The 72,089-nt window shown below is 45.4% G+C and overlaps 1 protein-coding gene and 1 long non-coding RNA gene across 2 annotated transcripts; one reads left to right on the top strand and one right to left on the bottom strand.

The window, feature by feature from the left end:
- Positions 1–33,531: 33,531 nt before the first annotated feature.
- On the bottom strand, positions 33,532–40,482 carry LOC133227447 (uncharacterized). Its single transcript, XR_009729825.1, has 2 exons — positions 40,393–40,482; positions 33,532–33,794 (listed from the first exon to the last, which is right to left on the bottom strand). It is a non-coding gene; the product is annotated as an uncharacterized LOC133227447 (long non-coding RNA).
- A 204-nt stretch (positions 40,483–40,686) lies between these two features.
- Positions 40,687–47,930, top strand: FMOD (fibromodulin). The gene is made up of 2 exons (XM_061381879.1): positions 40,687–41,665; positions 46,311–47,930. The coding sequence occupies exons 1-2, from the start codon at positions 40,687–40,689 to the stop codon at positions 46,460–46,462; spliced, it is 1,131 nt and encodes a 376-aa protein (XP_061237863.1). The 3' UTR covers positions 46,463–47,930.
- The last annotated feature ends 24,159 nt before the right edge of the window (positions 47,931–72,089 follow it).

Here is a 72,089-nt window from a genome sequence, read left to right as displayed (position 1 = left end):
GTTTTGGAATCTCAAGTTGGCCAGACTTTGCAAAGCAGAGATGGAGAGGAAAGAGCTACACATGGAGAGTTTCAGAGATCTGCAGAGGGTTCGCTTAAGTTTTAACCTGAGTACTGACCAGTACACGCATATGAGGAAACTGCCCAAGGCTAGGGAAATAACTACTTGAAGGAGAAAAATCCCCTTTGTTAACACAACTCAGGAAAGTAGGTTCTTGCTCCCATTGACCAGAAGGGAAGGATTTCCTAACTCACGGGACATAGAGTTGAGTCCTCAGACTGGTATTGCTTCAATTCAGTTCAGTTCAGTTGCTCCATTGTGTCTGACTCTTTGCAACCCCATGAACTGCAGCACGCCAGGCTTCCCTGCCCATCACCAACTCCCGGAGTCAGTGATGCCATCCAGCCATCTTATCCTCTGTCGTCCCCTTCTCCTCCCGCCTTCAATCTTTCCCAGCATCAGGGTCTGCCCCTGTGGTGATACATTGGAATATGAAGCATTGGTAAACACACATGTATATCCTAGCTCTGGGCCTGGGAAGAGTGATATCCCAGGAGCAATGAGCACATCTGGCACCCAGAGCTCAGCTTCTGAGTTTCATTCTCAGCTGAAAGACACTAGGGCTCTGTGAATCTATGGCTGCTTTCAAGGCTGATGTAAAAGGGGATCTTGTGCCAAAGGCAAGGAAGTGCTCAAAGAATGACAGGGATATGGCAAAAGAACACAGAGGCCAGCTCAAAGGGGCTTGTACCAGTCAACTAAGAGAAAATTTCAACTTCAAAATACATGTTAGCAACAGATTATAACCCATTGAGTAAAAGACAGATCCATGAATCTGAAGACCATGGTCTGAGGCCAAAATCCAGCCCACTGACTGATTTTGTACAGCCCCAGGCTTAGGATGATTTTTCAGAGGAACATTTGCAATCAGTTTGATAATTGGGAACACTGACCTTGAACCCCAAGTAAGTCTAACTTCCCCCCACCCTCCAAAGAATTCTATTCTCATTAGGAGATCTGCACTACAAAAAAATTGTATTCAATAATTTTATTTTTAATTTCATCAGTGAAAATGCTGTTGAAATTTTTTTCCTCTCGTTATGAAAGTACCTACATAATATCCTCAACTTGGCTTCCTGGCCCACTAGAAATATTTACTAAATAGTAATATCTCTAGCCTTTTACACAAAGGGTTTGTTGACTTCTGGTCTAAATTAATTAAATGTCTGAGGAACAATGGGATATCTGAGTGTTTCAAAGCACAGCCCATAAATTATCAATCATAAAATAATTTTTTAGTTACAAAGGAAAAAAGAAAAATGCCATAGTTGGAGAAGCCCAGCAGACACCAGTATAAGTAATGAAAGCCCCTTCAGTAATGGGACAAACTAAAATCAAGCCTCACCTGTTAGGGTGCAAAGAAAGAAACACAGATCATTCCTGGGACATTCCTGCTGAAGACACACAACTTGAAAATAATCAGGAGGAAACAAGATAACTAACCTATAATCTTCAAAGGAGACCAAGCTATGAAAGTCAAAGAAAAACCAAGGAATTGGTCCAGAAGGAAGAGACTGAAGAGAAGCAGCAACTAAATGCAGCATGTGATGCCAAACTGGACAGTTTTGCTGTAAAGTTTTTGGGGACAAATAGCAAAACATTAACGGTCCCTAGGGATTAAAAGATGGTCCTATACCAACGTTAATTTTCTGATTTCTATGATTGTATTGTAGTTACACAATATGGAGGAGAATATCCGCACACACACCCCTTTTTTGTAGGAAACACACATTAAATTTTTCAGGGGTTCTGGGGCATTAGTCAGCAACTTACTCTCAACAGTTCAGGGAAGAGGTTTTTGTACCATGCTTGCAACTTATCCCTAAGTTTGACATTATTTCAAGACAAAAAAAAAAAAAAGTAAACACTTGGATAGAATTAGAGGCTTCTATATTATTCTCACTACCCAAGATTCCCTTAGAGCTAGGGATGCAAGTTCTAGGCAGTGAGACACAAGCAGAAGAGTGTGGGGGATTCTTGGGGAAGCCTGTGCTCCTTTCACAGACTCGAGCCCTCCTCCCTTCCTCCTGCTTGGAACACGGATGTGGTACCCCAGCTCAGAGCATCCTGGGTTTTACAGCACTGTGGTGACAAGTGTGAAGCAGAAACTGATACCCTAAAGATACCAGGAGAGGCTCAAAAGATGCTGGGATGCCCCAAAGCAAGAAAAACGTCAGTTACAGAACAATGGGGAGTGATTTCAGCAAGTCCTGAGGATGACTGCAGAGTAGCCCAGAAGGACTGGAGAATGGTTGCCTATCATCCCCTCGCATGTGTGGCCTCTTCCTACAGCTACCATTCCTGCAACCCTGCCCCCGCTGCCTCTTGCTGGCTATGACATAATCAAATCATCAAACCAAATATAAATTTTAAAAACAGGAAGAGAAGAAAATTAAAATAAAAATTTAAAGCTAAGAACAGAAGTTGGAAAAATATAAAACAGAAAAAAAAAAATCCTTAAGAATAAAACCTTAAATATTTTACAATGAAACAAAGTACTATTATATACAAAAAGTAAACGACATGAAAAATAAAGGCAAATAGAAGCTAAGACCATCAAACGAACAAAAATGCAGTAGCAAGAAGATAATAAAATGATAAATGTCCATAGTAAACAAACAAGAACAAAAAAGTTAGATATAGACAAGCAGAGAAAGTACCTTCCCATCAAGAAAGAGACTAGAAAAGACAAAAACTGCTAAAGATCATGGAGTAGAGTTAGGGGTTAATGCAACCAAAAAGAGAAGGAAAAAGAAGGAAATAAAACAGTAGAAAAGGGTCTGAGGAACAAGCAGCATCCTCCTGGCCTGAAAGGAGAAACTAACACTTGTCCCAAGAAAGAGCTTAGTATCTGCTCTAACCCAGGCAATGAAGTGCCTTTTAGGAATGACTCTGGGAAGATGGTCTGGGGGAAGCCATGCTCCTCTTGTTTCACCAGCCTCCAGAAGGTTCTGACCCCTGCCCTTCAGGGTCATTTAGACATAATGACTTCCTATCAAGTAATGGTGTCTCAGTGGTAAATTTCCCGCCTGCCAATGCAGGAGATACAAGAGATGCCTGTTCGATCCCCGGCTGGGGAAGATCTCCTGGAGGAGGAGATGGCAACCCACTCCAGTATTCTTGCCTGGAAAATCCCATGGACAGAGGAGCCTGGCAAGCTACAGTCCAAGGGATCACAAAGAGTTGGTCATGACTGAGTGACTGAGCATGCACGATCAGGAAACACTAGGCAAAGCGGTTCCAGCTGGTCTGTTGGAGTCCTGAGGTTTCCTGTATTGCTGCTGGTTTCAGGTTTAGTTCCTGTGTTTGATGCTTCCCTTGGTTGTTCCCTGGCCCAGCTTTGCAGGGCAGGACTGAATGAGATGAAATCAGGTGTTGCTGGAGGGAGCAGTGCTACAGAAAAGCATTCAATGAGAGGAAAATCGAGTTTGGGAAAGTTCCCTAGGTGAACTTTTGGAGGCAAGGAAAAGAGGCTTATTCAAGTTGCCTCAAGAAACATACACAGGAACCCAGGAAGATTGGCCAGATATTAGGAGAAACAGACATTGGAGGGTGTCCATGCCCCTTTGGTGGCAGAGGATGAGATGGTTAGATAGCACCACTGACCCAATGGACATGAGTTTGAGCAAACTCTAGGAGATAGTGAAGGACAGGGGAGCCTGGTGTGCTGCAGTCCATGGGGTTGCAAAGAGTTGGACATGACTTTGTGACTGAACTACAACAGCATGCCCCTTACTCTGATGGTTCACGGTAGGACCAAAACAGTGGAACAGGGGCAGGGAAGGCAGCCTGTAACTTTATATAGACAGCCTGCCTGGGATGACTGCCTGAGGGAACCTTGAAACCCCAACGAGAGTATGTGTGGTGTGGACCCAAGGATAGTCATGAGCTAAGGGAGGCGTGGTAAATGGGCAGCTGGAGGAAAGGCACCATCTGTATCAGGGAAGCTGCCGTCACAGGGTCCCAACAGAGCACCACCAAAAAATGCATGTTAGACCCAAGAGAAGACAGCCAGCTAAAGACAGCAAATATCAGCACTATACTATACTAAAGAACTGGGCCTACCCCTGGTGGCTCAGATGGTAGAGTCTGCTTGCAATGTGGGCAACCCAGGTTCGATTGCTGGGTGGGGAAGACCCCCTGGAGAAGGAAATAGCAACCCATTCCCATATTCTTGCCTGGAAAATCCCATGGACGGAGAAGCCTCTGCCTACAGTCCATGGGGTCGCAAAGAGTTGACATGACTGAGCGACTAAAGTGAGAATTTTCTTGCTTCTTACATCTCCTCCTCCTTGAGCAACAGCCTTGGAGATCGAGGCAACCTAGTAAGAGAAGGGGAGTTGAGATGCAGAAGGTGCGAGCGCAGAGGATAAGCTGATCACCAGGCCTTTGCCCCTGGGAGCTTCTGGCCTGAAGCAAGGAGAAGAAGGGCAGAGAGGGAACAGAGAGAGGGAGGGAGAGAAGTCTTGTAAGGAATTTAGTTTTGATCGAGTGGAGAGGAAATAATTGATGCTGCAGGAGAGAGAGGGGATAACGGCAGGACAGAGGCTGGGGTAGGTGTGTAGCTTCCCTTGACCCCAGCTGCCAAGTAACATGCAGTCTCTCTTATGCATGAAGGTTTCCCACAGGAGAGCTCTGGGAGAAAAGTTGTATCCCAGCTCCTGTAGGCAGGGTCCAGGGAGTTACCAGGAAAAGCACATAGCCGCAGAAACTCCAGGATCCTCCAGCTAAAACAGCAAAGGTCTGAGACCTAAATAGTACTGGGGAACCAACCCCAGCCAGAGAACGATACTTACAGCCCATGGATCTGAAGGGAACAAAACTAGAAGTTGTCAATCTCAACTATGCAAACTGAAGCACATACAATTAGGCGCTGCCTGGGTAAGGTGGAACCCCCTGACTCATGTGCCAAGCACTCACAGTGGGTAGAACAACAAGAAAAAAACCCACATGGTGTTTTTCAACCTCTGTTCTCCCGCAAGCAGTCGTCTGTTCTGTCTTCTGAAGACTGAGTCTCCTTAAGGAAACAGAACCCACCCTAAACCTTTCCTCTGGTGATGTGGCCTTTGCTTCCAGTGGGAGTGGTTTTTAACACCAGTGCATTTATTCCCTGCCTCTAAGTTACAGAGGGATCCCATCAGTGGTGCCTTACACGCAGCCCGCACTGGCCTGCGAGGACTGACTGTTCAGTTGTCCAGAACTTTGTGAGCAGGTTTTTAAAGGCATGCTACATCATTTGAAGTTAAATTATAAAAACTGACAATTACGTCACATTAGAAAACAAAGGTGGGGATTTCCTGGCAGTGCAGCGGTTAGGACTTGGCTCTTTTACTGCCGGGCCCCAGGTTTAATCCCTGGTTGGGGAACTTGGATCCCATAAGCCATGCAGCACAGCCAAAAAAAAAAAAAAAAAAGACAGAAACAAAGGCAATAAATACTGAAGACTCATCGCTTACTAATTATCTTATTGCATTTTATGATTACTTACATTCTGGAGGTTGCGTACATCTATCGTATCTGATGGTAGAAATACTATGAAACGGAGTGTCAGTAAATCCCTTCCCAACTCCATGTTCAGGGCCTTCATTCTGGTAGTTCCAAATGAGCCACGGGAATCAACAGACACTACGAATCAGCCCCAACCCCCAGCCCAAGAAGTAGCTGGTGAGCATTCACCAGCTCACCACGGACCTGAGGGAGTCAGTTAGAACAGGCCCAGCGTGAGCCGCCTCGGGAGCCTGCCATTTTCTCCGCCTTTTCCATGCACCCTCCTCTGCTCAAGGAGCAGGGGTTCAGTATTTACTTACTTGGAGGGCATCTAGGTCAGATGTTCTCCTCAGACAACAGCGCTGAGGAGCTGGCTGAGGAAATATTTTCCCAGCTCTGCCTGGTTTCCTTTTGAACAAAACTTGTTCTAAGGTATGCGGCCGGTAGGTAAGTAAATAGAGCAGCTGTGATGTGAGTTCTAGCTGAAATAAAGAAAACTTATGAGTCTGGTTTATATAAAAAGAAAGGTTATGGATTCAGATTTTCCTCCCTTCCTGCCTCCGGTCTCTCTTACAGCAGGACAGTCTGTGTTTGCATCACCCACCCCTTACCTCTGGGCTGCACTCGGCACCGGCTTTCCTTGGCTCTGGTACAGGACAAACTTGCTGTTTTCTGGACACTTGTTTCCAGTGGTGGAATTATTTTCATAGTGGATGTTGCTTAGACTTCATAGGACTCTCTCAAGGGCCCATGTTCAAGGATCTGCTATTCTGAGTTGGAATAATCCTCCAGTCCCAATTGTGTTCAAAGCTCAGTCATTTCCCTTGAGAGTCAGGAACAAAAGGAGGAGATGGGGGAATCCAGCACATTTAGAAATTCAACCAGATTTCTGATCCTCCTTAAAAAGATGCAATTTTCTTTCCTATCCCCACACCTGATGGTGAATTAGTCACACCACAGATGCATTAGTCACACCACAGATGCATATGCGCTCCATGTCAGTACAGGCAGATCTTGGAGATATTGTGGGCTGGGTTCCAGACCACTACAATAAAAAGACTATTACAATAAAGTGAGTCCAAGTTTTTTGGTTTTCCAGTACATATAAAAGTTATGCTTACACTATACTACAGGCTATTAAGTGTGCAATAGCATTAGGTCTAAAAAAAAGTACATAAGTAAGTGTTAGTAGGTGTTAGTCGTTCAGTCATGCCCGACTCTTTGTGACCCCATGGACTGCCGCCCATCAGGCTGCTGTGTCCATGAGATTTTCCAAGCAAGAATACTGGAGTGGGTTGCCATTTCTTCCTCCAGGGGATCTTCCCGACCCAGGGATCGAACCCAGGTCTCCTGCACTGCAGGCAGATTCTTAACCAACTGAGCTACAAGGGAAGCTCAATTTTAAAATATTTTATTACTAAAAAAACGCTAAGTATCATTGGAGCTTTTAGTGAGTCTTAGTAGTCACATCAAAGATCACTGATCAGAGATCACCATAACAATGAAAAAGTTTGAAATACTGAATTATCAGAATGTGACACAGAGACATGAAGTGAGAAAATGCTGTTGGAAAAATGGCTCCAATAAAGTGCAGTAAAGTTAAGCACAGTAAAATGAAGTATGCTTATATGCCAATAACACTGCAGAAATGGCTCTATTTACTATTGCTATTTGTTCATGTGTGTGTCTTAGGTTGGAGTATAGCCATCTATTGTGAACCAGAATGCTTGCAGATATATGTGTGTAGGAATTCAAGAGATACCTGGAGTAAAAGGCAAGTTTGGTCTTGGAGTACAAAATGAAGCAGGGCAAAGGCTAACAGAGTTTTGCTAAGAGAACGCACTGGTCATAGCAAAGACCCTCTTCCAACGACACAAGGGATGAGTCTACACACGGACATCATCACGTGGTCAATACCAAAATCAGATTGATTATATTCTTTGCAGCCGAAGATGGAGAAGCCCTATACAGTCAGCAAAAACAAGACCAAGAGCTACTGTGGCTCAGATCATGAACTCCTTATTAGAAAATTCAGACTTAAATTGAAGAAAGTAGGGAAAAACTTCTAGACCACTCAGATATGACCTAAATTAAATCCCTTACGATTATATAGTGGAAGTGACAAATAGATTCAAGGGATTACATCTGATAGAGTACCAAAGAACTATGGACAGAGGTTCATGACATTGTACAGGAGGCAGTGATCAAGACGATCCCCAAGAAAAGGAAATGCAAAAAGGCAAAATGGTTGTCTGAGGAGGCCTTACAAATAGCAAAGAGAAGAGAAGCTGAAGGCAAAGGAGAAAAGGAAAGATATACCCATCTGAATGCAGAGTTCCAAAGAATAGCAAGGAGAGATAAGAAAGCCCTCCTCAGTGATCAATGTAAAGAAATAGAGGAAAACAATAGAACGGGAAAGACTAGAGACCTCTTCAATAAAATTAGAGATACCAAGGGAACATTTCATGCAAAGATGGGCACAATAAAGGACAGAAATGATATGGACCTAACAGAAGCAGAAGATATTAAGAAGAGGTGGCAAGAATACACAGAAGAATTATACAAAAAAGATCTTCATGACCCAGATAACTGTGATGCCATGATCACTCACCTAGAGCCACACATTCTGGAATGAGAAGTCAAGTGGGCTTTAGGAAGCATCACTACGAACAAAGCTAGTGGAGGTGATTGAATTCCAGTTGAGCTATTTCAAATCCTGAAAGATGATGCTGTTAAAGTGCTGCACTCAATATGCCAGCAAATTTGAAATTCTCAGCAGTGGCCACAGGACTGGAAAAGGTTAGTTTTCATTCCAATCTCAAAGAAAGGCAATGCCAAATAATGTTCAAACTACCATACAATTGTACTCATCTCACACACTAGCAAAGTAATGATCATAATTCTCCAAATGAGACTTCAACAGGACATGAACCAAAAACTTCCAGGTGTTCAAGCTGGATTTAGAAAAGGCAAAGGAACCAGAGATCAAATTGCCAACATCCGTTAGATCATTGAAAAAGCAAGAGAGTTCCAGAAAAACATCTACTTCTGCATCATTGACTACGCCAAAGCGTTTGACTGTGTGGATCACAACAAACTGTGGAAAATTCTTAAAGAGATGGGAATGCCAGACCACCTGACCTGCCTCTTGACAAACCTGTATGCAGGTCAGAAAGCAACAATTAGAACCGGACATGGAACAACGGACTGGTTCCAAATTGGGAAAGGAGTACATCAAGGCTGTATATTGTCAACCTGCTTATTTAACTCATATGCAGAGTACATCATGAGAAATGCCAGGCTAGAGGAAGCACAGCTGGAATCAAGATTGCCGGGAGAAATATCAATAACCTCAGATATGCAGATGACACCATCCTTATGGCAGAAAGTGAAGAAGTACTAAAGAGCCTCTTAACGAAAGTGAGAGGAGAGTGAAAAAGCTGGTTTAAAACTCAACATCCAAAAAACTAAGATTATGGCATCCAGTCCCATTATGGATGCAGTCCCATCACATCTATGGCAAATAGACGAGGAAAGAAAGGAAACAGTGACAGACTTTTATTTTCTTGGGCTCCAAAATCCCTGCAGATGGTGACTGAAGCCATGAAATTAAAAGATGCTTGCTCCTTGGAAGAAAAGCTATGATCAAACTAGACAGCATATTAAAAAGCTGAGACATTCCTTTGCCACAAAGATTGGTCTAATCAAAGCTACAGTTTTTCCAGTAGTCATGTATGGATGTGAGAGTTGGACTATAAAGAAAGCTGAGTGCTGAATAATCGATGCTTCTAAACTGCCATGTTGGAGAAGACTCTTGAGAGTTCCTGGGACTGCAAGGAGATCAAACCAGTCAATCTGAAAGGAAATTAGCTCTGAATATTAATTGGAAGGATTTATGCTGAAACTCTAAACTTTGGGCACCTGATGTGAAGAGTTGACTTATTGGAAAAGATCCTGATGCTGAGAAAGATTGAAGGCAGGAGAAGAAGGGGACAACAGAGGATGAGTTGGTTGGACGGCATCACTGACTCGATGGCCATGAGTATGAGCAAGATCTGGGAGGTGGTGATGGACAGGAAATCCTGGTGTGCTGCAGTCCATGGAGTCACAAAGAGTTGGACACAACTGAGCGACTGAACTGAACTGAACTGATGTATGTGTGTGTGTAGACAGGCATACATGAGTGCCATTTAGTAGATGCCTGTGTATTTGAACATGTACAGAATCACATGTGTGTGTGTTTCTCTGTGTTTCTCCGTGTTTTTGCAGATGCAGATGTAATTTGTGTGAGCAGGAGTGAGACTTTCTCAAACCTGGCTGAAATGCTTGGAGAATGTCATTATCTTCTAAAAACAGAGAAATGAAACATTTTGAAGAAAGGATTTTAAAAAAAAAACCCAAATATATTTCAAGACTCCCTAAGTTCTCTCTATGTGCAATGGAAAAAATACCAGATATTTACATTTTTCTGTCATTATAAGGGTTGTCAATTTCATCCAGGGACAGGACTTCAATATTCAGTTAAGCTAAAAGTTCAAAAGTACAAAGAAGGAACTTTGTAAGAGGAAAGATGAGACGCCACGGCCCCTGAAGGGGCAAGTTTGGACATAGCAACTTTCCCTTCCCTTGTCTCCAACTACTACCGTCTGCTTCTAAAACATCATGACCTTCTTCCCGCAAGAGCTGGTCTCTAGCTGTGGATCCCTTGAACACATGGGCCAGGGGCCAGCGGCCAGGGGCCATTGCCCTTCTCTTTTTATTTACTTCTTTGTGTCTCATTTTGAGGACAAGGAGACACAAGAAGACATGAGGTTGTGTTGTAGCAGAATGAGGTCAAAACCAGGGGAAAATGTCTCTACTTCTTAATGGACTGTGGGATGTAATAAGAACTTTCTGAAGTGTTTGTAAATTCTCTTCCAGATGATTCTAGGAAGAGGCAACCCATAGCTCTCTGATGTGAATTAATAGGGTCATATGATCAGCAGGATAATCTCTGGAAGTTTTAAGAGTATAATAACTTATGCTTATTGAGCATTTGTTATGGTGCCATGAAGACTTTGTGTGGGTCAACTCATTTAATCTCTGCCACAACTGTTTAAAGATAATTATTACCTTTACTCAACGCAGGAGGAAAATGAGACACAAACAAGTAGACACTTGGCCAAGGTCACATAGTAAACGATGGATTCAGGATTCACACCAGGTCTGGATCCAGAGTCCACACTGGTAGCCCTTAGACTGTCTTAGTCCTGCCAACTCTGTCCTAGGCCTCTGTGTCACTTCAGAGGAGCTGATGCCTCTTCCATTGCTGACACATAGAGGACTGGCACGAAAAGGGGTGAACATCAAAGGCCCAACTACCAGGAATACTTTCATATGCATGCACTCATTCCATGAAAATCCAAAACTGGAAGAGCACCTGCCCTCCATGTTTGGGGATTGAAAGTTTCTGGCAGGAAGGAAACTCACATATTGAGCCTGGGGGTGTAACAGCTGCTGGGCTCCTTGCCTGTTACAATCACCTTGTCCTGAAACACCGCTGTAACAGACTCTTTGTCTTGTTGGTTTCCCTAGAGTTGTAAAGTGTTTCTTCAGTGAAAGCTTACTGTAGGGAAGGAGCACATAGGCAAGATGGCATGTTCAGGCTCTTTCGCCCCAGATTTGTAAATAATGACTCTGTAACAGCTGAGATCATTTGTCACACTGTGTATGCCCATCACGAGATACTTGCTTGGTTGCGGGCTGCTTTGTGTGGTGTGCATGTATGAGCTTCACCGTGTAAGCCCTGATTTCTGCTGCTTCATGGCTGTGTCTGCTGGGTCAGCCACGAGAGGAACGAATATAGCGTATCTGCTGCCAAGGTTGCTGCGTCAGCCAGGAGAGAGGCTGTGTTATGGCTGCCGTGACAGCCAGGACGGAATAAATGTGTCTGCAGTTCCTGCGGCTCCTGGGGTCTCCACCCAGCCTCTTAGCTCGGGTCTTGCCTACCCTGGTTCAGCGACCCGTGTGAACAGTGTAAACATCAAGATAACTGGCATCACAGACAGGAATAGCAAGACGATTGGAGTCATGAACAGGAGGAAGAGCAATCCACTTATCATGCTCACAGACTTCTAAGGCAAATTGCCTGCCTACAGCCCCTGTAACTTTGTGATTCCATCTTAGATACAGCTGGCCGGGCAAAGGTGACCCAATGGCAGCCATTCGTAGACTGACCAGCCCTGGCTAGGTTAACCAGGACACTCAGATGGTTGCTTTCAGAAACCAAGGTTGAAACTCTTGGAAGGAGAAGGTAGGTAGCAGTGGTAGTTGAGGTGGAAGGAGGGAAAGAAGGGACAGGCCATGAAGACTGTGTGCAAGATGAGGTTGTAAGGAGGGAAAAACTTGGAGTGAATGGAGTCATAAGGAAAAAAGACATGTACGGGGAGAGAGAGAGAAGTGACTGAATCCCAATAGCCTTCTGGTTTCAGAATAACCACCAGCTTGTCTTTGCCCTAAAGTGACTTGAGTGAATTCTTTGCTATTGAAAGACCTCTTAGAATACCAAAGTTTTCAAATTATTTACATTTTTAATATTATGGTAGAATTAAAACACAGAATCAAAATTTTCCTATAATAAGTCTTTTATTGATGTCTATTCCAAAATGCCATTTTGGGTGGGGGAAACATTAGTAAAAGTAGGCAAATTTCATGTAACATGAGTTTTATCTTATCTGTGCTTATAGTAACTATATCTCATACACATTAATAGTTGTGACAAATACAGTTTATTGTAAGGCTTTACTTCTCTGAAAACTTGTTTTAGGTATTATAAAAATTTGGATTGTCATTCATGAGAATGTCATCCATTACAATTTGTAGAGTGCAGCAGTGGGAAATGGATGGGAACCACCGAGGGGTATTCTTACGTGCCTTTTCACAGAGAGTCAAATTGGGACTCAAAAGGTTAAGTCTCCTATCCAAGATCATGCAGCTAGAACATGCCAGAGGCAGGACACAAATTTAAATCTTGACTTCATAAAGCAGCAGTTTGATGGACTAAAAATTCTGAAGGTTTCTGCTACAAAACAATTAGATCCTATACAAACACAGTTGTTATTTTATTGCAGATTCATTATGAATAACTCTACAAGGACCAAAGCAGGCCTTAAAAATCATGAATGAAATCCAATACTGTGAATGGTAAGCACAAGTAAAAGGTTGTCCAGAGGACAAATGCTGGTATGATGGCTGCCTTTAGGAGACTAAGTCTTTAGCCTTCAGTAGAGTGTGGGATCTGAACCCAAGACTCTGCGGTTAAGCCAAGGATCCACTAGGGTATAAAGCTTTCCATGGTCAGGAGAACTAGTAAAAGCCCAAATGCAAATTCTAATTGAGGAAAGAATCATTTTAGTTCTGCAGGTTTTTCAGAAATAAAAATCAAAAAAAAAAAATAAAAATAAATAAAAATAAAATAAAATAAAAATAAACAAAAATAAAAATAAAATATGACCTTACTACCAAAGATCTAGAGATCTCTTCAAGAATATTGGAGATATCAAGGGAACATTTCATGCAAGGATGGACATGATAAAGGACAGAAGGAAGACAAGGACATAACAGAAGCAGAAGAGATTAAGAAGATGTGGCAAGAATACAAAAGAACTATACAAAAAAGGTCTTAATGACCCGGATAACCACAATGGTGTGGTCACTCACCTAAACATCCTGGAGTGTGAAGTTAAGTGGGTCTTAGGAAGCACTAGTTATGAACAAAGCTAGTAGAGGTGATGGAATTCTACCTGAGCTATTGAAAATCCTAAAGATGATGCTGTTAAAGTGCTGTACCCAATATGTCAGCAAATTTGGAAAACTCAGCAGTGGCCACAAGACTGGAAAAAAGTCAGTTTTCATTCCAATCCCAAAGAAGGGCAATGTCAAAGAATGTTCAAATTATCACACAGTTGTGCTCATTTCACATGCTAGCAAGGTTATACTCAAAATCTTTCAAGCTAGGCTTCAGCTGTACAAGAACTGAGAATTTCCAGATGTACAAACTGGGTTTTGAAGAGGCTGAGGAACCAGAGATCAAACTGCCAACATTCATTGGATCATGGAGAAAGCAAGGAAATTTCAGAAAAACATCTGCTTCACTGCTGATGCTAAAGCCTTCAACTGTGTGGATCACACCAAACTGTGGAAAATTCTTAAAGAGATGGGAGTACCAGACCATCCTACCCGTCCCCTAAGAAACCTGTATGTGGGTCAAGAATTAACAAAACCAGACATAGAACAATGGACTGGTTCGAAATTGGGAAAGTAGTTCATCAAGGCTATATATTGTCACCCTACTTATCTAACGTATATGCAGAGTACATCATGAGAAATGCTGGGCTAGATAAATTACAGGCTGGAATCAAGATTGCTGGGAGAAATATCAACAAACTCAGATATGCAGATGATATCACTCTAATGGCAGAAAGCGAAGAGGAGCTTTCACCTTGATGAAGGTGAAAGAGGAGAGTGAAAAAGCTGGCTTGAAACTCAACATGCAAAAAACTAAGGTTATGGTATCTGGACCCATCACTTCATGGCAAATAGAAGAGAAAAATTGGAAACAGTGACAGATTTTTTTCTTGGGCTCCAAAATCACTGCATACACTGACTGTAACCATGAAATTAAAAGACGCTTGTTTCTTGGAAGGAAAGCTGACAAACCTAGACAGCATATTTAAAGGCCGAGACATCATTTTGTCAAAAAGGGTCTACATAGTCAAATCTATGTTTTTTCCAGTAATCATGTACGGGTGTGACAGCTGGACGTAAAGAATGCTGAGCACCAAAGAACTGATGTTTTCAAACGTGGTGCTGGAGAAGACTCTTGAGAGTTCCTTGGACTGCAAGGATATCAAACCAGTCAACTAAAGGAACTTGATCCTAAATATTCATTAGAAGGACTGACACTGAAGCTGAAGCTCCAAAATTTGGGGCACCTATGTGAAGAGACGACTCATTGGAAAAGAGCCTGATGCTGGGAAAGACTGAAGGCGAAAGGAGAAGACGGAGGCAGAGGATGAGGTGTTGGATAGTATCACTGACTCGATGGACATGAATTTAAGCAAAATCCAGGGGATAGTGGAGGGCAAGGGAGCCTGGTGTGCTGCAGTCCATAGGGTTGCAAAGAGTGAGACACAACTTAGTGACTGAACAAGAATGAACAACAGCAAATCAAAGATCAGCAAACACACAAGAAATAAACAGCTACAGCATATGCAGTCCTCTGCTTCCCAACAAAGGCTTCAGGTATTGAAATTATCAGATACGGAATATGAAGTCATGATATATGAAATGATTAAAAGTTTTTGAAATAGAATGAAAATATGAACTAGACATTACCAGAAATGACAGGCATACATATTTGAGGGCATTCCAGGGCCTAAACCCTTAGCAGTTGTCCTTCATGGAAGTAAAGAAGTAAGTGTACCTATCTCCTGCTACTGCTAAGTCACTTCAGTCATGTCCGACTCTGTGCGACCCCGCAGACGGCAGCCCACCAGGCTTCCTGTCCCTGGGACTCTCCAGGCAGCAACACTGGAGTGGGTTGCCATTTCCCTCTCCAGTGCATGAAAGTGAAAAGTGAAAGTGAAGTCACTCAGTCGTGTCCGACTCTAGTGACCCCATGAACTGCAGCCCACCAGGCTCCTCTGTCCATGGGATTTTCCAGGCAAAAGTACTGGAGTGGGGTGCCATTGCCAGACAGCCTATTCAGGCATAGGCTGGGAGCTGAAACTAAGCAGAAGGGAAGCAGTCACGGAACTCATGGTGAAGGCCCTCTGATCCCTTCTAGACCTTTCATGCTCCCTCTGAAGCCACAGCTTGGTAAAGACTATACCCTTAAAATATCGGAGTGAACAGAACCTGCAGGCAGAGCAACAATCAACTCAGTGTTCCCGCTAGGCTTGGGGGCAGAGGGGAGCCATATTTTGCCTTCCATTTTCCCAAGGTCAGAAATTACTTTGTAGTTCACTTGGCTCAATTTCCCTTTGGATCAGCACTAAGACAGATTTTAACCAAAAGTTTTCTCCCCATTGAAATGTACCAAATTCAGCTAAGACTCTTGGTCTTAGATCCCAAATCCCTTCCTTTTCCTTCCCTGAGAACCAGCCTTGAAGGGTGATTTATTTGCGTAACTTTTGTTGGTGCAAATGTGAAAGGCAGCTGTGTCTCCTTAGCTAACATTTGCATCAGTGTATGCTGTTTTTTTTTTTTTTTTTTCTAGGGGCTGGCAATTCTTGAAGGCCTTCTCTGGCCCTCCTCCTCTAAGAGGCAAGATCTTCCTCTCAACAGAACAATGGAAGGAATCACAGGAGCAAAAATGGGTCAAAATATTGAAGTTGCAAAGAGGAAAATGCAGGTACCTCACCAGGAGACCCAAGAAGTCAGTGGGAGGACAGCTCATTCCTCCCAGGATCTGCATCCCAGCCTCCCTGGCTTAGGGCAGGGACGGGATAGCCTTTTGGTCTGCCGTCTACGGGGTCTCACAGAGTCGGACGTGACTGAAGTGACTTGCAGCAGCAGCCGAGGCTCTGCCCCACCCTCACATTCCTGGTCCTCTTCTTCCTGTTCTCCTGGACCCCTGGACAAGAAGGCTGTCCTTCTGTAACCTAGACCTGCCCACTGTCCCTCCTCCACGTTTAATCAGAGTCTCTCAGGCTTGGGTCCCTGAAGTCCTACTCTGACTCCTAAGTGCTGTAACAAATAAATCCTTTGTTCAGATGGTCCACATCCCTTCCTGATTGCTAACAAGATGCAAATACATTCAAATCCCCTCCCCAGGTATGTTGCTCTAAGATAACAAGTAGTAGTGAACTCGCTCAGTCATGTCCGACTCTTTGAGACCCCATGGACTGTAGCCTACCAGGCTCCTCCATCCATGGGATTCTCCAGGCAAGAGTACTGGAGTGGGGTGCCATTTCCTTCTCCAGGGGATCTTCCTGACCCAGGGATCAAACGCAGGTCTCCCGCATTCCAGGCAGACGCCACCAGGGAAGACTAAGATAACAAAGTATCCAGTTAATCCAGGCTTGAGGGGCAGGAGCTATAGGACAGGAATGCCCAGTGCCTACACCTGAAAGAGGAAACAATCAGCCTCGCAAAGTTCAGAGTCCTTGCTATTTACCGGAAGCAGCCAGAGGGACTGATAAAATTACAATTCCTGGGCCAGTTAGAATATCCTGAAACAGAATCTCTGTGGTGGCAACAATAGCTCTTTGGGTAATCCAGATACACACAAAAGTTTGGGGGTTACTGGTTTAGGGGTATTAGTTCTATGGAATCCAGAATGAGAGATACTCCAAAGAGCCTCTGAGATACATAACTTAGAATCCTGTAGTAATAGTATTAGAAGTGGGAGTAGTAATGATTGCTAGCATTTACAACTGCTCTTCACATGCCAGCTGCTATTTCTAAGTGCTTTATATGTTATTTCCTTCCCACAGAAACCCTCTGAAAGTTAGCACTCCTATTATCTCCATTTTATAGATTAGGAAACTGATGCGTTGAGAGGGTTTTCCTAAGGTTACATAGCCAGTAAGTAGCGAAGCCTAAATTTGGTCTCAGGAAGCCACACTCCAAGATTCTCCTCTGAGCATTTATGCCATACAGTCGCCCATCCTAACTGACCCTCTCTCCTTTTTTTAGTAGGTGTGGGGTTGAAAGGGGAGAAGGAGTCTAGAGACTAACTGAGAGGAAAGTGGAGAGCCCACTGAGCCCCCTCCCCACCTGTCGGCAACCCCGCTACGTTAACAAGAGGAGGACAATGAGGGGTTCGAGCAGGGTGAGGAGAAAGAAAGGCCTCCCCGTCCAGCCTGAGCTAGTGGCTTCCTGCTGCCGTCCGTGTGTCTGAGGAGGGGCCAAGTCTTTGTCTGCATGTCTTTCTCTGTATCAGCATTTGACAAGATCCTCCTGATCCTTCAAGGCTCTCTGGAAAAGCCTTCAGGAACCCTCCACCCTGACCAGGCTATGATGACAGCCGTTTTTGTGATGATAAACAATTACCTCTTTCTCTAGCTACGTATTCCTTAAAAGCAGGGACTCCACAGTCCTCTTTATCACTGTAGTCCCCATCCTTGGCACTTACGGACACAATAATGTTAAGCAGAAATGAATGAGGGACCTACGATGTGCAACCACCACTAAATCCCGTGTATGTAGGAGGACTTTGCATCATCCCTGGTTGCAGGGAACGTGTGACCCCGGTGAGAGGAGCCGCTGGCCAGCTGCGTCACTGGGAGTCAGCCACTGCTCGCGAGAAATTCTTTCCTGGTAGAAAAAAGATTTATAAAACCTCTGGAGGTGTTTTCTGCAGTTCTGTTACCTCTTGTTTCCACGAAGAAGAGACATCTCGAATAGAAAGACCTGTGTGCTTGTGGTTTGCAAGTGGGAGGGAGCCCAAGAAGGGGAGCAGGGACAGCCCCCTCCCAGAGGTGCCGGGAGGGCGGCAGGTGGCCCCCTGTGGAGGAGAGGGGAGCTGACGCCCCGGGAAGAGAGGGGGGTGCCTCAGGGGCAGCCTGGGCAGAGGCCATGCCCCTGGTACGGCCGGTCTGGGTGCCAGTTTCAGAAGCGGCTCTGCACAGTCTGGCTCATGCAGCTGGGTGGAAGGAGCTAGCTTCTTACTGCCCCCTCTCCTCAGCCAGCCCGGACTCAGAGTCCGGGAACCCTCAGGCCACACTGGCTCCTGTAGGCCCCACACAACATTAGTTTGGGCCTTGCATACTAACTGACTCCACGCTGGGTTCCAGGACTTAATTGTGAGCCCATCACGACCCCTTCTGTCCTCAGATAGGAATGTGCACAGACTCTCAGCAGAAACTGGGGCTGCACAAGTACGGGAGGCTGGAGCAGCGCCCGGGGGGGATCTTGAGTGTTAAGCTTTGCCCTAATGGATGCGTGGCCATCCTCTAAAGGGTGAGAGGAAACAAGACCAGGAGGCCCAGCCAGCACCACAGAGGTCAGGAAGGAGGCAGCGGCCTCCTGTGAATTTCGCTAGTGGAAAACCCAGGGTCAGAACCTAGGGTGGAGAGTTAATGCATCTCCCAGATATGGACTACTTTCTCTTTCTTCTGATCGTAGACGTTTCCCAGATGAATTGTCCAGGCCTGGCCAGCAAAGCCTGGCCTCAGCAGAACCTGGATGGATGAAGTTAGGGCAGAGAGGTCAGCACTGCCAACAGTATTTAGGAGCCCCAAATCTGTCTTCTTTCCAGAGTGAGTCAGTCCAGGCTGCCCTAGCAGACAGCCTCACCTGGTCCCCACTGCAGGGGCCCAGCACCATCTGGGGTTCCAGGCCTGGACCTGGGCAAGAAGGCCTAAAGGTGTCGAAGCCCTGGGATTTCCGCATCAAGCCCCTGCTGGTTCATCCACGTCTAACTTCAGACCTTAGTTCTGACAACAAGCTTTCTCCCTCATTTTTGAGGCCCAGTTGCTCACACCCTGAAGATGTTGGCCTCTCCGCCAGTCTTTTAGTAAAAGCTCAGTCAGGTAAACCCCTTCCTCTGGGGGCTGCCAGCTACCCAATCCTCCTGTTCTTGTCCAGGCACAGCAAATCTTCTCTAAGCACCCGTTGTAGCCACTGTTAATCAATCACATCACTCTTTCCTACTTTTTCTGCTGAGGTCAGACTTAAATCCCCCCTTGACTCAGACCGCAAGATGGGCACTACCAATTCATCAGATGTGGCACGGGAATCCCCATTCCCTCCTAATCTCAGAGACATACTGACACTATTCTACCGAGTCTAGGAAGAGGAGAATTGGGGAAAGCAAGAAGATACAAGAAGCTTCTCTGGTTCCTAATCCAAAGTGGGAAATATGCTCTAATGAGACTGAGCGAAGTTCCAGAATGTCACAGGGACCACTAGCTTTACCCAATGTTTTCCTCATTAAAAAAGCAAAGTGCATGATCTCCACTTACCTCAGGGGAAGTCCTACCTTTCATTCAGCAATAAACTCTCATCTCACACCTCTTTTATGCTGTTTGCTGTCAAGTACATACCGAGATGTCTATGTATATTACATACATATAATGCCCAACGGGACTCAAAATCCACTTCCTCAGTATTCCCTGAGTGTGTCTTTGGGAATCTTAAGCTCTGACTTACAATGTAGATGTAAGGCATTGGTTTCCTAAACCTTGTGCTTCAGAATCACTTGCAAGTTTGTTAAAAATACAGATGCCTGAGCTCTACCTTATTCACATTAAGAATCTCCTGGATTAGGGCCTGAGATTCTGGTCCTATACCAGTATTTTAAAGGGTAGCCCACAGACCACTGGCATTATGAATACATGAGAACTTCTGATAACTACAAATTCTCCCTCTCTACCACAGACGCTGGAGATGGGGCCCAGCAATCTGTGTTTAACAGCCCTTCAGGTGATTCTGGTGAATACAAAAGTGTAAGAACCACTGCATTAAGTGGTTCTGATATAGATTCAAGTTTGAGCACCATTGATCCAAGGGGACGTCCAGAATTCTGATTCTAGCTGTTATTCCTTTGGGCACATCCAGTGCAGCCCAGTAGATAGGGAGAAAAAACCTGGAGCATCTTTCGTCTTTTCTAGGGGACCAGCATGTTGCAGGGGAGAGGCTGGAGGAGACAACTTCTCCAGGCTATTGCTGTACCTGGCATTAGTTTCTACGGGCTGTTAGACCACTAGCCAGCCAAAGGCCCTTCTGAAAGGCTCTATTCAGAGTTGTTAAATGAGCAAACACCATCACTTTTTTCCTTTTCCCTGCACCTGGAGCTGTGACCAGAAGTGTTGGCAACTGCACTTGTGGCCCCAGAAAAGGGTCAGAGCAAAAGAAGATGAATCCTTTCCTGTGGGGGAGCTGGGTCCCTGGGAAGGAGCTAGCCAGTGGGTTAGGAAGAGAGCGTGTCTACTGGAAAATTGGGGCAATTCCTTGGAGCGGGAAAACCAAACCTTAACTATATAGAATTTATAGGAATATTCCCAGCACAGTGCTTACATTTGAAAGGTGCCTGAATTCTGGCTGTGCTGCGTGCTTAACAGATGGTCTCTGGGGGTCTTTCAACCTGAGGGGGACACGTGGACAGGCCAACCGCCCACAGACAATCCAACAGCAGCATTAGAACCAAGGTTGGAACCTGTGCTGTAGTGCAGTCAGGGGTCAGGGCACTGGGGTAGAAGCTGTGGACCCTTCAGACTGCGGACAGAGTAGAGGTTTAAATCCGTCTTGTCCTCCACGGCCTGCATCACAGGACCGACACGGTCTGCGAGGAGCTGGCCGCTGAGTGGAGGGAATTACACAGCCATGCATCCTCTCTCAGGGGTCCACACTCCATCATTTCCACAGTGCAGTGTAAGTCCTTGGTTTTGAGGTCAACTACAGTTTATTTTTTAACTTCCCATCCATTGATTCACTCAGGGACTAGGAACAAATCCTCTGGTATTCTGTAAAATCATACAGCTTTGACTTGCTGAATCTGAGCCCCAGAAGGGGTCAAATGCCCTTCCTCTCCACTCCAGAAATCTCTTCTTACTATCAGTGGCATCAGGTAACTTCCATGCCCTTTCCCAGCCTCAATCTTTTTATCAGCAAAATAGGGACGACATTGTCAATCTCACAGTGCCCTTATATCATGTTACAGGCAATTAACAAATTCTAATTTCTTACTCACTTTCTTCTTTGGGCTGAAGAAGCCAATACCCAAGCCACAAAGTGGTAGAAGTGGGGCCTGAGTCCGGTTTCTCCATCTCTCCATCCAGAATCCCACTGCAATGAGTTGAACATACCCTCAAAAGGATATGTTGTAGTCCTAATCCCTGGTACGTGAGTGCATGCATGCTCAGTCACTCAGTTGTGTCTGACTGACTCTTCACGATCCCATTACTGTAGCTCGCCAGGCTCCTCTGTCCAAGGAATACTGGACAAGAATCCTGGAGGGGGTTGCCATTTCCTCCTCCAGGGATCTTCCCCACCAATGGATGGAAACCACGTCTCCCACAGCTCCTGCATTGGCAGGTGGGTTCTTTACCACTAAGCCTCAGGGAAGCTGAGAATACAACTTTATTTGGAAATAGGGTCTTTGCAGATGTAATCAAGTTAAGATGAAGTCATATTGGACTAGAGTTGGCCCTAAATCCAATGATTTATATCTTTATAAGAGAAAGGAGACTGAAACTTGGATTCAGTGGCACATGAAGAAAAAGATAGTGTAAAAATGAAGGCAGAGATGGAAATGATGTAGCTGTGAGCTAAGAAATGCCAAGAACGACTGGGAGCCAGGGGAAGGTAGGATGAGGCGCGGAGACTCTTCCCTGGGGCCTTCACAGGGGCTGCGGCCCTGCCAGTACCTTGGTCTCAGACTTCCAGACCAGAAAACTGTGGAAGAATAATTTTCTACTGTTTTAAGCCACCTAGATTGTGGCAATTTGTTCTGGCAACTTTAGGAAACTAATACCTGCATCCTTCCCTCAAGCCCGAAGCATGGCTGCTGATCTTCCCTTGGCTGGCCCAGTTCCCGTCAGCAGTCTCTGCTCTCCTGCTGATCTCCACCCTTATCTGACTTTCCATAAAACAAAGCAATATTTTACATGGAAATCTTGATTTATAGTTTACTGGGCATCAACAATATACAACTTTTCACTCAACTCTCACAGTCACCCTGAGAGATTTAAGGTTGTTGACTTAAGATATAGTCGAACCTAACAGTTGAGAGTTATATTTTATTCGGTGGGAAATTTTAGAACCTCAAGCCCAGGAGACAGCCTTTCAAGTAACCCTGAGAGACCCGCTCTGAGGCAGTGGGGGAGCGGGGAAGAGTCAGGGTTATGTAGAAGTTTGCAACACAGCCCAGGTAGTCTGATCGTCAGAAGATTATTGTTAACTATGAAAAACCAGATAGCTCAAGTTAAGTAATTTTGCTCTTTCTATCCTGGGATGATGCAAGAGTCTAGCTCACTGAAATCATTCCTTTCATATACATCTCAGCTGTCTGGGGCCAGCATCCTGCCATTATTTTTCACATCCTTAGTTCCTTGCTCACTGTAGGGAGTGGTGGCAGCCTCGTGGCTGCTGGATAACAGGCATTGATCTTCCTGGGTGTCCTTGGGGGTCAGAAATGCACATTTGTATGGCTAGAACTGCTGATGACTATGATATCCTTGTTTATGGCAGGAAATACTACATTTCTCAAGGTTTGGTGAATCCATTTTATAGATGTGGAAACTGAAGACTAGAGAAATTAAAATGATTATATTATGACCTCATGACAAATAAGTGGAAAAGCCAAGCATGAACCTCTATATTCTGATCCTTAAGCCAGGATTCTTTATTTGTTGTGAAATTTAACAACACACATAAAGATGCACAAAGCACAAATGTATAGCTCAAGGTCAGCAATACCCACATAACCACTAAGTGGTCAAGGAATTGCCAGGTCCCAGACATCCTCTGCCAGTCACTCCTCCTTCCTTCCACCCAAGGTAGTCACTGCCCCTCTCCAGGCCGGTGCTCTGTTCCATTCTGACTTTTCCATCATTAAGAATCAACAGAAAGCACAGGAAAAGACAGAAGCCTTTGTAAGCCCTCTCAACTTCTCCCCCAAGGCCCAGGAGTTTCTTGGCATTAGGATACTCTAAGGCTCCTCCCCATCCTAGTCTTTAGGAGAAAAGCAAAAACAAAACTCCCAACTGGCCTTGACATTTCAGAACCACAAAATCTGGGAGTGGTTGCCACTTTTTTGAAGCAGTCAAACCGCAGACTTAACAGAGAGAGGAAGGAGGGAAGGCAGAGGACAGGCTTAAGAGCTGTGATCATAGACAAGTTAAAGAAACAAAACATAATTAGCCTCCAATTAAATAAATTTTTTAAAAAAGAAACAAAACAAAAATTACAAAGTCCCCCAGAACCCTCTGGCTGGCACTGCTCTCTCCCCATCCCATCAGAGATGCCTCTGCTATACTTGCAGAGGTTAGCTATATCCACTGGATTTCAACCTAATCTTACTCAGAGTCAGGGGTGAACCACATGAATTCTTGAATCTTCCCTGCCTGAGTTCATGACACCTCCCCAGAAGTCTGTGCTCTGGTTCATGGTATCATTGGGCAGGGCAGGATATGGGGTGAGTAAGAGAATGGGGCAGAAAGCCCCAGCCAAGAATTTGTGCTGTCCTTCCCTTGCCTGACGTCTGGAAATTCACTTAACGTTTCTGGGCTGCAGATTCAGTCTTATGAAGTGAGAGACCGGTCAAGTCCCGCTGGGAAGTTAACGCTAATGCAGACATGAAATGCTCAAGCAGGTTCCCAAATGAGAAGGGACAAGCAGAGGGATTCTCTGCGTGGGGTGAGCCTCTGGGTCACCCCCTCCCCACCCCACCCCACCCCCTGAGCTGTGGAGGTTCATTGTAACTACTTCTGCAGAGGGACTGAAGGCAGGAAAACCGGGGGCTCTGGAGGGACCCAGGGGCTCAGGGGAAGCAACAGCGCAGCCGGCTGTCAGCGACACTCGGTGCCACCCTCTTCCTGCTGTCAGGCGGCTGCTGCGGAGCTGAGGTGGCGAAGGCAGGACAGCATGAAGGGCTGGGAGCGCAGGGTGGGTGGCCTCTCTGCTCAAGGCTCCTGTGTCTTTCCTTGGTCCAGGGCAGGACAGGTCCCTGAGCCCAAGAGGAAATTCACACTATTAGAATTTTTTTTTTTCCCCTCTAGGGAAAAGCCATGGCCTGCGTTCATGAAATCTGTTTGAAAAAGACTGGCTCTGTGGTCTAAAATTGGAAGCCCTGGGTTTAGTTAAGATCCTGTGATTTATAGGGAGCTTGAGCAAGTCATTTGAACTCTCTGAGCCTCAGTTTCTGCACCTGATAATAATAGTATTTTAAATTTATTGAACACTTAGTATGTGCTAGGTAATGACCTAAATGCTTAATATGCATTCTCTCTAATATCTATCTGCTCTGTCTACCTCACAGGGGAGGATCAAATAAAAAATATACTTCCTCAAAAACTTAGACATAGAATTATGTCTACCATATTGTTGCAGGAAGGCGGACCCCTTCCAGGGCCCGAAACTGGGCTCTTGTCTAACACTCGGAAATGAATTGTCCAAGGAGACACATGCAGTGACAAAGGAAGAGACTTTATTGGGAAAGGGCACCCGGGTGGAGAGCAGGAGGGTAAGGGAACCCAGGAGAGCTGCTCTGCCGCGTGGCTCGCAGTCTCGGGTTTTATGGTGATGGGGTTAGTTTCCGGGTTGTCCTCAGCCAATCATTCTGACTCAGAGTCCTTCCTGGTGGTGCACGTGTTGTTCAGCCAAGATGGATGCCAGAGAGAAGGATTCTGGGAGGTGGTCGGACAGGTGGTGTCTCCTTTTGACCTTTCCCGAACTCTTCTGGTTGGTAGAGGCTTATTAGTTCCATGTTCCTAACCAGGACCTCCTGTTGTAAAACAACTCATGCAAATGGTTACTATGGTGCCTGGCCAGGGTGGGCGATCTCAGTCAGTGTGCTTCCCCTAACAACATGACCCAGCTATCCACTGCTAGGTATATTCCCCAAAGAACTGAAAACAGGTACTCAAACAAATAATTGTTCACAAACATTCATAGCAACACTATCCACAATAGCCAAAAGGTGGTTACAACCCAAATGTTTATCAGTGGATGAACGGATAAACAAATTGTAGTATATACATACAAGGGATTATTATTCAGACATAAAAAGCAATGGAGTCCCGATAGATGCTATAACTTTGGATGAAACTTGAAGACATTATACTAAGTGAAAGAGGGCAAAGAATCACACATTGTATGATTTTTTTTTATATGAAAAATTCAGAATAGGCAAATCCATAGAGATAGAAACCAGATTTTTGGTTGCCAGGGACTGAGGGGGAAGAAAGAATGGGGAGTGATTGCTTAATTGGTGAAGGGTATTCTTCAGGGGTGACAAAAATCTTTTGAAATCAGAAAAATCTTTTGAAATTAGCTTTATAACATTGCGAATGCACTAGATGACACTGCATTGCACATGTAAATGGCTAATTGTATTTTTATTTCAATAAAATATGTATATATTTATGGAAGTCTGGCAGTGTGTGAAGTCTTTGGTGTTTATGACCACTGACTTGCTTACTCCTCTAAAATGAGAAAAGATGAGGGCAGCTTGCCTTAACTCTCCTCTAAAACATATTGCAACCACGCTTCACTACATATGGTTCAATTCAGCCTCGAGGGTCAGTGTTGCTGCCAGACTGTGTAGGCATATGTTATCATGCATACACTGATGTGCCCACAGGCAGTGGGGCTCTGCGGAAAACACAGTTCCTGTGTGGATCACCCATCTCTCTGCCATAAGCAAATAGGTCCTAATTTACCATCTCAGGTAGTGGAGAATTGTCAGCAAATCCAATGAGTTCCTATTTTCATCGAGCCTTTCACACATAGCAGTGCCCAATAAAGGCAGGAGAGACTGTGGCCATGCCAGAGGGAGACTGTGGGCAGCTGAAGGCAATGTGCAGGCGGGGTTTGCTTTCACTGACGAATAACACACTACACTCCGCTGACGCCATCTCTAAGCACGTAAAGGGCACTGCTTTCCTTTGGGAGGGTCCCTGTAGAGGCAGGGGCCAGAAGGGACCCTGAGCTGTAGGGTTGGATGTGCACCGTGTTGAAGGAGTATGGCCAGATTGTTGCTGCTCCAGGAACTCTGGGTTGGTACCCAAGCCTCTTGTGCTGTTAGGGCTGGCCATTAGCTTTGGGTTTATTACTTTGCTGAAGATCCCAGGAGGGCTGGGTGGGTAGGACCGTGTGTGTGAGGTGATGAGAGAACACTCGGGTGCTGTGCACTCAGCAGGAAGGCTGCTTTCTTAGCCTCCCAAACAGGAGGGTCTCCAGCTCTTCTCATCCATCTATGCCTGGGGATGCATAGGTCTAGCAGGAGCGTGATCACCAACTTTAGAGGAGCCGCCTGGCTGCCCTTGAGGCCATACCCCTAATGACTTCAGGTGAGTAGAGCCAGGTGACCTCCCTGAATCCCAGAGCTTAAAGTGGAAGTGAGTTCATGCTGCTGGGCTCCTTTGCATTGGTTGGTGGGTTGGAGGGGCAGTTACTACATGAGCTGCCAGAGGTCCTGCCAGGAACACTCAAGGCTTTTTCTACCTGGTGGCCTGTCTCACCCAACCACCAGAAGCCGGAAGTCTTAGGTAACAGCTCCTTGCTGTTTCCTTGCATTCCCCCAGTCCTGGGACACATTGGGCTTTAGGAGAAGCTGCTGGCAGCCCAGGACACAGAGAGCAATCTGCAGGAGGTTTTGCGGGAAGTCAGAGGGAGCCTGGACAGCCAGGCAAGCCATGTGCAGCGATCGCTTTCCCAGGGCCTGTGTATGGACCTGCTCATACACAGACTTTCATGTGCATAAGCAGCAAGAGAGGGAATAATGCAGAAGGGAGGAGGTTTGTCAGAAGCCGAGCCTCTGTAGTTGGAGAGGCATTAGCCAACAAAGAAAGAAAGAACGGCAAAATCTGACTTTCCTTTACCTACAACCAGCTGGTGTTCTCTTCCTAACCTCCCCACTACATTAAATTAGGAGAGGGCCTCACACAGAGGAGGATAGGCCGCTAATTAAAGCATCACTTTGTGCCTGAACCCCAGTCACTTTTTCCACTCACTTAAAATGCCTCCTGATGATATCCCTACACAGTTCAGAGCCTCCCAGCCCTGGGTTGCAGACATAGGTCTCTAAGAACAACAGTATGACTAAGCAAGAACACGTCTCAGCTACTAGCCTTTCAAATCTTCCTTCCCTTTCAGATGGTAGCACTTGTTCATGTCGAATCCCACCAGCTGCTGACACTAGCCCTTCTCCTCCAGCGAACCCACAGCAGCCAACTGCAGACCCAGGCCTGACTAACCCCGGGTCCCCTCCTGCTCCCTCCCCTCCCCTCCTCTCCCCTCTTTCTTGTCCTGTCCGGCTCTCTTCCCTCCTGCTGAGGCAAGATGGTATGGCTGGCAGCTGTCAACTCAGTGCACTTTCTCAAACCCTGACTGAACGATGCCCTAGGCCCAATTGCAGAGTCAGAGGAGCTGTTCCTTCAGCAACGTCAGTACAAACAAGGCCCCGAGTCAAAGAAAACTAGGCCAGAACACAGAAAAAGAAAGAAAGAGTCAAAGAGCACCTTGACTTCTGCCCCCTTCAGGCGTAGTTCTCATGGAAGCCTGAAGAAGAAAGAGACGGGGAAGGAAGAAAAAGAGACACGGAAGCTGGGTGTCCTGCAGCAGATCAGGGGGCTTCCCACAGCTCAGGACCCTGTGGTGGAGACCTTAGGAGCTGATCTTCTGGAGTTGGGACTTTCTAGGAGAAGTTCCTTCTTCTAGAAGCCCTAAATACCATTTGCTTGTGTTTGAATCTCAGTTCACCTCTTTGAGGCTGAGATAATTGCAGCCGTGTTCCACAGTGCTGGGCTTCCCTGGTGACTCCGACGGTAAAGAATCTGCTACAATGCAGGAGACCGGGTTCAACCCCTGGGTTGGGAAGAATCCCTGGAGAAGAGAATGGCTGGCTACCCACTCCAGTGTTCTTGTCTGGGAAATCCCATGGCAGAGGAGCCTGCTGGTGGACTACAGTCCATGGGGTCACAGAATTAGACTCGACTGAGTGAGTAACACTTTCACTTTCTTTCCAGAGTTTTATAAAGTTTAAATGAAATGGTGTGTGAGCACTTAGCCTTAAAAATATTAATTCCCTCTGTTTCCTTTTTCTAGGTTTCCAGAAAGGAGGCAGATCCTTCTAATCCTGCACATCCCAGTTATACCCTCAAACCAGAACACGTTTGCTCCTGGAAGATGTTGTTTTATTGATATTTATGAAATGAGATGTTGAAGGAGGGGAGGAGCAGGTCCAAAGGAATGTAGCAGGCCAGACAGAAATGTCTCAAGGTGGGTGAAGTTTACGAACTTTTTGTGAGGCTGGCTGCTGGCAGGGAGGTGAAGGAGAGAGCAAATTCTCTCACAAGGATGTGTTTCCTAAACCGGCTGGAGACTGAAGAAGTGGAAGAAGAGGGAAGAGACTGAATTCTTTCTGCATCTTGATTGAAGATGAAAACGATTTCTATTCTTGTAAATTCCTTTAGAAATGTGGCCTCATGAGGGTTGGGAAAGGGATTCACTTCACACACTTTTACCGAGCTGCCTGGCCAGGAGCCATTTGGCAGTTTCTCCAGTAAGAAAGCTGTGGAGGAAGCAGCAGTGTCCCTCCTCAGGCTACAGCAGCAGACTTCAGGGGGCCGGGCCAGTCAGTTCCCGCTTTGGGTGACCCCACGGCCAGCATACATCTCCGAGATGCACAGGGGCACCCCTGCACCCCCACCCCTACAATCACCAGCTGCTCCTCCAGTGACTGAGGCGCTCACCAGCCAAGGTGAATGACCTAAAACTGTGCTATTCAATTTGGGATTCCTGGGATTCACGAGGCCCTGGAAAGGCAAGACGTATCTGAAGCATCATTTTTACTAAAGGAGATTTTTGGGGGCTGTGATGTGCTCAGTCGTGTCTGACTCTTTGCGACTCCATGGACTGTAACCCACCAACCTCCTCTGTCCATGAAATTTTCCAGGCAAGAATACCAGAGCCGATTGCCATTTCCTACTCCAGGGGATCTTCCCAACCCAGGGATCATACCCGTGTCTCCTGAGTCTCCTGTATTGGCTGATGGATTCTTTACCGCTGTGCCACCTGGGAAGGCAATTTTTTGTTGTTGTTGTTGAGGGGTAATTTCTATTGAAATAAACATGAATGTTTTATGGAACAAATTTCAGGTGATTTTTTAACATCAGATGTGAGATTTCAGTTTGAATGAGCTGTTTTGGATTATGTTCCTTGATCACTGGAGAGTACACATTTATTCTCTCCTTTTCTGGGTACTTCATTTAAAAATATATTTGAAAAGCCCTTCTTTTTGGAGCTAGATGTTAGGATGATCTACATTAAAAGTCATCATGATCATCCGCCTGCCTCTAGACAGCACTCTCAAACCTGGTTACACACTAAAACCATCAGTCAATTCACAAAAAGATGTCAGATCCATCAGCAGAAATTCTGCCTCATTTGCCTAGAATGGGACCTGGAGCTGGGTTTGTTCCAACGCCAACCCAGTGGCTCCCACGGGCAGTAGGGGCTGAGAACCACTTCTCTGAAACTGAGGGCTGTATTGTCAGAATCCTAGATCCTTTAGGCCTTTGTTCTGTTTTTTTCTGTGTGTCAAGTGTTTACTCTGTTTTCTTTCCAGGCTGTCATCAACTACAATCCTACTAAATGATCTTCCCATAGATTAAGACATAGGTCCTCCTTTTTAACCAGTTCCTGGACAAACACCCAAGGGAAGGGAAGGAATGGCATTTTCTAAGTATCTCCTCTGTACCAGGTGCTGTGCTAGACACTTAAAATTGTTTAAAAACTACCCCAAGAGCTGCTGCTGCTGCTGCTAAGTTGCTTCAGTCGTGTCTGACTCTGTGCGACCCCATAGACAGCAGCCCGCCAGGCTCCTTGGTCCATGGGATTTTCCAGACAAGAGTACGGAGTGGGGTGCCATTGCCTTCTCCAACCCCAAGAGCTAGGTGTTAACATTTCATGCTATAGATGAAGAATCTGAAGACCAAGGAAATTAAGCAGCATGCTCTAGATTCTAGGATTCAAAAACATTCTGTCTGACTCAAAATACCTGCCCTTTCCAAGATAATGACAATATATTGCCCTTCCTCTTTTTGTTTTTAAGGGATTTTTCTTAATTATTTTTTATTTAATTGTTAAACTATTGCTTTATTACAGGGAATAGAGTGAACTAGAGTCCTAGATATCTCACGTGGTACTAGGGATCATTATTTCTGGTCTTTGCAGACCTAATAGAACTAGATCCAAGTCCAGAGACCTTTGGATGGAATCACGGGACTTGTTTCTAGTTCTTGATTTGAGAATTCAGCCTTGTCCATCTCCAGGTAGGAGTTAGCCACTCTCCCCAGCCCAAGGGTATTCAGAGTGGTGCTACCAGTTTAGTGGTGTTCTCTCCCCAACCCAAACCTGACTCTTACACTCCTGTCTGGGAAGGAGCTGAGGCATCTCCCTTTCTGGACTGCTCTGTACATGGCTCTTGAATCCTGACTTTTCCATGAACCCCTGGATAAGATATTTCCCCTATCTATCCCCTTTATTTTTCTGGGCTCCAAAATCACTACAGATGGTGACTGCAGCCATGAAATTAAAAGACGCTTACTCCTTGGAAGAAAAGTTATGACCAACCTAGATAGCATATTCAAAAGCAGAGACATTACTTTGCCAGCAAAGGTTTGTCTAGTCAAGGCTATGGTTTTCCCTGTGGTCATGTATGGATGTGAGAGTTGGACTGTGAAGAAGGCTGAGCGCCGAAGAATTGATGCTTTTGAACTGTGGTGTTGGAGAAGACTCTTGAGAGTTCCTTGGACTGCAAGGAGATCCAACCAGTCCATTCTGAAGGAGATCAGCCCTGGGATTTCTTTGGAAGGAATGATGCTAAAGCTGAAACTCCAGTACTTTGGCCACCTGATTCGAAGAGTTGACTCACTGGAAAAGACTCTGATGCTGGGAGGGATTGGGGGCAGGAGGAGAAGGGGATGGCAGAGGATGAGATGGCTGGATGGCATCACTGACTGGATGGACGTGAGTCTGAGTGAACTCCGGGAGTTGGTGATGGACAGGGAGGCCTGGCGTGCTGCGATTCGTGGGGTCGCAAAGAGTCGGACACGACTGAGCGACTGATCTGATCTGATCTGATCCCCTAAAGATATTTGTACATGTCTGTGGAGGTTTCTACACTGACATTATAGTCACCTCTCTTATTCTTCCTGGGGCAGATCAATAATCCCAGCCCTAAAATTCCTACCTCTATCCTTGGCTAACTTCTGTCTGATTGGTTTAAGTTACCAAAGTATGTTTTACTTAGTTAGTTAAGTCGCTCAGTCGTGTCGACTCTTTGCGACCCCGTGGACTGTAGCCCACCAGGCTCCTCTGTCCATGGGATTCTCCAGGCAAGAATACTGGAGTGGGTTGCCATTTCCTTCTCCAGGGGATCTTCCCGACACAGGGACTGAACCCAGGTCTCCCGCATTAGAGGCAGACGCTTTAACCTCTGAGCCACCAGGGAGGTCATACGAGTATGTTTACTACCCTTTAGTAAAATACAGCTTCCTCATCACTCATTTATTCACAAGGTTTAGAAAAGGCCTAAGACACACCAGGCACTTAGCCAAGCACTGTGCTAAAGGAGGCACAACAACATTGCCTCCTTCCTCAGGGCGCTTGCAATCTACTAAACATCAAAGGGTGCCACCATTTACTGAAGGGCCACGTGCAGGTGGCAGGCTCCCTACTAGGAGCCTATGTCCTGTACATTTAGTCCTCCCAACGGTTCACGAGTTTCGGGTTACTGCCCTCACTTTACAAACGAGAACTCCGAATCTCACTGATGCTTAAGCAATGCTCAAAGTCACGGAGACTTCACTTTAATAAGTGGCAGAGCTGGAATTTGAAATTATATCTGTGTTCTCAACCCATGCTTTTTCCTTTACTCTGGAGATTCTATATAGCACAGTGGTTAGAAACTCAGACTCAAGAGGTGGACAGGCTTAAGTTTAAAACCCCAGCTTTGCCACTTTTAATTGGTATATAATCTTGAAAAAATTAGCCTTCCTGAACTTTGGTTTCCTCATCTGTAAAAATAAGATATAAAAATTCCTATCTCATAGGTTGTGATGAGAATTCAGAAATGGTAGGTGGTATTTTAGAGCTAATATCCAGACCTGGTCTCACCTACAGCCAGGTCACATGGTAGCAGATACCAGCATCCTGGGAACTGGTCTGTCCTACACCTGTTCTCTCCAACAGCCCCAGGCACAGTCTGAGACGCACCATTAGCTCATTTGCATAACAAAGATGGATGTCACAAACTTAGTTACTGACAGACCAAAACCTCTAGGCTTCAAATTTCACTGTCTCCTTCCTCAATTAGGTTTCACTCTCTGAACCATCCTCCCTTTCCTGACTTAAATACACTTATACTTTCCAGAAGCTGATTTTCTGGAATCCATCATGTATGTCATCATCATGTGAATAAAGACAAGTGTGCAAAAAATACGTAGTAAAAACAAGAGATGCTATCCATTCAATAATAAAGGTTGTTCTCTGTCTTATTTTTAAAGAACTTATTAGAAGGAAATTCCAAAGCCCTCAATGCATTTCCCAGAACTTGGAACTTGAGATCTTTTCCTTCTTGCATCTGAAAGAAAACAAGCCTCCCCGCCCACTCCAACATCTTTGTCTCCTCTAGACTATCCATGGGGAGAACTTAGAACAAGCACTCAATGCCAAGGGAATAAGGCAAAACATCTCCCTTAGAAACTCTGGGAGAGCATTTTTGGGTACCCATATAACCAGGACTTTCCATCAAAACCTCAGACTAGTAAACAATCCCTCTCTGGCATCAAGAGTTTTCAGAATGGGCGAGCAGCGGGTCCTGGCTGGTAATGCAGGACGATGATCATCTCTACTGACCTCTTTATATCCAACTCAATAATTGGTTTGGGTGGATTTCCAGTCTTACCCTTCATTCCTTGGTTGTTTGGGATCAGAAGTGGTGTTATAAAAACAACGACTTTTGGGTCCTGTGAAGGTTGAAGAGGAAGGGTTTGGCAGCCAGAGGCACGTATGTCTCTTTGCTGAGAGGAATCTGAATCAGAAGGCACTTCAGCCCTTCTAGACGGAGTGGGCCCAAACATCAAAGGCAATTAGTTTCGCCCAGTGGTTGTGGCTTAACCTGCACTTTTTCTGGGTGGGGAGGAAATAGCAACGACATGAGCCCCTGGAAAATATAACTGACCTGAAGGCCTAAGGGTTTTCCTGGCCTGGTTGGTGGTTATTCCACCAAACACTGGGTTCTGAGGATAGGCAAACTCCGTAGACAGCCAAAAATACAGTTCAGTTTATAACCCTTTACTGATTACCTACTAAGTGCCAAGCACTATATGCCCAGCTGGGGATAGGGTTTACAGAAGTGAGTAATAGTCTCTTTAGCTTGTTTGTCGTCCAGTAACTGGGTAGTGCTGCTGGCTTGACAGCTCTCAGAAAGCACCAGTGTCCCAGATGAACTTCCTTCACGTGCTGATTCCTTTGGCAATCTGCAGGCATCAGGATCCCTTATTTGGTGTCCCATATTGAAACCGAGTTCTGAGGGCCTAGATGCAGAACCAGGCAGATTGAGAGGCAGTAGTCAAAATGGAGGCTAGAAGTCATTGATAAAGGAATTTGTGAACAGTGAATGGTTCCCTGAAACTCTCCTCTTGACCTGGTCTTGCTCATCTCCTCCCTCCTTCCTTTCTCCCCAGCCTACCTTGCAACAGAACAGATGACTAAAGACCTAGTGAAAATCCCACCTGGGGATACTGTGTTTTTTGGTAGATCTTAGTTGGAAAAAATCCCAATCAATGTTTGGCCCCTAGACTCTACTGACTTCCATTGTCAAGTATTATTAAGTGTGGGAATATAAAAGTTGTTGCTTTCTCAAGGCCCTGTTTTCCGGAGACTGTCCTGTCTCACCCTTTCATTACGTACTCTTTCTCATGCTCTTAAGACAGATACTGTGGCTGACGCGTCAGTCTCAGCAGATGTTGCTCTGCATGCAGAACAAACTTCCTTATCTTCAAAGCCTTGCTATTGCTTTGCTGAGCTCTGTTACTAAATTCCAGATAAGTTCTCATTGAATATGCACTCAGTGTTTTCTCGGGGAGTTGCTCTTTCGAGAGCTCTCCCTGCGCTGTCTCTCATAATCCTGTGTGGTTGTGAGAATTAATTCAGTGCAACACCACCACATTTAAGTATGCTAGAATTTGAAAAAGTTAACATCTGTACCTAATGGGTAGATTTGTCCAGGCTATCTAGATCTAGCTACGAAGTGTCTCTTATGTCCAGTTGCTAAAACTAGTGTTTTCCATTGTAAAGTGATTGCTTTCTGGATTCAAAAATGATGAGAAAGTTATCTGTGCATTATTTATAACCACCTTAACATTAAGGCCACTCTGCTTCACTCATGAAACCAGATTTTGCTCTTTATGTGTGCTCAGTTGCTCAGTCGTGTCCAACTCATTGCCACCCCACAGACCATCCATGGGATTTTCCCAGCAAGAATACTGGAGTAGGTTGCCATTTCCTTCTCCACGGTATCTTCCCAACCCAGGGATCAAACTCAAGTCTTTTGCAGCTTCTGCACTGGCAGGCAGATTCTTTACCACTGAGCTACCTGGGAATCCCTTGCTGCTTATACATCTGCTTTATTTTGAGCAGGCAGTCTATCAAAACTTCTTTGTGTTTCCAGCTCTTAAAAGCATGCCAGGCATAGAGTAGATGCTTACATGTATTAAACTGAAATGAAATATGTCTGGAGTCAGGAAACAAAACCTGGTATCCCAGACCCCTCTCATCCTTACAATCCCCTGCCACAGATTCAAGCAGATTGGGCCACTGCAATTAGTTGGACTCCATATTAATTGAGTTTAACCCTGACAATAAGGAGGTCACCACCCCCTCTACTGGTCCTCTGGCCTTGTGTTGTAAGAAAGCGTTCGGTCTTTGGCGTCATGTAGGTCAAGGTTCAAATCCTTGTTTTACAATCTAATCACTGTATACCTGCGATCCTCTATTTTCAACACAAAGTATCTACTGTGATTACTAATGAGATAACATCCGTAAACCCTCTAGTTTATAGTAGGTAGTAAGCAAAGGCCCATTCATTATATTTAATCTTTTTAAAAACTTTGAAATTTCTGAGGAGATTGGGTCCCTAACAAGGAGTTTTCATATTATGTCAACAGTTCAAAACCTATTGGAGCAACTGAAAGTTCCATTGTTTAAAATTCAAATTCTAAATTCTTCAAATCTGAGGCTTTCTCAATTAGTATTTTTTAAAAAAACAGGAGTGAGTGTTTCAAATTCAAACCCTTGTTTATTGTTGATGGAAATGTAAAATGGTATGACTACACTTTAGAAAACAATATGGAAGTTCCTTAAAAAAGATACAAACAGATTACCATACCATCCAACAACTCCATTTCTGGACATATAAGAAAAAAGTAATTAGAAGTAGGATCTCAAAGAGATATTTGTACACCAATGTTCATAACAGCATTATTTGCCATAGCTAAGTGTAAGCAACTCAAATGTACATTGAAAGATAAATGGATAAGCAAAATATAGTATATACATATGATAGAGTATTATTCAATCTTTAAAAGGAAGGAAATTCTGACACCCGCTACAACATGGATGAACTTTGAAGGCATTATGCTAAGTGAAATAAGCCAGTCTCAGAAAGATAAATATTGTATGATTCCATTTGTATGAGTCATGTAGAGTAGTCAAATTCATAGGGAGAGAAAGTAATTCTTTCTACTCTGGTGGTTGCCAGGGGCTGGGGGAGGGTGAAATGGGGCATTTTTGTTTAGTGAATATAAAGTTAAGTTTTGAAAGATGAAAAAGTTCTGGAGACTGGTTGTATAGCGATACTTAACTTCTGAACTGTGAAAATTGTTAAGATAGTAAATTTTATGTTATGTGTAATTTACCACAGTTAAAACAAAAAAATTTTAAGGGGTGTTCCTTGGATGTTAGCAGGAAGCAATTAGTTGAAGAATGAACATTTCAGATGCATGGGTTCATCTAAGCTACTGAGATTCTAGGAAATCCAGATTCTTCCAGTACCTGACCTTCCAATTTATCCTGATATATCTAACTGCCTGCATGCATCTGCACTGGAATGCCTAACAGGCGTCTCTAACTTAGGCTCTGTCCCTCCCCATCTTTCTAATGTCAGGAAATGGTGCTACCACCCACCCAGTTGCTCAAACTCAAAATCAAGGACTCATCCGTCACTTTCCCTAACTCCTTCTCTGGTCCATCTTCAAGACTTTTCAACTTGTCTAAACATACATAGTTCCCTTTTTCACGGCACTGGCCCAATCGGCTGTTATCTCTCAACAGAGGAGAGCTAGAGCTCCTGCTTCCACACTTTCCTCCTTTTCACTGCACAGCTGTCTCTCCCATGGACTTTTTAAAATGTAGGTCAGATCTTTTCACTTTGTCTCCCTAAAACAAGTTTTTAAAATACATTCAGAATAAAAGTTAAATCCATTCCATGGCCTAAAAGTCCTTTCATGGTCTAGTTCCTGCCTGCTTCTATGACCTCATCCTCCCCTTGCTCAGAGTCTCGACATCTGTAAAATGGGTAATAACAGCAATTATCTCTACCACAGACTGCGTGAACATCAGCTGTGTCCTGGGCCAGGGACCTCACACAAACTACCTCATAGAGACCTTACTACAACTCACAAGGTAGTGTTAACCTGAGGGTCATCATGAGATTAGGTGGGTGTGCATGATGCTAGTGCATAGTAAAGTGAAAGTGAAAGTCACTCAGTCGTGTCTGACTCTTTGCGACCCCGTGGACTATACAGTCCATGGAGTTCTCCAGGCCAGAATACTGGAGTGGGTAGCCTTTCCTTTCTCCAGGGGATCTTCCCGACACAAGGATCGAACCCAGGTCTCCCCCATTGCAGGTGGATTCTTTACCAGCTGAGCCACAAGGGAAGCCCAAGAATAATGGAGTGGGTAGCCTATCCCTTTTCCAGGGGATCTCCCCAACCCAGGAATCAAACTGGGGTCTCCTGCATTGCAGGCAGATTCTTTACCAACTGAGATATGAAGGAAGCCCTAGTGCACAGTAAATGACTAACAAATATGAGAGTCCCTTTCTACCCTTTTATCCCAGTGGGGAGAGAGAAATCCTATAGCCCAGACATGTCTACACTGGTCAGGGATGGAATTGGAGCCAACGCCAGCTACCCTGTATCCTCTCCATTGTCCATCAGCCTAACCACTTGCCCACAGAGGGTGCTGGAGCCCAGAAAGTTGAGCACTCGCTCTCCAGTGGGACCCTGGGTTGTTGAAAGAGTTAAGATGCCTCTTGGCAAATCCTGGCCCTCCCTATCCCTGCATCTGCCCTATGGGTTTAACGAGAAATCCAGGCCTTTGTAAGAGACTGTACAAATAACCTCCAGAGCGCCACTAACTCATTCAGCAGAAAGAGACCCCAAGCTGCCAATGTTTCAGGGAAGATAAGTGAGTGGAAAGAAGGTGGTTTTTATAGCAATTTTGAGCGGTTGAGTGTGAGCTCCGCCTCTGCAGCAGCGCTGAGAAAGCCAGGATCTGGGCTCCTCAACCTCTCTCTTCACGACGTCTGATTAGGAATTTGGGGGCGGGCCCTGGCCTGGCACAGGCGCGCACACTCTCAGTAGACACAGTCACTCCTCTCCTGCTCACACGCTCTCCAACCAAGGAGGCCAGACAGAGGGACGTGGTCACTCTCTGAAAGATTCAACTTCAAGGTAAGTCTGTCATTTTCCTTCAGATTTTGTCCCTGGTAGTTCCATTAAAGGAACAAAGGAAAGAGGCTGGGGAGAGGGGACAGGGCCCAGGGCAGAAGGAACAATTCTTTCTTCCCCATCTGGACCACGTCCCAGGATGCTAGAGCAGGGAAAGGGAGCTGGAGGAGGGAGTTCCCACATGCCACCTTTGTCCGACAGTTCCTTTCTGACTGCTGGGGAACCTTCAGCTTTCAGGTGTGAAAAAGTGAAGTGCCAGGTATCTGGGGAAGCCAGCTCTGCCCCACTACTACTCAGAAAGTCCACCATCCTAGATTTGTGCCCTGCAGTCTCTTCAGAGGGGCTGAGGCACCTAAACACTCTTATATGAGGGGAGAGGGAATTTTGTGTAGTGTGTGTGTGTGTGTGTGTGTGTGTGCTTGTATGTTGTTGGGGTGAAAGGGAAAAAACACACAGAAGTGTTGAGAGTTGACCAGGTCCAAGGAACTGTGAAATGGGGACCTAATTCAGGTTACAAAGCAGCTTTTGGTTTGACACCCTGGACTCTGATAGGAAGGAGACATGCTTCTCTAGAATGGAAAATGAAAGAACAGCAGTAACTCCTGAGTAAGCTCCCCCCAACTCAGAAAGTACCAGTCCTAGAAGCTTTCCACCTCACAAAACTTGGAGCACAGGAATGTCTCTAGCATTGGGGGTGAGGCGGAGAGGATTTAAGAATATAAAGCCTGGAGCAACATTGCTAAGAGATAGGGAAGGGGTAAAGAGAGGCACAAGGTCCCCAACAACCCCTTTCAGCAGTCATGACACCGAAAGAGAGTCGAGGGCGCAGGATGCACAGCCCTGGAAGGCTTGAAGAGGAGGGCTGCTCTTGCCTGCCAAGGTGCCTAGTTTGGAAGGAGAAATGGACACAGAGGCTCACTGTGCCAACCTCCAGACAGCCATCCTGGGCCTGCAGCAGCCCAGAGCTGAGCATGGAAAAATGTGCTGCTGGCAGTGGGCCACTCTATCCGTTTTCTCCTGGGCAGTGCCAGGGTCCAGCCAGCGTGCCCAGGCAGTGGGCGGCTGGGGAGGCTCCCCAGGAACACTGTGGGCTCTTTGTCTGAGGCTGCTGAAGATGAGTGAGGCACCTCTTTCCTGGAGCCCGTGGGCTACTGGGATGAAGCAGGCCCGAGGGACTTGCTCGCAGCGGACAGAGAGGTCTGAGGGAGACGGTGGCCAGAAAGGGATCAGACTGACTGTTACCCCCAGGGGCCTTCTCATCAGCTCATGGGCTTCGACGTTGGCTTTTAGAGTCCTTTCTTTCTCTTGTCCCCAGCAAGGGCCAACAGCACCGTGAACAGCATATGTGACTATGCCCAGACCAAGAAAGGTTCTAAAGTTTCTCTACCCAGGGGTGACACTCACCCCTCTGGAAGGTGCTCATTGCTCGTAAGGGCTGTGCGGTGCTCTGGCTGTCGGTATCCAGAGTAAGACATCCAGCCGGACAGGCCACCCTCCTCTTCCACGCCTTCAGCTTCCCCCTCAGGGGACATCAGACTCACACTTCTCTCCAAGCCTCACCTGCTTTCGTCTCACTAGCACACAAGCTCAAAAGCAGTGAGCTGCCAGGCAATGTGGGGCCTGGCTACAGAGACTGGTAACCCAGAGGTCATCACCAAGGGCTTCGGATGGGAGAGCAGGACGCCAGAATCCCATTCTAAAGTCATGTTCCCCTGGGAACACTCAAGAGTCTTCAATTCCTGTTCCATTGTTTGATGTTCCTTGTTATCTCTCTTGGCCTCAGCTGGCTCTGGCATAATGTCCATGGCGGAGCGTGAGAAGTACTAACACTTTACTAGATGCCATGGAAGACAGCCCAGGGCACTAAGACTTCATGCTCTCAATACCCCTTCTAGAACACAAGGGCCACACTGGGGGCCACAGCCCCTCTGAAGAGAATCTGTAACTGCTGTATGATGGCCCTTGCCAGCCAAGTTGCAAGTATAGCCACAAACTGCCAACCAGAGAGTTTCCCCACCAGTAGACTGTTACAGGTTCTGGCACTGTTACACATGTTGGTACCACAAGCCCAAGTCTTGTGATGGCTGCAGGGGACCACACCCCCAAAGACTCAAAACCAGAACTTCCCAAGTAGTGCAGATCTTCCCCTTTGAGACCTCAAGCCACTGCTGGGTGTTTCCCAGAGATATGGAAAGAGCCAGAGGGTTTTTTCCTTGGACTCTTGGCAAACATTATTCCCTGGGGAGTTCAAACTGGATGTAAATTCAGGCCCAAATAGAACCCACCACCACCCCCACTCCCATGGAAGTTGCTGTGGGCTTTCTCGCTTCCCTAACAGTACCTTCAGGTTGCTAGAGGCGCCTATGGGCCTGCTCTCTGAAGAAAAAAAGAAAAGCAATACCTCCATTCAAGCTCCTTCTGATCTCAAAGGCTCTGTTTCTGTGACTCTTCGAGCAGAGGGAAGTGCACCTAGCTCCCCCAGGGAGCCAAGGCTCATCCGGACCAGCACGTAGAGGCAGTGCTGGGACAGGCCCAGAGGAGGCGGAGCAAGGACTCTGCTCGGAGCTGCTTTCTGCTGAAGGTCAGGTCTGCAGAGCTCAAAGCCCAAGGCTCACCTCTTCTGCCTCTCTGACTCCCTGGAGTCTCCTTCACACCTGATTCCTCTATTTTCTCTCCCTTCTTGCAGAAACACAAAATGCAGTGGGCGTCCATCCTGCTGCTGGCAGGGCTATGCTCCCTCTCCTGGGCCCAATACGAGGAAGACCCTCACTGGTGGTTTCAATTCCTCCGCAACCAGCAGTCCACCTACGACGATCCCTATGACCCTTACCCCTATGAGCCTTATGAGCCTTACCCCTACGGGGGAGAAGAAGGTCCAGCTTATGCTTACGGCTCTCCACCCCAACCAGAGCCCCGAGACTGCCCCCAGGAGTGCGACTGTCCCCCCAACTTCCCCACAGCCATGTACTGCGACAATCGCAATCTCAAGTACCTGCCCTTCGTCCCCTCCCGCATGAAATACGTCTACTTCCAGAACAACCAGATCTCTTCCATCCAGGAGGGTGTCTTCGACAATGCCACTGGGCTGCTCTGGATTGCTCTCCATGGCAACCAGATCACCAGTGATAAGGTGGGCAAGAAGGTTTTCTCCAAGCTGAGGCACCTGGAGAGGCTGTATCTGGACCACAACAACCTGACCCGGATACCCAGCCCACTGCCTCGGTCCCTGAGAGAGCTCCATCTTGACCACAACCAGATCTCAAGGGTCCCCAACAATGCGCTGGAGGGGCTGGAGAACCTCACAGCCTTGTACCTTCATCACAACGAGATCCAGGAAGTGGGCAGTTCTATGAAAGGCCTCCGATCGTTGATCTTGCTGGACCTGAGCTACAACCACCTTAGGAAGGTACCTGATGGACTGCCCTCAGCCCTTGAGCAGCTGTACCTGGAGCACAACAACGTCTTCTCAGTCCCCGACAGCTACTTCCGGGGGTCACCCAAGCTGCTGTATGTGCGGCTATCCCACAACAGCCTCACCAACAATGGCCTGGCCTCAAATACCTTCAATTCCAGCAGCCTCCTTGAGCTCGACCTCTCCTACAACCAGCTGCAGAAGATCCCCCCAGTCAGCACCAACCTGGAGAACCTCTACCTCCAAGGCAATAGGATCAATGGTGAGACGCTGGCAAAGGGGAGTGGGGAGTGCTGTCTGTTGCATTGGAAAGATCTGATCCTGAGTGCTGGGGGCAACACAGAAGAATTAGAAGTAGGAGAACCAAAGAATATTGATGAAGCAAGTTGAGAACCCTGCCACATCCCCGTACAAAGTGGTAAATTGTGGCATACTCTTAGACTGCATGGCAGTGCTAGGAAAAGTCACTGGGGAGTGGGTTGGTATGGAAGAAGAATTCTCAGAAGAGGTAAGTCTAAATTTAGGTCCTGAGAGATAAATGGGTATGGGCTGGAGGAACATAGGACCGAGCCATCCTTAGAGGCGCCATCGCCACAAAGGGACCGGTCATTTACCAAGTCACTTTGAGGGGACGGCTAGGAGATTCCCGTGTCTCACAGGAAGGGGTCACGTGCCAAGCTGTGAGAAATGAGTTTGGAGAGGTTTGGGAGGGGGTGATTCATAGACAGGGGCATTTAAGTTGAGGAGGAAAGTGGGCTGCTAAGAAACCATGGTATCTGTACTTTCTCATTGACTCCAGAGAGGACGAGCTCTCTGTTTCCCCCCGATCAGCCCAGTCTTATGCTTGGGTGCTTGTGTTTTAAACATGCAGCCGGTGGATGGGAATTTGCAGCCTCTCAGAGCTGCGTGCGGCACTTGCTCTGGCTGGCTCTCCGGGAGCATGAGGAGCCCCTGGTGGCAGGGCAGAGGGCTCCCTGGGTGACACGAGCTTGACCCCTGCCAAACCCTGCAGTGGCGAGCAAGCACAAGGCCTCCCCAACACTCCCCACAAGGCCCACGGATGGCCTGTCTGTCCGCAAGAACCAAAGTCTCCATTTCCGACTGGACTGTCCAGGTGCCTTTCGGTCCCTCTCTGGGTCTTGTGTTCGGAATGTGCTTACACTGCACCAGAGCCTCTGACGTCTCAGCCCAGCTGGAAAGTGCTGAGCCAGCATTTACTTCTCCTCCTCTGCAGCAAAGTACCTCTCTCCCTGAGGGAGGAAGGACTCATTAATGGCCATTGGCAGAGGGCTTTGAAGTAAAGCCTGCTGAGAGCAAACAGCACCGTCGCAGCATCAAAGCACAGATAGGACTGAGGCCACAACCTCTCCATGGATCCTTCTCTCTCCCTGTGCTCACAGAACAGATCACTCACTTGGCAAGATGTTAACAAGCCAGACAGCCCCCCGAGTGAGAGAGGTACCGGTCCCAGAGGTGGACCATGGGTGGGCAAGCTGAAAAGGTGTCTGGTTCTCTACTTTGAAGTGCAAGACACCATCATGTACACCGAAAACTGTTCTGTATTTAAAGTCTCTCTTTCTTTGGGGAAGGTCTTCCTATTCCCAAGGCAGCGTTCTCTAATCTCTCATATGTTTCGTGATGTAGAAGCTTTGACATTTACTTGTAGCTGTCTATCAACCCACCCAGAAGTCACCACTACTTACCTGCTACCCACTCTGAATCCAGGCGGAGTGTCATAACAGAAATGTCATATAGTATGCTGTGATTTACCAGAGTTTGACCTTGAAAATGTGACAGAAGAGCAGCTGTCAATGGAGAGAAGCCAATAGTTACTGCCGAACTGTATAACCAGTGAATCTTGGGGTGGAAAAGACTCCATCACAGCATCTTGTCACTCTGCCTTCTTGCAGAACCACATATGTCCTTTAAATATAAGGTGGTTCACTTCTTCCAAAAGCTCTGCCAAAGATAAAATCACATTAGTTAAGCGTCCTAAGGTCTTGCAAGAAAGTTTTTCCTTAGTCAAACCTAAAAATGTTCAGTGTCTACCCCAAATCCCTTCTTGTGCAGTTTAAGCCAAAGCTCCTGTATCTGGTTGTCTCCCTCTTAGTCCTTTTTTGGGGGGTAAATAACACCAACACCTTATTTTTCTTAATTAGTGGATTAGTACATTGAAGGCTTTGATTTGGGACCTGGCACATAACTGAAAAAGCACTTGCTTTTCAACACACAGTAACTATATTTATAAACTTTTCCCCTCATTGCCACTTTGACGTTGCCAGATAAAGTTTTATTTTATCTTTTGCATTGCAAAGATGGGGAAACTGAGACACAGAGAAGGAAAAGCAATCTCTTCAGGTCACCCAGATCATGTAATATAGCCTCTGCCTTTAACATCAGAGGACTGAGAGCCGGGCTTCTCTGTCTGAGAAAGGAAGGAGTACATCTCTGATTCAGACCACCAGCAGGAAAGTGAGTTCCCCAAGCTCAGCCACTCATCTGGGCAAATGTGAAGGAGGTCTCCCTGCAGGGGACCCAGAGCGGGGGTGGGTAATGAAGGTAGGATTGAAGCAACCCTTTGAGAAGAGAGCTAAAAAGACAGGAGCTGAATGCAGGGGAATTAAGCCTGGCTCTCTCCCTCCCTGTTTCTTTCTTCCACTAGTGCCTCCCTCAGTTTTTCCAGCCTGGCAACAGCAAGAAACACAGCTCAGAATGTTATTCAGTAGCTCTGGGATCCAGTGGAACAGGGCCAGTACACCAGGAGGAATTTGGAAAAACTTATGTCAAAATTTAATCTGGGATGGAAAGTGTCCTCCAGCATCTCCAAGCAGAAGCCCCTGTCCTATTTACGAACTTAGAGAGGACTAACACGGGGGCTCACAGTGCTCAACGTGTGGATAGAATCTATATATGCTGAGTGTTGAGCAACTCCTAAATATGCCCCATATTTATACTTGCACAGTTGGGAGCCAGGACTTCAGCAGACAGTCTGAAGGCCCCAGGCTGGTGTAGAGAATCCATTGTGGAACCTCTAAGTGCAGTCGCCCAATATAGCTGGAAGTGATATTCAAGCCAGGCCACTTCGTTTTTCTCTCCAGCCCAACCCACTCTGCCCGTTTCATGCAGACACCATAGACCCAGACTTGACTCAGCCTCGACTCTGCCGCAACCTGTCCACTCAGACGTCACTTGATCTGTTGCCTGGGACCAGAAAGGGAACATCCAAAAGCATTCCGGGTCTCCACCCAACCCTCCCCGAGTGTTCTCTAAAGAAGGATATTTCCCATTATTTTCATTATTCTTTGGTTTTTCTGTCTTACATTTGTAGCACATGTTAATTGGCTGCAGACTTACCCCATCTCCTCTTGGTCAGTTCTTAACAGAGACTGAGAACAATCGCTAGTGCTAATTTCAAAAACAATTGCTTCATCTATCTGAGCTCTCCATAGAGAACTTACTTTCCATACCCGTAACCACAATGCCTTTGAGAGTTACCCCAGGAAGAGAATCAGGAAAGCCTTCCTCCCACTCCTCCTGCCCAGCTCCAGGCTGACACACAGCTCCTGACCACTGTGGCAAGCAGAGGAATGCCTCTGGTGGAAGCAAAAGCAAGCCAAGCTCTGAGTCTGCCTAAGTGTTACAGCCCTCCAGATGCAGCCTACCAAGTCCTGACAATAACCTTACCCAAGGTCCCTTTGGAACCGAGCCATCTTTCTGATGCTCTCACATACCATATTGAAGGCAGCCTCTAGGGTGCCAGCAGCTTTTCGGTGGAAACTTTTGCTGTCCCTGCTGGAGTTCTGGGGCTTCCCTGGTGGTGCTAGTGGTAAAGAATCTGCCTGCTAATACTGGAGACATAAGAGATGTGGGTTCAATCCCTGGGGTGGGAAGATCCCCTGGAGGAGGGTATGGCAACCCACTCCAACATTCTTGCCTGGAGAATCCCACAGACAGAGGAGCCTGGTGGGACCATGGAGTTGCAGAGTCAGACATGACTGAAGCAACTTAGCACGCACGCAGGCTGGAGTTCTAGCTGAGCTCTTGTTTTAATCCTTCAAGTTCCTGACCCAGTAGGATAGAGACAGAGGTAGTTGATTTGTCCAAGAGAACAAGCAGAGGGAGAACCGGGTGAGTGGTAGCTGAAGGATTTGTGTTTAAACCAAACAGAACGATTGTATCTATTAGGATTACAGGACTTGGAGGGTTGGGGGAGAATCTTCAAACTTCTTTTGAGATTACAAAAATGGAGAGTAAACTAATCATATTAAATGCAAGAGGCAAGGAAATTATTTGACTTTTGAGCTCCGTGGCAGCTCTGTTCATCTATCTCCTTAAACCTCAGGGCGGAGATCACTCCTTTGTACTCAGAATGTACATGGGACAACCCCCTCAAAGCTCTGCACTCAGAGGCACTTGTTTCTCAGTCCAAGTTTTCTCTCTTTAATTTCTTTCCACTTTCTCTATCTGCAAACTGTTAGGGAATATTCAAGATTTAAGTCCTTCCACCTACCCAGTCTTCCTTCTCAAAGCAATTGGGAAACGCCCTCCTCTTCAAACACAATCAAGGGAGAACTTCAAAGCTGCTAGGGTTCCTCTTTGACTACCTTCTGCTGCCACCTGCTGCCTGCAGAGGGGAAAAGACCAAGGCCTGCCAGGAGGGACCTTCCAGGGTTTTGGGGCATGGGGGACGTGGGTAAGGAGGTTGAGCTATGCAGGCGGGGACCTCACTCTATCCCTGGCTCTGCTCCCCAACGGGTGCAAGTTTGACTCCGATCCTGGGAAGCTCCTGCCCCACCCAGCCAAGCTCTCCCTTCCTCTTAGAAGCTTCACAGACACCATGGGGCTTTCCTGCGGTCCCAGGACCCTGATCTGGGCTCTCCCCATCCCCGCCCCTCTTGTCCCCACAGAGTTCTCCATCAGCAGCTTCTGCACCGTGGTGGATGTCATGAACTTCTCCAAGCTGCAGGTGCTGCGCCTGGACGGCAACGAGATCAAGCGCAGCGCCATGCCCGCTGACGCGCCCCTCTGCCTGCGCCTGGCTAGCCTCATCGAGATCTGAGCGCCACTGGGTGCAGGGCCATGCCCCCACGCCTCTTTGCATTTGGCTTGATGGTTTGGTTTGGCTTTTGATGGAAGGTCTGGGACAGACCGTGTGACAGAGGTCCATGGGCTCTCTCTCTAGTCTTCTTCCCTGTAGGCAGTTTTAGGTGGAGTCAGGGGACAGGCAGCTTTCTGCTGAGGGACATGACACGTCCGTTTCCAAGACAGAAGTGGTTGGCAGAAGGTATAAACCCTGAAGTCCCAGTCCCCGAAATCTCATTACCCTCAAGGTCTTCACAGTGATCCAGTGTCCTGAACCATTGCCTGAGCAATAGAATAACTGTGCTTTTGAAGTAATGTCTGACTCTGAAGGCAGCACCTGACTGCTCCCCCGCATGCTGGGCTGGTCATGCCGATACTCTGGGCTCCCAGTTGCTGCTTCTCAGATATACCTCTTGCCCGACTGCCGCCTCCTCAGTCCACCTCATCCACTCAACCATGCCCCACAGACATCTTAGGTAGAGGCAGGAGAAGCCAAGGCGTATGCACAGCTGCCCAGTGACTGCGCAGAGAACTCACACTGGTGGCTGAGGCTGGAAGGACACCAAGAGTCACCTTTTCACCACAGGTCACCAGTGTGATGACAATATTTCAGGCTTGACGTGGGAGGAGACAGCCAACCTCAGACTTAGCTAAATGCGTGGGGCTGTATTTTAACAACTGGGCAGTTCTCTGAAGGTGGGTCAGACTTCAGAAAAGGAAAGCGACCTGATGTTGCGTATTACCAGCATCCATAGTGGAGGCAAATACACCTTGAATTGGCTGAACTGAGGAGGCAGCCCAGGAGTGTCATCCTTGCCCAGCACTCTCTGCATTCCCAGCAGCTCCCTACTTGAGTTTTTATCTTCAAAGGCAGAGGCCATGTGGCTCTCAAAGTATGAGAGAGGTAATTTGTCCTCTTATGCAAGCAGGAAGGTCAATAACCTGATTGGAGAGACAGACTCCAACCAGCCCTGGACTTGCCACCCTCGTTACTGAAGCTGGCTGTTGCTTTATAGCTTGGCTGGAGAGCAATTAATCTTTCCCGTTTCTGAAAGTAGTGCTGCCTGGGGACCTAACCCCTGCTTTGTGGGGTACCACTGGGATGGGGCCATCTGGGCAGCCATGGGCAGAGACTGCTTGAGGAGAGCTCCCTGCACGGATGCCGTTGCTTCCCTGATACCGTGTATGCTTTGAAGCAGTTCCCTGAAGAAAGAAGAGGGGATCCTTGAACTATGTTCTTGGCTCCAGAACCTCAAATCCACAAAAGCCAAACCAGCTCATTTCAACCAAGAAGCTCTGATGTGAGGGGCAAGGCTGCCCCTTGCCCCAGGGCTCTTCAGAAAGCATCTGCATGTGGACACCATCATGCCTCTATAAAGGATCCTTATTACAGGAAAAGCATGAGTGGTGGCTAACCCAACCAATAAAGTTATTTTACAATTGCACGTGCAAGAATGGAGTCATTTAAGGCAAACACAGAGAAAGATTACTTTAAGGGGACCTACTGCCATCACATAGGCCTCAGACTGGAGGAGCTCACATTCTCATCTATTCTGCTTGGGCAGATGTAGCTAAGGGTTTTTTGTTTTTGTAAGTCACCTGTATCTCTACAGAAAACTTTGTGCTCTGGAAGTTCTTCTTCAAATCTAACTTCAATTTCACTAGCTTCGCATTTCCTTCCGTTTGGTCCCCAAGAGATAAAGAAAAAAACTCTTTTGCTTTCCAGTCCCCCCGCCCCCTCATCGCCCCCCCCACCCCCCACCCCCATCGCACTCCCCCAACCCCACCAAGTCATTCTAACATTTTTCTCCTTCAACCATTTTCCCTTGTCTACCCAGTAATTCTGGCACTGGTGGGTCTAGGGTATTGTCTTAAGTGCCCCTGCCCTCTAGTGGCAACCATGCAGAACTGAGGGCAGTCAAGTACTGCAAAGCGCCTTAAAGAGGAAACTAAGCAGTCAGTAGCGTAGTTCCATTCCTGAATCAGGAAGATCATGGCAACCCCCTCCAGTATGCATACCTGGAGAATCCCATGGACAGAGGAGCTTGGCGGGCTACAGTCCAAAGGGTCACAAAGAATCGGACAGGATTCACAAAGAACTTGGCACAGCACAGCACAACCCATCTGCTCTTTCGTTCAACCTCTCAATGCACATTACTTGAAAGCCTTTAAGAACATGATGCTTAGCAACTGTTATGTAAGTCAGGAGGCTTGGCTAGCCTTGTGCTTTTAGGACAAATCATCATTTTCTAATAGAGAAATAACCACAACTGATATTAATTGAGCTGAATATATTATTTACATATAATAATATGTATATTATTACATATAATAATAATATGTAATAATTATTACACATAATAATGAATTCTGTGAAATTCTGTGCCAAGCGTGTTACAAACGATACAACTTCATCTGAAGCCAGAGTGAGCTAATTTGATTATAATCCTCGGGAGCAAGAGTTAAGCAGGGATTTGAGAATGCAAAAAAGATCAGTCACAACTTTAGCCATCCACCTCTCTTCAAGCACAGCAAGGTCAGTGCATCTGCCTTGGTGCGCCAGTTCGGGGAGATGTCACATGAAGGAGGTGGAGACATGGTCACACAGAAAGGGGTCCCGCCACGCTGCAAGGAGGCATCCCTTGGCTCTCAGTTTTGCTTTTTAGCAGCTCTCATGAATATCCCAACCAAGACTGCAGGGCAAGAATCCAGAGCCAGGCTCAGCCGTGATGCAAGGCTTCCCTGATTTCTAAATCCAGGGCTTCTCAAGTTGGCAGCAGGACTGGGTTATCCATCAGGCTCAGTCAGCTCTCTTCCTTTAAGCTGCCACTTATTATGGGTTAGGTGTTTTACTTAGGTTGCCTCGTTAGCGTTCCTAAACACTCTATGCCAGAGGAGCTATTACTTTCAATATTTTATAGGTGGAAAGACAGGCACATAGAGGCTGAAGTCACCCAGGAAGGAAGCATCAAGGCCAGGATCTGTGCCCAGGCCATCCCCAGCCTGCCAGTCTTGCTATCCTGTCTCTCCCGTGCTAGCCTGAAGACCTCACAGTTACTGGTATATGCAGAACTACTGGAGTATGGAGGAGACTTAGTGGTAGATGGGGTGTCACAAGTTGGCAGAGGCCATCTGACTTTATTTTTTGTGGACCTAAATTCATTCTGCTAGTATTCACAATCCTTTAATAAATTTTCCAATTAAAATTCACTCTTCATCAATAAATACTTACAATGAGCCCTTGGTCAGGCAATGGAGATACTGTAGACAACAAAAGCAAGCCTTCCCTGCCATTGGGGATTTATAATCCAGTGCGGTGACAAGCCCTGAACTAAAGAATCACCTGAAGACCACATAGTTACAAACGAGAAAGGGCTGTAAAGGAGATGAAGACGGGTTTACATGAGGAGTATCTAGAGGCCTGGCCTAGACTGGAGGACCGGAGAAGATACTCAGATACGAAGGGAGATGAAGAGATGAGCGGAGAGTCCAGCACAGCTAACAGAATACATAGACTTCCTAATGCAGGGAGGTCCCTAGACACCGAAAGGCAACAGACATGGCTGGGGGCACAGTGACAAGGAACAACGAGACTAGAGCTGTAGGCAGGGCTAAAACCATCTACTGCCTTTATTCTATTTCAGACACAAGTACCAAGAAGCTTTACTAACATTCCAAAGCCCCAGCTCAATCTCACATTTCTGTCTTCCAGCAACTAGTGGGCAGCATCTCATTTCACACCATCAGACCCTTTCCTGAAATCTTTAAAGGCAGCAGTCTATTCCCACTTTCTCCTATCTGGCTCAGATCAGTACATTGGACACATAACAAATAATCAAAACATCAGAAGGTATGGTGTAACCAGGGAGTCCTGACCTTTGTGGCAGTCTGCCAAAGCCTATGGACCTTTTCTCAAAATGTTTTTAAAGGTATAAAATAAAATGCATTGGATTCCAAAGAAAACCAATTACATTGAAATACAGTTATCAAAATTGCATATTCACATAATAAATGACGAGATCCAGCAACAAATCTAACCAGTCATTTCGAAGTGCGGATGAGCACGTGGCATTTCTAAGTATCTTCAGTGACTGTGATGTGATATGAAAATAGACCCAACTTCAGTGGGTTACAAAGCTTCAGGTTGCTAATATTGATATCACTTGGTACCTTCATAACTGGAATGCTAAATTTCAGTTAGCTGCATGAAAAATGAAGATTCAGTGTTTTATCATCCAAGTTCCAGGACCCTCTCCAAATTGAGCCATAGAAAGACAGGCAGAAAGGCAGATCATAGAGGGAAGGCAAGAAAAGAAGGCAGATCATTGTCTTATCTTTCTATGAGCACAGCTCAAACATTCAACAAATTTTTTCTTTATGCAAAACCCTGAGACAGATAATATTAATTGCTGGTGCATTTAGTATGCACCTTTAACATTCATGAAAGAATGAATGTAAAGGTCTCCAGGTTCTTGCTGTGGAATTTGGTGGAGACAACAATAACTAACCTGTAGTACACCCACAGGCGAAGTAGAGAATTGTCTGTCTTTAAACTTCACACGGTAACACTTTCTTATTACTCTGCTTCTTTCAGTGAACATTGTGTTCATGATTTACCCATACCGATTCTTATAAATTCCAGTTCATTCATTCCAACCATGTTGTGGAAATACTTTATTTCTCTATTCTCCTTTTGAGGGACATTTAGATTATATTCAATACTGTAATGTTAGATACAAATAATGCAGTAAACCTACTTTTACCTGTCTCTTTGACACTGCATTTGAGAGTCTCTCTAGAGTTTACATCAGGATTCCTTAACAGTACACTACTGTCATTTGAGTCTGAATACTTTTTCGTTGAGAAGGGGTGGGAAGACAGGGTGGACTGCCTGTAGAATGTTTAGTAGCATCCCTGGCCACTATCCACTAGATCCCAGTAGCATCTGTCTCCTCCCCAGTCCAAATCAAAAATATTTCCAGAGCTGCCAAATGTTCCTGGAGGTGGGGGGCGGGGGGAGGAGTACTACCTGTTAACAACCACAGGCATATATATATGCCCAGGGGGGAACTGCTAAGTTGCGAAGTACGAACAAATTTTCCTGTACTTGATGCTGTCAAACCACTCTCCAAAGTGTTAGTTGCTCAGTCTTGTCCTACTCTTTACAACCCTAAGGACTGTAGCCCATCAGGCTCCGCCATCCATGGAATTCTTCAGGCAGGAATACTGGACTGGTTAGCCAGTCCCTGCTCCAAGGAATCTTCCTGACAGACCTAGAGATCGAGCTGGGTCTCCCGTATTATGGGCAGATTTTTACCATCTGAGCCACCATGTGTACTCATACCAGTTGTACCTGAGTCCCCATTTTTCCACATCCCCATGATGCCAGTAGCTTCAGACTTTAGTAATTTGGACAGTCTGATGGATGAGACTTGGTGCTGATATTTATTTTAATTTGCATGCTTATCTTTTATTGTCAAAGATGATCTATTCCTTACACTGATCTAGTCCTTCTTAGAGGCTATGCTGAGGCTTTGTTGACAGTCCCCAAAAAGAAAAGGTGCTAACCCTGCTGGTCCTGCACTGAGAATCTGGAGCTGGAGTCTGCCTGCTGAGCATGCAGCAACAGAACTGGTCCTCCACGCAATCGAAGATTAGGTCCCTCCACCAAGAAGGCTGAGGGAGACCCAAAGAGGATTCTGTGCTGTGGGGAAAGGTAAGCAACTTGCATCTTTTCTAGTCTCGCTGGCCTGGGGAGCAAATAGAGATAAGAAGGTGTATACTAGCACCATTCTTTTTGCAAAAAGGGAAAGGAAATGGCCTTTTTTGCTGGGCACAGAGGAAGAACACCCCCAGTGCCCCACCCAAAGCCCACTCCAGAGCAGCTGTGGTAGCTATAATGACAGTGATGGCATTCCACATCAGTTTTGTGAACAGTGTAAGCAGTGTCAGTGGGCAGGTACAGGTGGGAAAGTATCAGGAACACGAAGTATAAGTGAAAGGCAGCATCAAACGTGAGCAGGAGAGGAGGCCCCTGTGAATACACTGGCATCTCCCCATACTCAGGTCACAAAGCATCAGGCCATGGCTGGTGAACACTGGTGAAGGCAGCAGAGAGGCTGGTTTGTAAGGCCCCATACTCCACCAAGGATGGAAAGGGAGAGGCAAGAGGCCAGCAGATGTGCTAGTTGGAGCAAGGCACACCCACGTATCGGCTCCATTGTCACACCACCAGATCATCCCTTATTGTAAGATAGAAGAGGTGGGGATCCCACAGTCAGTACCCACATCATTTCATGTGTTAGTTGAGCAACCTGGTTAGATTGTAAATTCTTTAAAGGTAGAGATTGTGTCATATAGCCCATAACAGTTAGCACAAAGCTGGGTTCATAAGGCTTAATAACAACTGTTAGAACACATTTTGGGGGGCCAAATGGAAATAGCGGCATAAAATAGATTTAATAGCCTGTTACACACACACACACACACACACACACATTTTTTCCCCCAGAATATAAAGTACCTTCAACAGTATATTCTATTTTCCCAAAATATCTATAAAGTAAGGAGACAGGTCTGATTCACCCATTTTACAGATAGGGTAGTTGAGACCTTATTCACTTGCCCCTAATGGCACAGACTCAACACTGAAACCCAGGTCTACTGGCTTCCCACTGAATTACACCCCAATGCTTTGTGTTGCATCCTTGTGTACCTTGCCTCCTCCCTGTCACCAGCACTTGGGATTACTGAGATGTCCCAGACATGATTGCTTTTGTTCTTAACAACACAACACATCAACAAAGGTCACTTCTGACATCAACAGGGCACGGCAGGTGATGGAACATGGCAGAATGACCACCAGGGGTCCGTGAGCACTGAATTGCCAGCCTTTGTGTTCACTGAAGAAAATCTATGGACCAGTGTGTAGCATTTGGAGGAGAAGCAAAGACTGCAGAAGAGGTGAGTTTCTGAGAAGACAAGAAAGGACTTCAGTAGAAGAGATTTAGGAAAAAGAATCAAATCTTGGTGTTAATGTAAGTATATGGAGAGATCAGGTAAGGGCACTTCAGAAGTCCATGAAAGAAGGAGAATGTTAAATCCTATAAAATGGGATTATTGTAAATCTTCAGATGCTGCTGTTCTAAAATTTTTGAAAGGGACGAATTTGAATAAAGTTCTTGAGGAAAAAAATAATCCTATCTTGCCAATAGGTCTCTCCCTTTATAAAATTCATGAGCTAAAAGCAGGATCCATGTGAATGCTGGGGGCTATGAGAACGTGCTAAGTGTTAACTTGGATCTTAAATTGCTTTAATGATAGAAATTTTACATGTTCCTAGAATCTAGGTGTTACCTCTAGCACCTAAACCAAGAATGGAGGACTGACAGTAAACGTGGGAAAGGAACACTCCTTCTTTCGTTATTAATACCTAAAATAATATAATTTATTAGGCATTATGTCAGACGTTTGTCATAATAATGCTAGGAAGTAGGTGCTACCACCATTAGCATTTTCCGTTGGTAGAAACTGAGGTTCAGAGAGGTTAAGAATCTGCTCAAGGTCACACAGCCAGTAAAAGGCAGATCTGGAATCGTACGCTGTCGCCGTCTCTAGAGTCTTAATCTTGTTGCTACTGTACTAAATTCTTTGAATCTGTACGTGTGTGTATGTTTGTGTGCATCGAGGTGGGGAACAAGGTTATTCGAAATGCTTTATCTTACCGAGTTCACAATGTATATCCTCAGAAATGCATACTCTACTAAGTCTAGGAGGCTGCTGCCAATAAGGTACTGTGTAATAAAACGGATGGTTAATTTGGTTTTAGAAGGTGGGTGAGACACAGAAGGGCGTGCACACAGACAAGAAGACAGAAGGGCCCTAGTGACAAACGTGGGAAAACAAATGCTCAGATCCGGAGGGGCTTTGGAAAGACGGCCGAGGAAGTTCCATAAACCCAGAACTTCCAGAATGACTCAGAAAAGCCTGCACCAGCCTTGCCGTCCGTCAGGCTGTGGGGGACGTCTGAGAAACGAGGGAGACTTTCAGACTGAAGAGCCTGAGACGCTCCGGCAGCAGCAGCAGGAGGGAGGGGGCGGGCACAGCGGCCCCCGCCGGCCCCCGCCGGCCCGTCCCTCTCTCTCCCGCTCCGTTAACTCCTCTCCCAGACCGCGGGCGTCGGGGAGGGCTTTGATTGGTTCGCTCTGCCCCCCGGCCAGCCAATCAGCAGCTTGTTGCCGAGCTGCCCAGAGTGGGCGGAAGCTGCGGCGCCTGTCCTGTTGCCAAACTAGGAAAACCGAGTAGCGAGCGCGTTTCGCAGCTTGTCTAGGTCTTAGCCAACTTCTCGTAGGGACTGAGTGACGTGCTGAGTGGCCGCGGGCTCCTCCCTCGCCCCACATCCGGGAGGGAGGTAGGCAGACACCTGCCGGCCCTCACGCCCGCGCCCGGCCCGCCCTTACGCCCGCGCCCTCACGCCCGTACCCGGCCGCAGCTCGCCATCGCTGGGGATGTGTGAGTCCGCGCAGCCCTCGCGGTAGTCCGCGGCTGTCCCTGGGTGACAGGCGTCACCGTTGTCCCCGGCGTGTTGAGAGTGGAAAACTGTGTCGCTGGAAGGTGCAGAAAGCAGCCCACCCCCGACGTTTGAGGCTGACCACACCGAGAAGTGAGGACAGGCTGAGGTACATTACACTGTGCCCCACGGTGAAAAGGACCCCCTCATTTCTCGTGCCTTTGTGGTCTCGGCAGGGCTAATGAGAGTGAGAAGAGCCTCAAGAAGCAGAATTATATCTCAGGTCCCCTAGCCATTTGAATTTGTCATCCCGTCAATAAATTACTGCTAACAATAATGCCCAAACTGCCGCGAAGTAAGGGTCTGGACCGGAGGGTATCAGAGCTCCAGACCTGGAGCTGTGTACTCGTCCTGGTGAAGGTGGAAGGGGGTGCAGGTGAGACAGGGGGGCTACCCAAACAAAACTACTATTTTAGCAATAGCAAAAACCACACTTCCAACCATAGCTCATTACAAATGGGAGAACGGGTGGAAGCAAATAACACCTTCATCAAATTCCCGGTTTCACTCAGTTCCCATTGTGTAGCCTGTATGAATGCCTCCTGATCTGGTAATGGTAATGACAATAATATTTAATAACATTTATTGTGTGCTTACAAAGAGCCAGACATTCTTCTAAATGCTTTACCTATATTAATGCCCTCAACCATACTGATGGAACAATTTTTTATCCTCATTGTAAAGATGAGAAAACAGGCATTGAGAAATAACTTACTTATAGTCTCAGAGCTAGTACATGGCGAAGCTGAATTCAAATTGCATCTAACTAGTATGTTTCTTCTTAGGCACCTAGGGCCCCTATGTTCTGGGGGACATATGCTGCCTTTTGAAGCAGTGTGTGCTCCCAAAAGCAGGACCTCCAATTATTTGCTTTCTCAGTATTTCGATAGATTCACTGTATGGTCTCACTTTATAAAATGAAACTAGATAAATGGTGAATTTTGTTGCAGAAGTTTTACCACAGAAAGAAAGGAAAAATCCTCCTATCCATCTGCCTAGTCCCGGTCACCACTGAACCAATCTGGAGCCTCCCTAAGTGCTGTTAGGTTGGTGCAAACATAATCGCAGTTTTGGACTGTGAATTTTAAATCATTATAACTAGGCTCAAATACATCTTTATTAATCAAAATAGGGACCATTATAATCAACACATTTTTGCTAATGAGAAATAAGTTTGTTTATTCCTGTAGCATAAAAATCCGTGCTTTAGGATTTCATGATCTTTTGGAAAGCATTTTCTGCATCCTGCTGGTTGTAGAAGCATTTTCTTTGCAAAAAGTTTTCAAGATGCTTGAAGAAGTGGTAGTCAATTGGCAAGAGGTCAGATGAATGTGGAGACAAGGCAAACTCTGTAGCCCAATTCGTTCAACTTCTGAAGCATTGGTTGTGCAACATGTGGTTGGATGTTCTGGAGAAAAATTGGGCCCTTCTGTTGACCAATGCTAGCTGCAGGCATTGCAGGTTTTGGTGCATCTCATTGATTTGCTTAGCATACTTCTCAGATGTAATGGTTTTGATGGAATTCAGGCAGCGCTAGTGGCTCAGACTGGCGGCAGACCACCAGTGACCACGACCTTTTTCTGGTGCAAGTTTGGCTTTAGGAAATGCTTTGGAGCCTCTTCTTGGTCCAGCAACTGAGTCAGTTGGTGCTGGTTGTCATATAAAATCCACTTTTTGTTGCACATCACAATCTGATCAAGAAATGTGTTGTTGTTGTTTCATAGAATAACAGATGACACTTCAAAAAAAAAAAGATTTTTTTGATTTGTGGCACCCCATTCCAGTACTCTTGACTGGAAAATCCCATGGATGGAGGAGCCTGGTAGGATGCAGTCCATGGGGTCGCTAAGAGTCAGACATGACTGAGCGACTTAACTTTCACTTTTCACTTTCATGCATTGGAGAAGGAAAGGGCAACCCACTCCAGTGTTCTTGCCTGGAGAAGCCCAGGGACGGGGGAGCCTGGTGGGCTGCTGTCTATGGGGTCGCACAGAGTCGGAAACGACTGAAGTGACTTAGCAGCAGCAGCATGAGGCACCCACTTATCAAGCTTTTTCACCTTTCCAATTTGCTTCAAATGCCGAATGACAATAGAATGGTCAACACTGAGTTCCTTGGCAACTTCTCATGTAGTTACGAAAGGATCAGTTCTGATGATTCTGGGAACTGTTTGCTGTCAACTGCTGATGGCCCGCCACTATGCTCCTCATTTTCAAGGTTCTTGTCTCCTTTGCAAAACTTCTTGAACCACACACTGTATGTTTATTAGCAGTTCCTGGGCCAAATGCATTGTTGATGTTGCAAGTTGTCTCCACTGCTTTATGACCCATTTTGAGCTCAAAAAAATTGCTCGTATTTGCTTTTTGTCTAACTTCATTTCCCTAGTCTAAAATAAATATAAAATAAACAGCAAATAATGTCATTAGCAAAAAAGCATAAAGTGAGAAATGTGCATTAAAATGATGTATAACAACCACATTTATTTAAGAATGTATTCCAGATGAGGAGAACAAGATGGCAGAAGAGTAGGTGGACATGGAGTCCATCTTTCTCCATGGATACATCAGGAATACACTTTCAGACACAGAAGTACTTTCAGAACAACAGCTGAGAGCAGACAGGAGTACATGACCACTGGAAAGGAATATATAGACCCACGAAAAACTCGGGAGGATGAAGGAACCAGGGGGAGAAACAGGAGTGTTAGTAGGACTGGACCTGCCCTTGGCGGGTGGGGGAACTGAAGCAGGGGTCCCATCCCCACAGCGGGGCAATTGTCAGAGTCAGAGTAGAAAGATTTAAGGCTGGGAGTGAAACAGCTGACCTGTGGCAGCCTAAATGGAATGAGAATCAGACAGTCCTTGCCACGGCCATAGAAACCCTGGACAGGGACGCGGGTCCTCTGGAAGGCACAGCGGCTGGGAGCTGAAGTTTAGGGATTGTTGAGCAGTCCCATGGCGAGGGCTGCTGTTGGCTGTGGAGAGATGGATGAAGGGGATGTGAGGGAGGAGACTGTGGTGGGAAATGCCTGTGGAGGAAAGCTGGGAAGCCATGGAAGCAAGGCAATACTGCTAAGTCACACGTAGAGGGTGGAACCATCACCATAGCCTCTCTCCCCCCAGATGCCAGGATTGGCAGCTGAGCACTAGAGAGGCTGGCTGGCCCATCAAACGTCTGACACACTGAACTACAGAGCAGGACCCTACCCAGGGTGCTCCTTTAAGTGACTGATGCGCCAAACTACAGAGTAGGACCCCAGCCAGGGCGGCCCTTGTATGTGCCTGATGTGCTGAACAACAGAGAAGGACCCCAGGCGAGGGAGCCCTCTAAGTGCCTGAATAGGCGGAGCTATGGAGAAAGACTGGCCAAAGAGGCCTTTTGATTGCCAGCTACCAAAGGCTCGAAAAAAGACTCCAATAGGGCCATAACTCCTGTGGCGGAGGCAGTCCGTGCCCCTACATACTTGGTGCTGCCAGGGTCCCCGTGACCCAAGCAGCTGCACCATCTACATGCTCACAGGGGCAGAGCTGCCACAAACAAAAAAAGTCTTCTGTCTATGCACACTGGGTCATGTCGGTCGTGTCCAGCTCTTTAGACCCTCTGGACTGTGGCCTGCCAGGCTTCTGTGTCAGTGGGCTTCTCCAGGCAAGAATACTGGAGCGTATTGGCCACTACTGGTTGCCATACCCTCCTAGAGCACTATATTTCCTGCTGTCCTAGCTGCCAACTTCCCTGAGTACCTGGTGTTGCCAGAACCCTTGTGACCCAAGCAGCTGTACCACGTCCACACCTGGCCTTCACAGGGGCAAACCCAAGCCATCTAGGACAGCCTCAGGTGCTAAACCCCAGTGGATGACCCACATGCAGAGGTGGAAATAAAACCATGATTGAAACCCAGGGGTGGTGTGACTAAGGAAGAAGACCCAAAACCTTCCCACCAGCTGTACAAGTAGCAGATCAACTAGGCAGACTCTGTGTCTATGGAATATATAAAAGAATATTGAGAGTGCTCACAAAAGAAAACGCACTAGCTCTGATACCTGTGGACATTGGAGGCAAGAACATAGGAGTAGCACCAGATTAGAATCTGAGCTGTCCCCACAGCAGGTCCAGAGACCAAGACAGTGTTGGAAGGCACCCTAAGGGAGCGAGGTGGACTGTGACTTCCAGGGAGGGAAAGGACCCTGACAGCAGTGACTCAAGAAAAATATTTACTATTGACTTGTTCTGCAGTTTCTTTAGGATTTTTTTTCTTTTTCTTTTTTTTCCTCTGTTGTAGTTGTTGATTTTATTAGCACTATGGAATCTCATTAAGGTTTTGAGGTTTTTTTTTCAATTACACTTTTTCTTGTTGTTATAAACTTCTGCCTCTATGTTGGCCTTTTGCAGTTCTATGGATTTTTCCTTTTATTTATTTTTTTTCCTACTTTTTTTTTCTCTTTCTATATTTTAATTAAAAAAAATTTTAAACCTATTATTTTTTCTACATTTATTCCTTTGTTTGCTTTTCCTACTGTTCTCTTCCCCTTGCAGTTAATCTTTAATGTATATAAATCTTCTTTATCTACCTCTATTTAACTTTGCATATCTATTCTTTCTTTACTTTCTTTGCTTTCCTCTCAACATATTTGTTAGTTAGTTAGTTTATTTTTAATTGCTTTATTCCCCACTTGGCACCTTGCTTTAGTTTTGTCTTCCAGTTTGTGCTTTAGTTAGTTTTGTTCTTAACTGGTAGATATCATTTTTGGTTTCCTTTGTTTGCTGGGTCAATCTGTTGTACTTTATTTTTGTTGGACTGTTTTGATTTTGTTTATGGGTGTATATATGTATATTCCATTATGGTAAGTATTACTTGCCTGATTCTATAACTGCCATTTGTCTGGGGTTCACCTTTGGTTTCTCATTTTTGGGTATTTGCTTTAATCTCACTTAATGTCATAACAAACCACTTGTGGAATCTTCATTCCTGACCAGAGACCAAGCCCTGAACCTTTGGAGTGGGAGCACTGACTCCAAGACCCTAGACTACCAGAGAACTAACCGGCGGGAGTATCAAATAATGAGAACTCCCACAAAGGAAACCACTTGAATACAAGGCCTGGCATCACCCAACCAAAAGTAGCACTGTGTGCAGGATGCCTCATCCAAACAACAAACACAACAAAAATACAAACCCAGTCATCAGCAGACAGGATTATCACCTCACTCAGCCCTGCCCATCAGAGGAAAAAAAACAAAACAAAACAAAACTCAGCACAAACCTCTCCCTATACGAAGCTTACACAAACCACTGGACCAACTTTAGGAGGGCAGAAACCAAAAGGAAGAAAGAATTCAACCTTGAAGCCTGGGAAAAGGAGACCTCAAACACAATAAGTTTTTTTTTTTTTTTTTAATGAAAAGGCAGAGAAATACAGCACAAATGAAGGAACAAACTAGAAGCACAGAAGCCCAGATAAATGAAGAGGAAATGTGCAAACTACTTGAAAAAGAATTCAGATTAATGATAGTAAAGATGATCAAAAACCTTGAAAACAGAATGGAGAAAACGCAAGTATCAATTAACAAAGACCTAGAAGAATTAAAGAAGAAACATACACAGACAAACAACGCAATTACTGAAATTAAAAATACTCTAAAAGGAATCAATAGCAGATTATCTAAAGAAGAAGAACGGATCAGTGAGCTGAAAGATAAAATGGTGGAAATAACTGCTGAGAAGCAGAATAAAGTAAAAAGAATGAAAGGAACTGAGGATAGTCTCAGAGACCTCTGGGACAATATTAAACGCACCAACATTCAAATTATAGGGATCCCAGAAGAAGAGAGAAAGAAAGGGTATGCAAAAATTTCTGAAGAGATTATAATTGAAAATTTCCCCAACATGGAAAAAGAAATAGCCAATCAAGTCCAAGAGGCACAAAAAGTCCCATACAGGATAAACCCAAGTAGAAACACGTCAAGACACATGCTAATCAAACTAATAAGATTAAACACAAAGAATAGTAAAAGCAGCAAGGGAAAAGCAACAAGTAGCATATAAGGAAAACCGCATATATTTAACAGATAATCTTTCAGCAGAAACTCTGCATGCCAGAAGGGAATGGCAGGATGTATTTAAAGTACTGAAAGGGGAAAAATCTACAACATGGATTACTGAAACTGGTAAGGATCTCATTCAAAATTGATGAAGAAATCAAAAGCTTTTCAGACAAGCAAAAGTTAAGAGAATTCAGTACCACCAAACCAGCTTTACAACAATTGTTAAAGGGACTTACATAGTCAGGAAATACAAGAGAAGAAAAAGATCTGCAAAATCAAACCCCAAACAATTTTTTAAAAATGGCAATAGGAACATATATATCAATAATTACTTTAAATGTAAATGGTTAAATGCTCCAACCAAAAGACACAGACTGGCTGACTGGATACAAAAACAAGACCCATATATATGCTGTCTACAAGAAACCCACTTCAGACCTCAAGACACAGATAGACTGAAAGTGAGAGGATGGAAAAATATATTCCATGCAAATGGGAAGCAAAAGAAAGCTGGAGTAGCAATCCTCATATCAGACAAAATAGACCTTAAAATAAAGAAGATTACAAGAGATAAGGAAGGACACTACATAACAACCAAGGGATCAATCCAAAAGGAAGAAATAACAATTGTAAATAACTATGCACCCAACATAGGAGCACCTCAATACATAAGACAAACACTAACAGACATAAAAGGAGAAATTGACAGTAACACAGTAATAGTAGGAGACTCTAATACCACACTAACACCAGTGGACAGATCATCAACCCAGAAAATTAGTAAGGAAACACAAGTCTTAAATGATACATTAGATGAGATGGATCTCATTGATATCTTCAGGACATTCCATCCAAATGCAGAAGAATCCATCTTCTTCTCAAGTGCACATGGAACATTCTCCAGGATAGACCACCTCTTGGGTAACAAATCAAATATCAGTAAATTTAAGATAATTGAAATTATATCAAGCATCTTTTCCAACTTCAACACTATGAGACTAGATATCAATTACAAGGAAAAAAAACTGTAAAAAACACCAACACATGGAGATTAAACAATACACTTCTAGATAATGAACAGCTTACTGAAGAAATCAAAAGGGGAATCAAGTAATTCCTAGAAACAAATGACAATGAAAATACAACTCAAAACCTGTGGGGTACAGCAAAAGCAGTTCTAAGAGGGAAGTTTATAGCAATACACTCCTACCTCAAGAAACAAGAAAAACATCAAATAGACAACCTAACTTTACACCTAAAACAACTGGAAAAAGAAGAACAACAACAAAAAACAAAATTAGCAAAAGGAAACAAATCATAAAGATCAGAACAGAAATAAGTGAAAAAGAAATGAAAGATATAATAGTAAAGATTAATAAAACTAAAATCTGGTTCTTTGAGAGATAAACAAAATTGACAAACCTTTAGCCAGACTCATCAAGAAAAAAAGAACGAGAATCAAATCAACAAAATTATAATTGAAAAAGGAGAGGTTACAACAGACAATGCAGAAATACAAAAGATTATAAGAGATTATTATGAACAACTATATTACCATAAAATGGATAATTGGAAGAAATGGACAGATTGTTAGAAAAGTTCAATCTTCCAAGACTGAACCAGGAAGAAATAGAAATTATGAACAACCCAATTATAAGCACTGAAATTGAAGCTGTGATCAAAAAACAAAAGCCCAGGATCAGATGGGTTCACATGAGAATTCTACCAAAAATTTGGAGAGAAGTTAATGCCTGTTTTAAAAGTCTTTAAAAAATTGCAGAGGAAGAAACACTTCCAAACTCATTCTATGAGGCCACCATCAGCCTGATACCAAAACCAGACAAAGACAACTCAAATAAAGAAAACTACAGGCCAGTGTCACTGATGACCATAGGTGCAAAAGTCCTCAACAAAATTTTACCAAACAGAATTCAACAACACATTGAAAAGCTCATACACCATGATCAAGTTGGGTTTATTCCAGGGATGCAAGGATTCTTCACTATATGCAAATCAATCAATGTGATACACCATATTAACAAATTGAAAGATAAAAATCATATGATAATCCCAATAGATGCAGAAAATGCCTTTGACAAAATTCAGCACTCATTTATAATTAAAACTCTTCAAAAAATGGGCATAGAATGAATCTACCTCAACATAGTAAAGGCCATATATGATAAGCCCACAGCAAGCAAACATTATTCTTAATGGTGAAAACTGAAAGCATTCCCTCTAAGATCAGGAACAAGACAAGGGTGTCCAATTTCACCACTACTATTCAACATAGTAGTGGTGAGTCCTAGTTTTTTTTTTTTTTGAAGTCCTAGTTACACAGTAATCAGAGAAGAAAAAGAAATAAAAGGGATCTAGATCAGAAAAGAAGTAAAGCTCTCACTGTTTGCAGATGACATGCTACTGTACATAGAAAACCCTAAAGATAGTATCAGAAAATTGCGAGAGCTAATCAGTGAATTTAGCAAAGTTGCAGGATACAAAATCAGTACACAGAAATCACTTGCATTCCTATATACTAACAATGACAAATCAAAAAGAGAAATTAAGGAATCAATCCCTTTCATCATTGCAACAAAAAATTAAATATCTAGGAATAAACTTATCTAAGGAGACAAAAGAACTGTACACAGAAAATTATAACACACTGATGAAAGAAATCAAAGATGACATAAACAGATGGAAAGATATTCCATGTCCCTGGGTAGGAAGAATCAATATTATGAAAATGACTATACTACGAAATGTAATCTACAGATTCAGTGTGATCCCTATCAAAGTACCAATGGCATTTTTCACAGAACTAGAACAAAAAAGTAAGACCTGAATAGCCAAAGCAGTACTGAGAAAGAAGGATGGAGCTGGAGGAATCAACCTTCTTGACTCCAGATTATACTACAAAGCTACAGTTGAGACAACACGGTACTGGCACAAAAACAGAAATATAGACCAATGGAACAAGATAGAAAACCCAGAAATAAACCCACGCACCTATGGGTACCTTATCTTTGACAAAGGAGGCAAGAATATATAATGGGGCAAAGACAGCCTCTTCAATGGTGCTAGGAAAACTGGATAGCTACATGTAAAAGAATGAAATTAGAACACTTCCTAACACCATACACAAAGATAAGCTCAAATGGATTAAAGACATAAATGTAAGACCAGAAACTATAAAACTCTCAAAGGAAAACATAGGCAGAACACTCGATGGAATAAATCAAAGCAAGATCCTCTATGACTCACCTCCTAGAGTAATGGAAATATAAACAAAAGTAAACAAGTGGGATGTAATTAAACGCTTATGCACAGTAAAGGAAACTATAAGCAAGGTGAAAAGACAACCCTCAGAATGGGAGAAAATAATAGCAAATGAAACAACTGACAAAGGATTAATTTCCAAAATATACAAGTAGCTCATAAAACTCAATACCAGAAAAACAAACAACCCAATCAAAAAGTGGGAAACCGACCTAAACAGACATTTCTCCAAAGACATACAGATGGCCAAGAAACACATGAAAAGATGCTCAACATCGTTCATTATTAGAAAAACCAAATCAAAACTGCAGTGAGATATCACCTAACACTGGTCAGAATGGCCATTAACCAAAAGTTTACAAACAATAAATGCTAGAGGGTGTGAAGAACAAGGGAATGCTCTTGCACTGTTGGTGGCAATGTAAATTGATACAGCCACTAAGGAAGATGGTTTGGAGATTCCTTAAAAAACTAGGAATAAAACCACCACATGACCCAGCAATCCCACTCCTGGGCATATACCCTGAGGAAACCAAAATTGAAAAAGACACATGTATCCCATTGTTCATTGCAGCACTATTTACAATAGCTAGAACATGGAAGCAACCTAGATGCCTATCGACAGATGAATGGATAAAGAAGTTGTGGTATATATAAACAATGGAATATTACTCAGCCATAAAAAAGGAATGCATTTGAGTTCTAATGAAGTGTATACAGATGGAGAAGTGTAAACAGATGGAGAGATATTTCATGTTCCTGGGTAGGAAGAATCAATCTTATGAAAATGACTATACTACCAAATGTAATCCACAGATTCAGTGTGATCCCTGTCAAATTACAAATGGCATTTTTCACAGAACTAGAATAAAAAATTTCAGCACTAGAGCCTGTTATACAGAGTGAAGTAAGTCAGAAAGAGAAAGATAAATATCATATAATAATGCGTATATATATGGAGTCTAGAAAGACGGTACCAAAGAATTTATTTGCAGGGCAGCAATGGAGAAACAGACATGGAGAACAGACTTATGGACATGGGCAGAGGGGAGGAGAGGGTGAGCTGTATGGAGAGAGTAACATGGAAACTTATGTTACCATATGTAAAATAGATAGCCAATGGGAATTTGCTGTGTGTCTCAGGAAACTCAAACAGGGGCTCTGTACCAACCTAGAGGGGAGGGGTGGAGAAGGAGATGGGAGGGAGGTTCAAGAGGGAGGGAATACCTATGGCTGATTCACGTTGACGTTTGGCAGAAGACAACAAAATTCTGTAAAGCAATTATCCTTCAATTAAAAAATAAATTAATTAAAAAATAAAATAGAAAAAAAAAGAATGTATTCCAATATCAGACGGCAAATTTCAACTGTCAAAACTGCAATTACTTTTGCACTAACCTAATAGAGAAGGGGTAATCCCCTTCACTTCACAATTTCATTGTGTGTTTCCAAAATATATACCTCTTAGGGCTGATATGAATTTTGAAGTTGAGGCGTGGTGGGCAGGAGTGCAGAAAGGAGAGAGACCTGCCCCAGTTGGTGTAGGGAAAGGTTATGTGCAGGGCCTCCTTGGGTCTGGAGGGCAATCTCTGTTTCACTTCCCCTCCCCTATTCTCTTAGTTCCTGAGCTCTGACCTCTGGTTCAGCCCTCCTAAACTCTCCTACCCCCACCCTCACCCATCCTGCACCTGGTTCCCAGGTTCCCAGCAGCTTGGGCACACCATCTGCCTATCCCCCTCTTCCCCAGGGTTTTGGTTCCTTTTATTGAGACCTTTAAATAATTAAATGCCCTAACGCCTTCCACATACTGATCCCAGTCCCTGACCTGGGGTGTTATTCAAAGACCAGGAGCTGGGCTGAAAGACTGCCAACCCCACCACCTCTATTCAATTCCCTTTTTTTTTTTTTCCTGCTCAGCTGCTGGGTGGCTAATGGGTCTTTCCTCATGCTCTGGCTGCTCCAGCTGCCAGGCCTTGTACACACAGAAACCAAACAGAAAGAAAAATTCTGTAAGGGTGGTCCCACCTCAACCTGGGAAACGAATAGGAAGAGAGGGTAGACAGAGAGACAGAAAAGACCAGGGCAGCTTTTCCTGCTCCTCATCCCTGCAAAGGAGCCGGGGCCACCCCTTCTCCAAGCAGGGAGCTGCTTGGCCAAAGCGGAGGTGAAGGGGTGTGTGAAGAGGGAAGAGGGCTGGGGTTGTCAGTCATTAGGGTGTCTGGGGGCTTGGGCAGCTTCCTCGTGTCAATCACCCTGATGAATCACTGAAAGTTTGCTCCAGACACAAAGCAGCTGCTTCTCTCCCCCCACTGCCTCCCTCCGCTGCCCACGGACTGCAGCCCCACCCGCAGTCGACCAAACAAAAGGCCAGAGCCCAGTGGTGCGTGAAGGAGTGAATGGGCAAGGCCATCCGCGCAGCCGTCCCACCAGACAGATGGCAGCAGTGGCCCCACACGGGCTTCAAGCCTCTTTTCATCCATCTGCCAGTCATAATGGAGAACGGCCTCTGCCCCTCCAGAGTGCATCAGCTCCTCAGAGCTAGCCCAAAGACAGACAGCGGGTGGGGTGGGGTAGGGGGAGAGGCTGGCGGAAGCCGGAGGTGAGAGGGGAACGGACCCTGGATGTGTGGCTGGAAAAGAAAATGCGTTATTCAGAGTGCTGACGCTGCGGCCAGCCAGCCCATCTGCTGTCCTTTGGGGTGCTCTACCCCACGCTCCTCCTCTGCTTCTGGCCAGCTCTGTGCAGGGCCAGGCCCTGGAAGCGAGGCTTCGCTTTGGGGCAGCAGTGCTACACTGTGGTAGCTTGGGGCCTTGTGCTTGGAAGATTTTCGTTCAGTAAAAATGCCTTGACTGGGCGTTGTTTTGCCTCTTAAAAAATAGGGCTGAATGGAAAAACCCAAGACTTTGGGAACAGGTGGAGAATGGTGGGATCTGGGTACTCTGTCATTAAGTAATATAGTTTGGGTTGTTCTAAAGTGGGATCCTATCAAAATAACACATGGGTGCTTTCAAACATTAAGAGGCTAGGTGAAAAGGAGTGGACCAAGAATCAGGAGACCTGGCTTCCACGCTCAACTTATCATCTGCCTGCTATATAATCCTGGGCAAGTCATTGAGCTTGTTTAAGCCTCGGTTTCCTCTCCATAAATGGCAAAAAATTTACCTGCCACCTGTATATCAAAAGTAAGCTGATATGCAATCCAATGCTCTATAAACAGCAGACGCTCCACAAATAGGAGGCTTTGTTTTCTTTCTTCCTTCCTTCCTTTCCTTGTTTTTCTTTCTTTTTTTTTTTTTCCTGGTGGGATCTTAGTTCGCCAACCAGGGATCTAACCTGTGCCCCCCTGCAGTGGAAGTGCAGAGTCTTAACCACTGGACCACCAGAGAAGTCCCCCATGGAGGCTTTACTTTCAATTTCCTGACAGCTATAACTCCCAGGAGGTGGAGTGGGCAAGGGACTTTAAACATTTTTCAAAGTGCTTCACATCTATTATTTTGTGAGGCAGTTGAGACCAGAAAGGTCCAGGCAATGCAAAGATCTTTTTTTTTTTTTTTTTTTAAAAGAGTAGGGGTGAACGGTCCTCCTGTTCCCTAATCTCCTGAATTTCTGATTTTTGTTTCCTTTCTCCCTCCACCCTCCAACATCAATCCAGTCTGGTTTGGGAGGATTAATGGGAACTCTAGGTTAAGGTGCTAAGAGATCTTAATAAATCCAGAATAAAAGGCAATCATTACCTGTGTCTTAAAACAGTAAAAAGGTATAGCATATGCAAAATTATGATTCTGAGGCCACAGTCTGCACTCTTCTGGGCTGAATGCCCCAGGTTGCTCTTTCTGCTGAAGAACTCAGCTGTAGTGCTGGAGTGAGGGGCTGGGGGGTGGGGTGGGTAGAGCGGCTCAGAGAACAGAGCTCACTGCTCTACTCTTACCTGGCTCCCCACCCACCCACCTCGTTAGTGCTGGCCAAGGTGTCTGTGCTCAGAATTGTGTGGGGTTTCTTCTTTCTGGCATAAGATAACAAAGGCATTTCTTAAACCTCTCTCTCTCAATCCTTACTCAATCTAACCTTACTCATTTCTAATCTTTTCCATTTGTCTAGCAACCATCTAAGCATTTATGTATAATGTATCATTCTATATAGTTCCATTAGTTTGTATTTAATCCCATATTAGTGTTTTATGTATTCACATTTATAATTATCCCATCAACTCCTTTGGTCTGGCAACACCCTGTGGACAAAACCTCAGCTCTGCCCACCCCTACACTGTGTTTCTCACAAGGAACCATCTCTGGACATAAGAGAGCCCTTACTCCAGGACACATAATTGCCTGCCTGCCAAGCAGAAAACTGAAAACTGTTTATGCTGTTGAGCATAAAAATGTCCTTCAAGCTGCATGTGCAACTGGCCCTGTGCTGGAGCCTGGATATAGACCCTGGATTCCAAGACCTACACTGACCCGTTTTAATCCCTCATATTCAAATAACACTATAATCAAATGCTTTTATATCCTGTTCCACTCTCCTGGGTATCTTTGAATCTCATCCCAGGACACAGTGTTCCATTTTTTTTTCTCCCCCCTGGAAGGTGCCATGGGAAAAGTCTATTGGTGACTATGACAGGGAGATTATTTTCCTTTTGCAAAAACAAGAGAATCCACAGAGACCTAGGCTTCCACCCTGAGCAGGTCCTAATAAGAAAGGAAGTGGGTCACAATGAACACAAGGAGTTCCTTTCTTTTGTACAAGAGCTGGGAAGTCAGCAGCTGAGGATGAAGCAGTCCATGTGGCCGGTTGGTCTCTACTGGATTGGAATTTCTCCAGCCGGATAGATGCAAAGAGCAAAAAGGGGAGAGAGGGAGAGAGAGAGAGGCAGATCGAGAGATATCACTGTGCAGTCGGGGGAACTCCACTGAAGGGCATAGACTAGACTATTCGATCCTCCAGCCTTATTGCGCTCAGGCTCACACCCAGGTACTGCATCAGACCCAGATGCTGTGGTGGCTACTGAGAAATACCAGAGGTGATCTCTAGGACCTTAAATTGAAATATGACACCTAAAAAAGAAATTTGAGGAAGACATACACAAACAAAAGACCAAATACATGAATAAGGGAGGGAATGGCAACTTCTTCCTATAAGAATTCAGAGGGTTGTTATATAGTTAGTCAAGGCTGGGATAAACAGCAGGATTTCAGAGGACAGGCAGTCTGAGTTTGGACATAAAATATATGTAAGGTTGAGATTCCAGACTTCTTACCTTTTTTGACTATTTGCAATATGAACTGTGGCTCAGTATAAAAGTTTCTGGAACCCAGAAGACCAGAGGACTAAAGGGGACAAGGAAAATTAGAAGACAAGACACCCTGTGTCCAGTTTTACCTTAGTTTTTCTTTCTTCTTCTTTTTGTCCCCTCTATTCAGCCAGTCCTGGATTTGACCCAGTTCTACCACTTACTAGCAGTATGCCTGAAGGTAATTTGCTTCACCTTCCCTGAGTCTTAGTCTCGTCATCTGTAGTCTAAGAGTAATAATGTCATCCCATGGAGTTACTCTGAGGGTTTAATGAGATTATATTATCGCATTATATCTCATTTGGCCTTTTGTATGTGTATGTCTTCCTCAGATTTCTTTTTTACGTGTCATATTTCAATTTAAGGTCCTAGAGATCCCCTCTGATGCTTCTCAATACCCAGCACCACAGCATCTGGGTCTGATGCACTGTATATGAGATTATATGCGCTAGTGCCGTTTATTATTGTGTTATTCTGTTAGCCCATTGCAAACACAAAGGCAGAAAAGCGGGAGGTAACATTCCCATTCGTCACTTAATATTTTTTGAGATTTTTTTTTCTTTCTGATGTGAACCATTTTTAAAGTCTATGTTGAATTTTGCAATACTGCTTCTGTTTCAAGTTGTAGTTTTTGGCCACAAGGCATGTGGGATCTTAGCTTCCCGACCAGGAATCGAACGCACTCCCTGTATTGGAAGGTGAAGTCTTAACTACTGGACCACCAGGGAAGTCTCCAGAATATTGTTGAGAACCTACTAGATGCCAGGCCCTATGCAAGCACTGGAGATACAACGTAGCATCAAGATAGACAGCCTAAGCTCCCAAAGCCAACAGCCTTCCTGGGAGACATAGATGGAGTAATCATCCAGATGAGTGGATCACTTCAACTAAAATGGAAACACTTGAACTGCAAATACTGCCCTACCTCCTGGGAAGAGTGGCTAGGGAGAAACCCAAGACAGCATTTGTCTCCATACTGACTGTCTGGGGTTGGAGAGGTTTGGTGAAAACGGACTGTATGGTCGCTTCAGCTCTTCGATAAGATAACAGAGGCTCTGTCAAGATGGCCCCTTCTACTCTCGCCTGTGCGTCCAGCAGCAATGCACTCCACTTAATGGCAGGTGACCCAGCACCACCTGCCCTTGTCATGTGAGCACGAATGTTGAGGGCGACCAGGCCTTTGTCCTGTGGTCCCTATGGCCCCACACTTTAGACCCTGATCCTCTCTGGGGAAAGGGGTATTGGGGTGGGAAACTCGTGGACACCTCACTTGTGAAATGACCACTCTGTTCTGACCCAGCTGAAGCCCCTGCCCTGCTCTGCTTCTCCCTCTCGGCCGAGCACTGCTCACGCACTCTCAGGAAGGCAGGTGTCTGGAGGCAGCTGCTGCCTGTGGCAGTTCCCCCAGATACAGGCAGCCGGGCCCACCCCCACACTGCTTCCATTGGCTAACAGGAAGCCAAACCAGACTCCCTCTCGCAGCCCGCAGCCACCAAGCCAGCAAACAAAGAGCTACAGGAAACACCTGGAGGACCGGGCAGCTGGCAGGGAGACGCTCTGCCCAGAAGAAGAAAGGGTTTTCAGGATTACTGGGGTCAGCCAGGAGCTGGGGGAGGGGTGCAGCTGCTTAACCGTCCTTCTCTGGGTACCCACCAGCTGCTGAGAACTAATGGCTGAGTTGCTCAAACACATGTCACTCCCCTACCACACACACACACACACACAGGGAAGGGGTCAACTCTCTCCAGCACCAGCTTTCCTGGAACTAGGGCAAAAACACTCATAAAGGAAAGACTCTGAGGAGTCTTGTGCCTCTGGCCCTCTCCTTCCTTCAATAGCCTCCTCAGTCTCAGCCAGAATGTTTAATCCCTTTCAGACCATGTAAATTTAAACCCATGGTCTAAGCATGAAGACAAAATCCTTAAATGATGTATCAGCCTATGGAATGTGAAAGCATTTTCCTGAAGATGTCTCCATTTATTTCCAAACTTATTTATCTAGATGTGTGCATTCCTGCCTCATGCTCATGCATGCTCTTGTGTGCTCAGTCAGTTATGTTGACTTGTGCTCAGCTGTGTCTGACTCTTTGTGACCCCATGGACTGTAGCCTGCCAGTCCATGGATTTTCCAAGCAAGAATACTGGAGCGGGGTTGCCATTTCCTCCTCCAGGGGATCGTCCCGTCTGAGGGATAGAACTCAAGTCACCTGCGTCTCCTGCACTGGCAGGCAGATTCTTTACCACTGAGCCACCTACTTACTGCTTATTATTTCAAGTTATGGTTCCAGTTGTATGTGGAACAGACCTAACTGAAAAGACCAAATGAAGTCCTACCGTCAGAGCTTGCTGGTGTGTAGATCATATGTTGGGAACTGTGATGTAGGCAGGGGGTCTCAGCTCACAGAGCTTCCTTACCTCTCTCAGG

Source organism: Bos javanicus, chromosome 16 (assembly GCF_032452875.1).
Source record: "Bos javanicus breed banteng chromosome 16, ARS-OSU_banteng_1.0, whole genome shotgun sequence".
Taxonomy (NCBI): Eukaryota; Metazoa; Chordata; class Mammalia; order Artiodactyla; family Bovidae; genus Bos; species Bos javanicus.
This window is presented reverse-complemented; position numbering and strand designations above follow the sequence as displayed.

Bases quoted from the DNA above. Each gene is read 5' to 3' on its own strand.
- FMOD (XM_061381879.1), top strand. From the start codon at position 40,687: ATGCAGTGGGCGTCCATCCTGCTGCTGGCAGGGCTATGCTCCCTCTCC. The intron at 41,666-46,310 runs GTGAGACGCTGG...TTGTCCCCACAG, and splicing joins CCAAGGCAATAGGATCAATG to AGTTCTCCATCAGCAGCTTC.